At 33.4% G+C, this 63,265-nt stretch overlaps 2 protein-coding genes and 2 pseudogenes across 5 annotated transcripts; 3 read left to right on the plus strand and 1 right to left on the minus strand.

Moving 5' to 3' along the window:
• The window catches only part of LOC111404440, a 13,111-nt pseudogene extending 7,678 nt beyond the window's left edge, over positions 1 to 5,433 (plus strand).
• Positions 5,434 to 6,745: 1,312 nt separating this feature from the next.
• LOC111403307 (phosphatidylinositol 4-kinase gamma 7-like) lies at positions 6,746 to 10,167 on the minus strand. Of its 4 annotated transcripts, XM_023031757.1 has the most exons (3): positions 9,974 to 10,166; positions 9,416 to 9,442; positions 6,746 to 9,330 (listed from the first exon to the last, which is right to left on the minus strand). In XM_023031757.1, the coding sequence occupies exon 3, from the start codon at positions 8,976 to 8,978 to the stop codon at positions 7,089 to 7,091; it is 1,890 nt and encodes a 629-aa protein (XP_022887525.1). In that variant the 5' UTR covers positions 8,979 to 9,330; positions 9,416 to 9,442; positions 9,974 to 10,166; the 3' UTR covers positions 6,746 to 7,088. The 4 variants fall into 4 exon arrangements, with proteins under 4 accessions (XP_022887525.1, XP_022887522.1, XP_022887524.1 ...); XM_023031754.1 differs by lacking the exon at positions 9,416 to 9,442 and having other exon boundaries at positions 9,974 to 10,167; XM_023031756.1 differs by having other exon boundaries at positions 6,746 to 9,442.
• A 16,920-nt stretch (positions 10,168 to 27,087) lies between these two features.
• LOC111403308 lies at positions 27,088 to 35,506 on the plus strand (annotated as a pseudogene).
• A 1,597-nt stretch (positions 35,507 to 37,103) lies between these two features.
• LOC111403309 (truncated transcription factor CAULIFLOWER A-like) lies at positions 37,104 to 46,453 on the plus strand. The gene is made up of 8 exons (XM_023031758.1): positions 37,104 to 37,519; positions 44,353 to 44,431; positions 44,664 to 44,728; positions 44,821 to 44,920; positions 45,032 to 45,073; positions 45,652 to 45,693; positions 45,827 to 45,939; positions 46,151 to 46,453. Exons 1-8 carry the CDS (start codon positions 37,335 to 37,337, stop codon positions 46,251 to 46,253), a joined length of 729 nt encoding a protein of 242 aa, XP_022887526.1. The 5' UTR covers positions 37,104 to 37,334; the 3' UTR covers positions 46,254 to 46,453.
• The last annotated feature ends 16,812 nt before the right edge of the window (positions 46,454 to 63,265 follow it).

The following is a 63,265-nucleotide window of genomic DNA, read 5'->3' on the forward strand; positions in this document are numbered from 1 at the left end:
CTTTGTGTAAGTCGGTCTAATGACAGGACGCACCCCAAAGGCCATCTGATCCTGCACGATTTCCATGATCTGGTTCCTCAACATGACATTGGGATCGTATGGAATTCCTACAGGCTGATTAACCGGTTGATTTGCATGAGGTCTGATGTTTGGTCCTTGATTGGCAACAAAATTACCATAATTAGGGCCATTACCATTAGCCTGGACATCTACCCCCTCGTTACCACGTGGAATATTCTGTCCATTGTTTAGGACATTATCTCTCACGTTTGGATTACCCCCCAAGTTAGGCATACCACTACTACTACTTTGATTTGGTATTGTAGCACCTCCTTAGTTTGAAGTAGAGGGGCCAGCAAGTGGTTCTACCCCTTGACTTGGATTTGGGACCGAAGGATTATGTCCTATGATCGTCCTAGTTTGAAAGTGACTTGTGAGAGGTATAGCCGGCTGACATATTTGGCCTACTAACTTATTCATTGTTTCGTTCAATGTCTTTAGTTGTTTGGCCATATTGTCATAGTGTGCATTACCACTTTGTGTAAATCTTTCCATATTATGAATACTTCGAAGATTTACCTGCTCAACGACATCTTGCGTGAGTTCTCCAAGCAATGCACACATGGTTCGAGGACTCAGCTCCGTCATTGGTTCGTAACGACTGTTACTACTCTGATTTTGTCCATCTGTTCGTGGAGAGGCATGTTGCTCCTCATATCGCTCGATTACAGACTGGATTCCTCCCTGACTTGCTCCTTCCTTGTCGGATCTCTGAGGCATGCTGTTTCTCCTTTTGCACTTTCAACACCTAACACCACTGTCCCACTGGGCGTGCCAAATTGTTTCGCGCGGTTTAATTCGCTAACAATTAAAGAGGATCAGACGATTGTGTAAGGGACGAAACCTCTTGAGACAAAGTCCCAAAAAGGGGTGTTCTTTTTATTGGCGATGAACTTTACAATTGGAAACGGAAAACAACGTGCCTCCAAGGGGCGCAAGCACACGAGTTACAGAAAAGGAAATGTTTAAGTCTAAAAGCTAAAGGAATGAAAATTACATATTCTCTGTTCGAGAGTTTTGGATTCGGTCCTTTCTTCTAAGTTCTTTCTCTCTTTTATACTTCATAGGCGATCCCTTTGTGATTAACTGCTCTAAAAAACTGCTTGATCGCCCTATAACTACCCACTTTCTTTGTAGTGGCCATTTTGTCATGCAACTGTCCTTTTAACTGCTGCCATTATCTTGCATCGTTCAACCGCTTTGGATTGAACCCCTCGAGTCGTGGAACGTGATAAAGTTACTTTAGCAACTGCATCATAATGCGTTATGTTTGTTGATACCTTGGGCGACTTGAACATTTGGGTGAGACTTTGGACGACCGTATGCCACTCTATTCGTTCAGACTCTGAGCGACTTGCAAACTTGGACGATGGCGTTACCGCACTATTGGGCCCCTTATTTGGGCATTCACCTTGATTCGTTCAATTGGATTTCGTTCTTTGGGCTATCTGATTTGGGGATCCTCCCATTGGGTTTTATTCTCTGGGCTGTTCGATTTGGGTTGAATTTTTATGTGTCAACAGAAACAAAAGGAAAAACCAAACTGTAACATTTTGTCCAAACTCTTCAAAAAAATTTACCCAATTGGGAGACATAAAACTTGTTCACCTCTTTCTTTATCATCTTTGTCATTATCTTTGTCACACAGCTCAACTGATTCTAACTTAACAGCAGATTCTTCCACTCCGCTTGATCAGAAAATCTTATCAGCACTACGACTGATAGTACAACCTGAACAAAATTATCCGTCAACCTAGTGCAACTCCTACTGAGGAAGGAGGCATAAGGAGGTGCAACTGGATTACAAACAATAGTGGTAAGATTATCACATTGATTTATTAGACTCTTCTCAGTTTTTAAAGACTATATCACTGTTTGGTAGAAATAAAAATTTAGATTTAATATAAGTCAAAATCAACAATTAATCTTGACCACATGTTTCGTGGATGCCACAACTTTTTAATTACACATTTTATCAACTTTTAATAAAATTTACTAAAAATCTGATTCCCACAAAATAGGGGCTAAATACAATACGAAACTACAAACAAAATCCTTATTTTTTGGTATTAGTATTTTTTTAAACTAACTTGTCTAAGAGCCTCAGTTTTGTTGTGTGTCAAATGTTGTGATTATGGTTTTTCCTCACAGCATTGATTCATGTGACTCTTCTTAGTTTGGAAGGATCCATTTGGCAAGGCTTTTGAAACGTCAAAAGTTGCTTATGAAATTAAGAAATTGCTTTTGAGCCTATTTGAATAATTTTTGGAAGGTGCTTCCTCTTGTTAGAAGAGCTTTTAGAAGAAGTTGGCCTAGAGTGGCTTCCTCGGAAAGCACTTCTACAAAAAGCAAAGGCATGAACTATGCAACATAAGCTCTAAGTACTGTATAATGTGAAAAGACAAACAAAATCCATATTTTCATTATTAATATGCTATTCAACCATCCCATCTAGAATCTTAAACTTAAGCATTGTCAAGGGTCAAAAGTTGTGATTATGGTTTTTCCTTGTATGCGTTGATTCAAGTGACTACTCTGGATACTTGTAATATGAATACCAAATGATTTAATGAACGGAAGATGTTTATGTACAATTCCACGACGAATGCTGGGGAGTTCTAGTTTATGATGACAATCAGTTGTTTGAGGTACTTGCAATGTCTGGGATGCTAATGGATTTCAATTGGATAGAAATCTTAAAAAGGAGGGAACTTCTGAAGTAAGAATTCTGCTTATAATTTGAATTAAATCTATCTATTTTAATACGAAATTCAGATTCTTAACGCAATCTTGTGTTGTGGATAACAACACAGAGATTCTTTTGCTGGTTTTGATCCGAACAATGTATCTAAAATGGGCGAAAAAGAGATTCTTGAAATAGCCTCCCATAAAGAGCTAACTTTAGCAGAAAGCAGAGTTAGGTGCATAGTAGATGGTAAGTGTGTTTTTGCACACTTATTTAGATCACAAACATGATTTAAATACGAGCAAAATGATTGAATTATGACTTAATCTTGTACATTTGTGAATTTTAGGAGACAACGATGAATATGTTGAAATTCAGGAGAAAAGACGTGAAAAAGGACTAAAGTGACGCAACGTGAAAGTTCAGGGACCAAAAGTGCAAATATCCAAAAGTTGATCCGATGAACAAATCGAGAAATTGATTAGATCAATTACCAATTGACGATATCGTGGGGTGATGAAATGAAAAAAATGAAGAGAAGATGCAAGAAATGAAGGATGCAAGTGGGAGGACCAAAATGCAATTTCTCCATAGTTGATAGTCCTATGCGACCGCTTATTATTATCCTCTATGAGGTCGCATAGGACCATACCGAAAGCAAATAGGCTTGATAAATTTCTTCTATGCGACCGCATAGAATTGCTCTATGCGGTTAGCATAGAACAAAAGTTTGAAAAAAATTTAGTTTCCTTTTTTCCCGAAACTCTTATGGAAACAACAATTTTAGGGTTCTATAAATACAAAAACTCGATCAGAACGAAATTGATGCCGTTTTTACATGTTTTTGAGAGATTTTGAAGAAGAAACAAGGGAGAGAATAAGAGAACAACATCGCGCCAATTGATGATCGGATTGAATATTGATACGGGTAATGTCGTTTCTTCAAATACTTTTAAGTTTTGTCTTTTTAGAATGTTAGGCTAGATTTATTACTATTAGAAGATCGATGAACCTTGTAATACTACGTTTAATTGTTGTTTTGGATTTTTGACGTATGTGAACACAAATTCCGGAATTGATTAATTTATTTCGTTTTTATTTTCATATAATTATTGTGTACGTGATTATATGATTGTGGTGACCGGTTTTATGCATTCGAAAGAAGGAAAATAGGTTCGACATAGTATAAATCGTCATAAGGTCCGATAGAGGATATAAATATACATCTATGCCTTGTGTGAATCATTGGATATTCGTGAATTATAATGCATGTCGGTATATTAGTATTCGTTATAGAAATATAGTCGAATCATATATTGGGATAGGTTTGACATTATTTGAGAGAGATTGCTAAATTAAAATAGGAATATCGATTCATCTTTTGTGGAATTGTGTGTCAAATTTGCATAAATGACTATTGAATGGGTATTGCTTGGGGATTTGTGATCCTAGTGAGTTAGAACATCCATTAATTCTATAAATTTTAGTTAAATTGCATCCAAGTTACTTTGAACTTAGTATAATTCTTCGCCCATAATTGCATCAATAATTACATTTTGTTAGTTAAAGTGCTTGTTTGTCGAGTTTCGATTAAGGTCATATTAGATTAATTCGAACTAATTCGACCCTCGTGGGATCGATACTTGGACTTATAGTCCATTTTACTATTTGTTAACGAACCGTACACTTGCGGTGGATTTAAAATCGGAATAAACAAAATTTCGCGAACAGTAGACAATGCAAAATGCATAACAAAGGCAAGTTTTTTCTAACTTGTTTACGAATTAAAAGGAGGGGGAAAAAAAGAGAAAAAGATCGTTTGTAGCATAGAATGGACTATCCCAGGATGTGACATATTTCGTAATTGTAATACGGTTCAATCCTTTTACAGATTGTGGGGGAATTTGGGTCGTTCAGTAGCTACATGTGGGATTATGTTAGTTACAAACCAGTGATCAACAAATTCAAAAACCCTAGAAATGTACCCCTGAGGAGTCCAAAAGCTGAGTCCATGAGCAAGGACTTATTGAAACACGGGTTCCAGTTAGTGGGGCCCGTTCGTGTATTCGTTCATGCAAGCATCAGGAATGACAATTTTTTTTTTTTTTTTTTAACGAGGTGTCCCAGCTTGCACCAGATTATATCCTCGTCCCTGAACCTCCGGCCCCTCAGCAGCTCAAGGAGGTAAATCGCGGGATATGCCCTTGTTAGTTCCCAGGTTCCCACACGACTTTTACTCTTTCCCCAAAAGGAGCCTTTCTCCATAGTGATTAATCCACCAATAATTCCTCCTTTATTGGATCAAAGGTTCCCACCAGGAATCGAACTCCCCACACTTGGTTCCAGAGCCCCCCAATGTGATTATTCCGCTAATTTGGATGTGCCCCGGGGGCATCAGGAATGACAATTGATCATCTTGTTGATTGTTACAGATATAGTGAGTGTGTAAATCTTGCAGAAAGGCCTTGGATAGTGATTAATCCACCAATAATTCCTCCTTTATTGGATCAAAGGTTCCCACCAGGAATCGAACTCCCCACACTTGGTTCCAGAACCCCCCAATGTGATTATTCCGCTAATTTGGATGTGCCCCGGGGGCATCAGGAATGACAATTGATCATCTTGTTGATTGTTACAGATATAGTGAGTGTGTAAATCTTGCAGAAAGGCCTTGGAGACATGTCTGATATATGTTGTTTCATATACAGTTCAGGTAGAATGGCTGCAGCAGGATTTTTCCCGTTTTTCGGAGAGTTTTTTGACTAATTTAAAATATAAATTGTGTAATTTATTGATTGATTTGGAAAAGAAAATGTTGTAATGCTGCCTATGTTTGTTAATCACTGACACAATGCTTTTTCTTTGAGGAGCTATCTATGACACAGATTATGTAAATGTCTCAGCAGTTATCTAAATAATATTCTAATTATATTTGGTTTTACCGAATATTAACTCTATATGAAACAACAAACCAACTAAGTTTTATTTGAATTTTCCTACGTGTATACTTACTGTTAAGACTTACAATAAAAGTCACAATCCAAAACAATTTGCAGTATAATACAAAAATACAAATCAAGGCCAGCATACTAGCCTGCCAACTGCCAAGTTTTAGACCTCCAAGTTATATTATCATATAGTCATCTTCCCAATATGATAGCTATTAGAATAAAGTGTGATTAAAACATATGGAAAAATTTTGAATTTACATGAAAAATATTTTATTGTGTGAACGTATAATTGAAAAAAGTATGTCAAAAAAGGAGGAATTTGAAAATAAAGGTTATCAAATATGGGCATGATATGACTGCTGATGATGGAGACTTTCACCAAACTATAATCTGCTTATCTCCTAAGCTATCTTTAAATTGTACATTCAGTTCGTCTTTGATTGCTTTCATTGACAAGATAACATCGAGAAAATTTACCATCAAATATTCAAATCAGGATATTGATGGTTTTCGTGAACTTATTTTCGAAATACAGAGTAACATCATGAATCTAGATTAACTAAGACGTCAAACTCAGAGGTACAGCATCGAATAGTTTGTGTCATCTTTTGATGAGGGGCCCTTGATAGTTGAATTCATTGCTGCTTTGAGAATCAGCATCAAAGAAGTTTCTTTATGTCATTTGTGACACTCGGAGGAATCTGTGTTACGTTTTCTCTGTAGCGATACAAAAATTAACCATCTAGAATGGGTGATAAAATAATTCTGACTTCGAGACTTGTAAAAACCAATATAAAAACTGAAGGCTGCTCGAACAGAAAGGCCAAGAGTTACTGCTAGAAAAAAAAATGATCAACATAGTACAATTCTATAAAACCTCAAAATAATGCTATAGGGCAGCAACATTTATAATTCTCCACTCTCATCAAAAAACCAAGGTTCAAATAAATAGCCATTGAACCATCAAACAAAGCAGAAATAATAACTACTTGTTCATGCAAAGATTTACTTTACACCTAAAGACACACAAAGCTGAACAAGGATGAACGCAAGTAAACCAATGGAAATAGCAACAAAACTGTAAACATGGATCAATATTTACATCATGCAACTTTCCTCTTTAAAATGTCATTCTACAAATTATTTATTCAACAACATCGACAAGAGAATGAAACAAATTAAAACGTTCAAGGAAAAAATACATAACCAATCTACAAAGAGCTTTGCCTCGGCTGCTTCCAAAGAATATTTACATCACTTCATCTTACTAATACTCCCACCTAGGGCAACTTCTACGAGAAAGCATAAACCAAATTACCCTACAAGTCCTTTCAAAGACCGTCACCTTATTCTCCCAACTGCAATAGCAAATTATTGTAGTAGCAACTCTCTCAAAACTGGCATGACGTCCCGAGCCTCTGTCTTTGCTTTTGACCAAGGGTCGTCACAGACTTGCGCTTAGCAAATGCCGGGTATAAAAGCCCCTGTAATTTCTCTAAAAACATTGCCCATTCTTCCTCATTCATGTCTGCTAGCTTCACAAAGCTCACACTTGTGGGAAGCTGCTCATTCGCACTCCTATGACCCGAAGATGAACTAGTTAGATAACCATGGTCAGGTTTTCCTCCAGAAAAATTTGGGAACTTATGGATCTTCTCGCTTAAGTTTGTATTTTTAAGCGACATAGATAGCTTCGAAATAGTCGGGATCCTCTCAAGGGCAGGACCCCCGGTGAATTCCTTTTCCACCTCTTCTCCATCACTTTCCTCTTCTTCTTCAATGGTTTCCTCTAGCTTCGAAAGGGGAGTAAAGGCATGAACACATCCAAATCCCAAGCAAAAAGGTGTATCTGCCATTAAGTCCTCAGAGGCCAATCTCGTTGTTAAGTCGGATCCTCCATCTTCGTAATCTATGTGAAATTGAAATTCCTCCCCATCAGCTTCAGCCTTAGGAGTCATGTCCTCAGCAATCAACTGTCTTGCCTCGACACATATAACCTCAAGCTCACTAGGTTCCTCCTCACCATTGCGGAACTCCCTACTCATCATCTCACCTATATCAGCAAGGCAAAGCCCAAATGCAGCAGCTTCTTTAAGGAAGATTGTACACAGGACCAGGACACGTAGACAAGCCTCACGGATCATGGGGAGCTCTCTTCGCAGCATCTCCAAGTCCTGACTAGGATCAAGATTTTCTATATACTCAAGCTCATCATCTGAGAATGGTATTGAAGCTTGAGGCCAATGAATCCACTCAAAATACGGATCTTCCAAACTTTCAGGCAAGCAGAGGCCGTGATCAATAGGAATAAGTTCCACATGACCAAACCTCCCAACACCATCAAGCTTCCTAACTAAAAGATTACCCGCATGCCTATCCGTGTTAAGAATTCTAATGTCTAATATACCGATGCGGTGCACAGAGGAAACAGGGAAACTTGAGGTTCCATGATCGCTGGCATCAAAATCATGCGGAATGAACTGTTGAAAGGATGCAATCTTGCTGACATGCTTCTTGCTCTGAGGCTTGTTTCCATTCACAGCATCATTAACATTGAAGATCGAGTGGGTGATCTTCACCAATGCAGTGGGTGGCACATTTGCAAAATGATCATGGTCGAGAAGATAAGCAGCCACCTCTCTGTATCCTGTTTCCCCAACCCTCACTGTACGTTTTAAGCCTGGTTGTCCAAGAGCTTTGCCAACAAAGCCCTTGGGATTGTTTGGTGCAAACGGTTCTTCATCCGTAGGCTTCACGATGGCAACACTCTCACCTCTGCTATTTCTGAAATAATACGCCCCTCCAAGCCCACTATGAACAGGGAGTGGATCAACTCCATTCTTCATTGCCTTGACAATTTCCTTAACAAGTTGTTTGGTCTTGGCAAAGCAATTCGAGTGCCCCAGTATCTCTATCGGGCCACTCTGATCCCTCTGTTGGATGTCTCTACCAGTGGGTGACAGACAGGGAGTTGAAGAGCTTCTATGCATAACATTCCGTGTCAAAAGAAGCGGGGAGTCATTTCGAACGGCACTGAGGTCATTTTTCAACACCATATCACCAAATGTCAAAGAACTTTCCTCAGTGGGAAAATTCAGGGCAAGCTGCAACCTCCTCTTCACCGTATTTGCATTGTCACTCCGGTCTAACTCCATTCCCAGAACACAACCTGTCTCAGTTTGCACAAAAACACGTCTCCTTCCAGCAGGTTTCCCTTCAGACCTATTGGTTTCATGGTACTCCCTGTTACCAAACGGACTCTTGAAAAGTGCCACAGCCATTTGGGTCTGAAGAGGGCTATTGAAGTTACAAGACAGAAACAGAAGAGAAAGACCCGCGGTGGTTCTTCTCACAGCCGGCAACAGAGATGGCGAAGGAAGAGAGCCTTTCAGTCACTCTCAATTGACCGCCAAACTCAGATGCCGATTGTGATTGAACCAGATAAATATCTGATACAATAATGACCATCTGTCAGAAAACAAAGATCTAATCTGCCGGCCACCAACAATACCAGAAAACAGAACAGACAACGGCCGTGATATATTAAAACACAGAACTAAGGAGAGCGAGAAATATCGGATCACTACATTGAGAGAGCCATCAGGTGATTCAGACAAGGCAACAGACAGCAATCTGCAGACAAGAAAAGGACCGGATCAGATCTTAGATCAGGAAACTCATCCTCAGGTGGACTCAAGTGTTTAAAGAAACTCTCTACCGCGATGACGATACTGTAGGGGAGATCCTGTGGAAAAATAGCTTGTAGCATTCATACTCAAAACAGCCACCTTTAACCATTCAAAATTCCTTCAAGGAATAAATAATTATCAAACGAGAGGGGGCAGGGGGGGAAGCACGGATTATGAAGTGCTTTACAAGGTTTGGTAAAGAGTATTCTGCCTCAACTACTAATATCAAATCACTATGAAGCTATAACATATTCTAGGGGGAAAAAGGTTAATCAGCTATTCCCGGCAATGTACATGTTACCCACCGAATGTAATCTAACAATTTCATTAATTCTACACTCAATCCATGCCATTATTAACATTTTACGCATTATGACAAACTCAATCTTGTTCATACATAGTAAAAACTTTTCACAAATACTATGAAAATTCCTCCTTTCGGCAATAAAGCCCGTTTAATCCAGTCAAATTAATCCAAGTACCAAACTATCTAAATAAATCGTAAAATATAAATACAAATTGAACGCAATAGCTCAATAAACGGCCAGATCTGAAGCATCGTTTCCTCTTTCCGTTAAATACAATACCTTTGAAACAAGAACTTCGGATAAATTCAAACAATCCAACGGATTGAAAAAACACAATAAGAAGGGGTAACGGCTCGGATTCTAATCTCAGATTTCTCCCCAAATAGCCGCACCGAAAGCCCGCTCTTCTCTTCTTCTTCTTTCTTGCTCTGCGCTCTATGCTCTTTCTCTCTCTGTATCTGCAGGTGAATGTACAGTTATATATATAAAACATTTTTACACTTTTAAGCGTGATTTTATAAATTCTACAGTGATTAAAGTTACGGTGAGGTGCAAATAGTCAAACCGAACCGAATCGAATCGAATCGAATCGAACCGGGTCACGTACAAAAATGAGTGGTGGTCTGTTTTTTCGAATTGTCTAGAACGTTGGATTCCAGCCGTCGAATGAGTATTTAACGACTGATCTGAACCGTTGATGACATGGAGGAGATAAGGCATTGGATAATGACGTGTCAAAGTCAGCGAATCCATAAGAATGTGTAGAATTTCTTCCGGCCCCCAGAATTAGCGAAGTGATTCGACAAAAATGCCCTCAGTTTGTTGGACGAGGTCATGATGGAGAACAGGTATGAATGAAAATCTTTATTTTCATCAAATTTATAGGGTAAAATGAGAAATATTCCTCCTATTTAAATAAAATAATAAAAAAAAAAATCATATTCTCAAATTTTTTAAAAAAGTGCAAATGAGTATAAATAAAATATTAAAAGGATAATTAACATAAAATGTCCTTACCTTTCATTATTATTACGCAAAACGTCCCTACCTTTTTTTTGACATTTTCATCCTTATTTTTATATTTTATTGCTAGAAATGTTATTTTCATTCATTTTTATAATAAAAAGTTGTAAAACGATAAATATATACTCCTCTATAAATAAATTAATTAATTAATTTAAAAAATAAAGAACAAATTGCAACCATACTTTCAATTTTTTCAAAAAAAGTAAAAATAAATAATTAAAAAAGAAAATTAGTACTAGCCGTTTTACAACTTTTAATTGAGAAAATAAATGAAAATAACGATTTTTATTAATGAAATTTGAAATAAGGATGAAATGTCCAAAAGTGAAAGATATAGAGGTTTTGCATAATAATAATGAAAGATAGTAACGTTTTGTACTAATTATCCTTTAAATAAATTTTTTGGACTAATTTGTTCTTTTTAAAAAGGTTTGGAAGTGTGATTACAATTTATTCTTTAGCTCTTCTTTTCTTTTTTATTGTCTTATTTAAATGGGGGATTATTTGTCATTTTACAAATGAAATTTGATGAAAATGATGATTTTCTCAATAAAAAAATGAAGGTGAAGATAAGAATGCCAAAAAATCAAATGTGTGGATGTTTTGCACAGTAACATTAGAAGGTAATGACGTTTTGCACTAATTACTTTGTGAATGAATGTTTATTGTGCAACTTTGGTGGGGCCAAGGTTTGATCATGATGGGGACGTGAGCCACGATGTTCGGCTTTGTTAAGTTCAGTTTGATTAATATAAAAATTAGATATTTAATTAGGTAAGAGATTAGATATTACCCATTTTAAAAATAAGAAACAAGGTTTAAAATTTCAAAAATTAGATAGTAATTGAATTTTATTTATAAAATAATTAATTAAAAATATATTTTATTAATTAAATATATTAAGATCACATTTTTATACAATTTGGTCAAAATTATCAAATTAATTGGTCACAAATAAAAAATTTTATAAATCACAATTTATTCATCGGTCACAAATAAAAAATTTCATAGATCACAATTTGTTTATCGATCACAAATCACAAATTTTATAAGTCATAACTTATTTAATGGTCACAAATTATCAAATTAAATAATCACAATATATTTCTCGATCACAATCTAATAAATTGTGAGTCACAATCATAATTTTTTTTTATCATAAATTAACAAGTTTGTTAGTTTTAATCAACCAAATAATTAATCATAAATACCCCTACAAATCACGACAACGGAAAAACCACACAACCACAAATCACAGCAACCATCAACCAACCAACCATACCGCAACCACCAACCACATAGCCAACCACACCATACCGCAACCACAGCGATCGTAAAACCATCACCACTGCACTGCGCCATCCAAACCCATCGTCATCTAAACCCATCTGCGTATCTCAAATCATGCTGCTTTAAGATCTTAGATAACGTCGCTCTCAAATCAATAGGCGACGTATCGAGATGGGCAACATTTCGACGCAGCTTCATTGCGACGATGCAATTTTTGGCAATGTTATCAAAATCGATCTGGCTCGATCGATTCAACTGGTAAAATCGGGAACCAATCCCAAAACCGGGTCAATCATCCCGATTAACCGCTTATGACTGAATCATTTAAAAACCCATTGAACCAGTTAGTTTAACCAAAAATCGGTGAACCGATCGTGGTTTTCCCCTTTTTTTTAATTTAAAAAATTTCAATTTTATGAATGGGCCTCATAAACAACAATTTAAAGGCCTATAGAGAAATATTTAATAACATACTCCTTTTATAGATGCACCTCTCTCAAATGTTTTATAGACGTACTTCTATCCAATAGTTTAGTAAATTTTCAATGTGTGATAATAGCATAACAAATTATAAAATAATGAATCTAATTAACAAATTATTAATATAAAAAAATTTAAAATTATTATTTTCATAGTATTTTATTATTTTTGTATGTATTTATTGCATCCGATTCGACCTCAATTGAACTTTTTGACACTAGATGATCGGATCAATTTTCAAAACATTGATTTTTGGAGAGAGGAGATAAAGAGAGATGGGAGAGGAAGAGAGAATGGAAAGGGCACCGATATAAAGAGTGTAAAAATAAATACTATGAGATAACAGATCACGAGCGACACATTCATATGGGCATGGTGGCAACAACGACTGTGGTCAATGGGGCAGTTTTTGGAGAAACGGGGTATAGAGAGATGGGAGAAGAAGAGAGAATGGAAGGGGTTCCGATCCTACTGTCGGAGAGCAGAAGAGTAGATTGGAAAATAATTAGGGTTTGGGAGAGTAGGTAATAGTGGGATGGATGTGTAAAACAATTTAATTCTTGTAATATTATCATTAATATTTCATAATTTTATCATCTGATTTTTGTATATAAAAACTATAAATCTAATTTTTGAAGTTGAATCTTAAAAATTCTAATCGGGTGTAATTTTTACTATTTAATCCATGTTTTTTCCTCATTCTCTGAAATTTATCTTTAACTACACATTTTTCTATTAAAATATTTCCTCATAAACTTAAAATTTTTTCACTATTTTTTATCATACATTATCCAAAAAATTACTATTTAAAAAATACTCATTTTTAAATAAAAATGGGTTCCAAACATACTCTCAGTAAATTTTATAAAAGTTAATGAAATTTACGATAAAATTGTAAGTTCTATAAAATACGTGATGAAAATTAATTATTAGTTTAAACTTAAATTTTAATCAATTTTTTAACTAATCAAACTTGATCTAAGAAATCAAAGAGAATTTTACTGGTCAAGGTCAGTTTGGACCTGAATCCTGGTCATGGTCTAATTTGAAGGTAATTGCAACGTTAACTAAGGCCATGTTTGTCCTCCTTTTAAACAAAGTTCTTTTAATTTCATACTCATTTTTAATTACATATTTAAACAATAAAATATTTTATACGTAAATCTAAAATTTTTTCTACATTTTAATCTTACACCAATAAGTCACTATTCAAAATTCCTTTTTTTCAAAATAATAGTCATCAAATCGGGCTAAAATTAAACTTTGACTTATCAATTCAATTGAAAAGTTTTAAAATAGATGATCAGTCTAAATATATGTTAAAATCGCCTCGGAATTGGTGGCTAGTTTTCACTGAAAAATTTTAGAATCGAGTTTGAACCAGCTGATCTTAGGACTTACAATCAAAGTTATGAAGTTCGCAAATCAAACTCGATCATTTCACCTCAAAACAAGTTTATTCATGCCAAGTTATGTCTTTATTTATTCATGTATATCGCCCATGTTTGGTGTATATTAAAATTCGATTAAATTTTCGAGTTAAGTTCAATAATTAATTGTAATAATGCATTTCATCAACTTTCACTCGAGTCTATTAAAAATCTAAGTTCAATCGACACCAAATAATAATGTTTAGTAATTTTACTATCTGTTTGAACTTTACTTCAACGTGCAGATTTTTTCATTTTTATTTTTGATGAATTGGTTAAATGGTATTAAATAGTATGAAAGGAATATGTTAAGAGAATACCTGGTAAATAGAATTAACTGTATTATGCTTGTTGTACATTGGGGACTACATCCGGGTGTCCATAATGGACACTCGACACCTCTCCATTGGCCGAGGCGCCTGTGAGCCCCTACGCGACAGGCGCCTCGGCCAATGGAGAGGCGTCGGGTGTCCATTATGGAAACCCTTATGTAACCTCCAATGTTCATGCAGAAAGGTTCATTGACTATTGAACGATACAATTCATAATGTTTTTAATTTCTTTCTTCTTTATAACACAATATCATAAAAGTGTAAAACTTAGTTGAATATCATTCAATTATACATAATATGTCTATCAACATGTTTGTTTAATTGCCAGTTCTAATAAAAAATTGCACATATGTTGTTGATGATTAAAATTGACGTGGCAGTAATAGATCAAATTAAGAAAAAAAATTGGTAGGATAATTGTATTTAATTTTGCTTTCACATTTAAATGTGGGGTTTTGCTACAATGACAGGGAGGCTTTTACTTAAATGTGTTTTATAGTAATGTTTACAAAGTTTTTTGGTTTGGCCTTCCGTGGGATATTATTGTGCCTTTAAATGAGCCTTTACAACAAGGACAACACGTATTTTCTCTTTATTTGATCGATGGGAGACACAATGCTAGCGTCAAGAGTAACTAGTACCTTCTCCCGATTGATTGTTGTGAAAGTGTTGACGTCACTAAAGAATAATTTTTCAGTTTAATTATGATGATTTTTTTTTTTTAATTATTATAACGACCTTGTGGTCAATCTGACTGAATGGGCCCCATGATCCAACCTTCAGTTGTGATCCTGAAGATCTCGTATCTAAGCTTTTTTAATTACTTTATGGTGGGTCGTGATTGTGCTTAAGATCGGATGCCAAACAATGTCATGGCGCATCAATTTCTTCTTTGCTTTTTTACTGCTAAAACCGTTAAATTTTGGTTCTCTTAATTTCATGGTAATCCCAAAATCTTTTATTTCTTACCTAATTAATATTTTTCTATAATAGTGTACAATTAAAATTCACAAAAACTGTATAAATATTAAAAAAGAATCAAAAAAGTTTTCTGTCATCGTATCACTCTCCCCATGAATATCGTATTTATTAAAGAACGACTAAGATATATTTATTATTTAACAAATCAAACAATTATACAAACAATCTAATGCTTGACATAACAATCAAAGTGAACGCTAGTTTCCCTTCATATCCTTCACTTTCTTTTCCTAAACATGGGTTGACTTGTTTCTTAAATAGGCACTTTGTTTCCACTAGTCTAATAGGATAAATAAATGCACATAATTAAACGTCATTAAATTGCATTCATACAAATTTATGACCTAGGTGGTGTGTGTTACCTAAAGGAAAAAACTACTTTTATTTTGCCAAATACACAATGAGCTTGCAATAAGATTGTCAATTTTCAGCTGTGAACACGTAGTCATGGACTTCTCTAGCGATGTCTAAGTTTACATTCGTACACGAAGCTCTTGGATTAGCCCTATATATACTCACAAGATATGTTACATGTACATTATGATATTCATAATGTACAAGTAGCATATCATCATTGTTTGAGTTGAAAAATAGTATTTTTCATCCCTCTAACAATGAAATTCCACGTGTATATTATAGATACTTTTATGGATATCACAATGTATATATAGAATTATCCATATACTCACATGGCTCACGAGTTCATTGCAAATGGTACTGAAATATGGGTGGAATATAGGTCTCACACACAATTTAATCCTTTTTATTCTACCAAGCCACTCAAGTAAACGAATATAAAAAATTATGTAGGATATTATTATAAATTCATCCACTTAGATATCATCAAGTAGTCGATGCATAGACCACACACGTTACTCAATCTTACCCGAGCATCCAATTAAGAGTAGATACTCAATTCTGGATGGCGTGCTCACTCGACTAAGGTTCAGTATACTTGATTCCAATTTTTATTTCCCATCTCTTTCACTCGATCCCAAGTATTCTTGCCACCTCGTTTGGCAACATTTATAAGCCATTTATAAATTGTCGAACTTTATTTTTAACCTGCATCACAATAGACGAACAAGTACTATCATTAATTGTTTTATATATGTATAATTTAAATTATTTATAAATTCTTCAAGCATAAATTTTTCCATTCGATCTCCTTCAATTTTTTATTTTTATTTATTTATTTATTTTTTTGTTACCGCGCTGAACATGCTGTTTTATTTATATATTTTCAAATATATTTAATTCAACACACTAAACGTATGACGAATTCAACTTTCATCTTTCAACAAGATTTCATTCTTTTGTGTTCTAAATTGACCGTATATTAAATACCACTAACTTTTTTACTAATACCATCTCTGCTATAAAAAATAGAGACATTTTTAAAATAATTAATGCAACACAGTTATCCTCTCGATTTAAAAACCATTTTCTTCTAATTTAAGAAAGAAAACAGACGTTCGGGCACACAGTATTGAGAATTCTATATATAAGTTGACGGAGATTGTAGGATGACAGGGTGCATTGTATCTTTCAAAATAGTCCATAAAAAAATAAAATATCTGCAAAAAAAAATACTAAAATACGGCATAATGTATGTCAGAGGAATGGGGTGGAATGGTGGAGCACGTGGGTTGTTCATGCCTTCCGCCAACAGGATTTGGGCATGGAGACCCTCATCGTAACACGATGAAGTTGCCATGTTGGAATGTGAAATTGAATGGGATAATATCATTTTTGGGCTAAAATACATTTTAGAGAGTGTTTGATAGGAATTTGAGAATTTATTTTTTGATCGGAGGTAAAAGTTGATCATATCTGTGAAAGAATAATTCAAAATCGACGATTGAAATAGTAAAATAACTATAAAAAAAAATAAGTTTAATTTGCTTAAAAGCCCTACCAAGCACCCCGATAGAATGGTACTTTATTGAAAATGTTTGATTAAAAAATAAATGAAAGTTTTTAAGTATACGTGTAAAATTATTTTGTAAAAAAATGTATGATTAAAAATGAATTTGAAGAAACAAACGTGCACTTGGTTTGCTATTTTCAAGGCTTTTCCAGCTTTGCAAAACACTAAAAACGTGGTTGATTTAATATTTTTGAAAATAAAGATAAATTTATAATGTAAAGCTCAAAACGCATTTTTTATGTTTTCAAAATTTTTAGTGAAAATATTGAAAACACTCAAAACATAGAAAACAAGTGTTTAAATAAAAAAATTTATTTAATAAAATTATAAAATTCAAATAAATGAATTTTTAAATTTTAAAAATAAAATAAATTCGAAAATAATATTGAAATTTTCTAAAATATTAAAAACCAAAACTTATGAAAAATAAAATATAAATTCTAAAAATAAAAAATTCTAAACAATAATAAAATTTTTAAATAATACTGAAAAATAAAAATAATTCAAGCTCTTAATGATTATTTAGATAAAAATTCTAAAATTATATATTTAAATGAATATAAATAAAAATATTTTTGGTCTATCTCATTAAATTTTATTTTTATTCCTATATTTTGAACTCAATTTATTATTTGTTTTTATCTTACTTTTGTAGCCAAAAAAATATTATAAAATTTATTAACTTAAAAATGTGTGTATATATTACTTCATAATATATTAGTATAAAATCATTCTATATCTACTGAATTAACAAGTTTCATGGAATAAAAATGTAATAGAAATAATTTTTCAAAATTTAAACCAAACGTGTTTTCTACTTTTCTGTTTTTAAAAATAATATTTAAAATAACAAACCAAACGCGTACTTAATAATCTTAATATAGACTATCAAAACAGAAAATTGAAAACGAACTCAAAACTGAAAACTAAAAATTGAAATACAAACTAAACGGACCCTGAATTTTAAAAAAATGAGAGCTAAACATAGGTTTGATATAGATTAAAATTTTACTTTAACTTTAAATCAAAGTCAATAAATAACTTTAATCACACGTTTTATAAGAACTATAATTTTTTAACCCATATTTTATCAGCTTTTTATTAAAATTTATTAAAAATCTGATTTTAATTTACACCAAATATGGGTTAAATAATGGTGGATAGGATTAATATCAATTTTGAAATTAGAATGTTTGTTTACTTATTTGAGCTTTTGATCCTTTCTAATAATATTAAATTTGGATATTTATATCTAAGTGGTCAACCTTTTCCCTCTATATGTAGAATTGTACATCCATCCTTTAAAAAATAAACTTATTTGTATTTTTACATAGATTATGCATTTGTTTATCAATCATTCTATCATATTATTTTTTTACAGTACTCATTTTCAATCATACATTTTTCATTAAAATAATATTACACATAAATAAAAAAAATCATTTTTTTAACTACATATTTTAACATCAATCACTATTCCATAATACACTTTTTGAAATTAAAGGAGCACAAACAGACCCTAAAAAAATGTAACTAAGACTTATTTGTCAAAATTTTTGCTTTTGTTTCTTATAGAAGAAATTTTTGAGGAAGTTGTCCTAACTTTTAAAAGAATTTTTTATTTTGAAAGTGCTTTTAGAGGATGACACATTGAACCAACATATTCTAAAAGTTATTCTAAATAGATTTTGTTTTATTACTCTCAATATTCAATTTGTACATTCCATCACAAGCATAATCTTTAACCACAAATAAACTCTTTGATGTAATCATATATTGATCATATTTTATATTATTCTAAAGCTAGCCTTATTAAGAACAAAACTTGACATCAAAATCTTCCTTGTTGATGGTGCATGTAAAACATCTTTCAAAGTTAGCACATGTCCATATGTGAATTCCGGTTCAACCTCAGCACTTCAATAAATCTTGATTTTGCTAGAATTAGCAAGCATGATGATTTTCTCTTCCTCGAATGGAATGTCATTCTTGAACCAATGTTTTATCATACTAGACTTGCCTATTGTCACCAGAATCTGACCAACATTCTTTGACACACTGTACAAGTGGCTCTTCAATTACATTAGCCTGAGGAAAATACTTTTGTTTTCGAAATATGCAATTTCGGGCAATATGCCAACTTCTGCGACAAACAAAACGTGCATCATAAATTTGATTTTGAGAAGGAGGGCTTTGGTTCTTATCTTCTAGTTTAGGTTTCCCCAATTGTAAGATTTACCATAATTTTTCATATTTTTCTTCCTTAGCTTTAACTGACTATTTGTAGAAAACTAATTATTGGGCAAGTGATTATTTGTCGCAATTAAATTTACTTTCATGCTAGAATATCCATTTCTTTTTTGTGTCATCGTACATCTTGCCCTCTAGCTCCCTCCTCTACGCGGATGCAAGCGATCAAGGTCTACAAGGACGTCTTCTTTTGTTTATGGCGCATCGACTTTTGGAACTCTCTCTATGGTGGTGGTAGTTTGTCAATGATTGCAGCCACAACAAGGTTGTCCCCAATTTTGATGTCTTTAGATCTGACCTCTACAATAGTCATTTGAAAATCTTTTGCTTGTTTTTTCATAGATTTTCCATCCACCATTCGATAGCAGAAGAAGCAACTAGCAGCATATTTCTTTGCACCATCTTTCTTAGTATCATATTTATTCTGTAAAACTTTCCACATTTTCTTTGCAAAGGAGTAAGTAGTATTGTAGTAATCATAAAAATTATTCACAAGGCAATTCAAGATATAACACTGACAGTTATACTTATCTCTATTATATTTTTCTACCTTCTCTTGATGAGCTCCAAGTTTCTCTTCATTTAAATTGTTGGTAGAGACCTTGTTTGGATTCTTTTCAGTGAGGATGTAGGAGACTTTGAGAAAACTAATGTAAAATAGGGCTTTACTCTTCAACCTCTTGAAATGGGCTCACCTTAAAATGGAAGGACTTGTTGAGATCTTCGAAGTTGTTAACGGATTTATTGGTGCTAACTCCATTTGTTTGAATTTTCCTTAACATTGTTGATGAAATTTCAATAATAGAAAAGTGGAGTTACAAACCTAATAGGAAAATAACAAAATTAGATAGTCTAATGTGCATATATCTCGCCTCTTTAAGGAGGTTCAAATCTTTTGCAGTTAGCAAAGCCTAAAACACAATGTAGCATAACTTCTCTATAACTTGTCATTTCCAATATATAACAGCCCGACTATTCGCCTTGTAGCTCAAATAAACACTGTACAAGTAGTTGAGTCCAAAACTTCACTAAAAGAACATCATTCTTTGCTTAATAATCTCTCAAAGGAAATGAGTGAGAATGTAATAAAAGAAGATGAGAGAATTGTGATTGTTGTGTCGGTGATGAATGATCAAAATAGGTCATTCAAAATAAAGAGGTGTCAACAACACAAACATTTTCAACTTTCATTTTCCAAATCTTCAACTTCATTTCCCTAACTTCAAAAACTTACAAACCTATTAGAAAAAATGCAATGAATAAATTTAATATATTAAAATGCACCAACATTTTATAACTTGATTTTTTTTGGAGTCAACTATTTTTCAACGATGTGATTATTAAAAAGATAAAATCTTTTCGTTTTTGTTACATTGAGTTTTGAGTGCATTTGTTCAACATTTGATTTCTTCGAATACGATTTTACATGATATATATTGTAGATGTACATATTGCAAGAAAAATTTCAAGAAATGATATTCTCATTCAACCAAAATCTTTAAGAGTAGTTCAGAAGCTGAACCATGTTAACTACGATAATTGAGATAGTCATTGAGTAGTCATGTATTCAAAGGATTTGTACTCCATAGTTCTTTCACGGAATGGACCGTTAAGCTTTAGTCCATATCAGATGGCCAAGTGTCGAGACTTCTGTTCATTTCAATAGATATTTTTAGTGCAAGGATTAATTTTTTATTTGACTTAATATTGTATTTATACGAGCCTTTTTTTTACTTTTCTTTTGTTTTCTACAAAAGTTACCATTATTATTACTATATTTTTTTTAAATAAATTGTTTTGTTAGGTGAACAATTTAGTGGGCGTATAAATTAATAGAGTTAATAAATAGCACCCGAATGGAATTTGAAATTAGGATAAGATAAATTTTAAATTAAATAGATTAACCTGTAATTCGAATTTTTAAATGAGATGACAAGTCAATCATGTGTCCCTTTTGAATATTAAGTTTTTATTTTAAGTATGAATAAATAATCTTCCTAATTATATAAAAAAAAAAAAACATGCATATACACAAAATGTGCAATTATATCATGGACCAAAGAATTTCTAGCAACAATTATATCATGGACCAAAGAATTACTATTGCTAGTAAAAGTGACAGGATTATAAAAGTACGATTAGACAGTAATCTGAAATAAAAAAATATATAGCTCCATTTTAGGGGAAAGAATGTATTTTGAATATTAGATTGATGGAGAATGTATGATTAAAAATTAAGAAAAAGTTTTTGGTTACGTATAATATTATTTCATTGAAAAATGTGTAATTGAAAATGAGTTTTGAAAAAATGAATTTTTAGAATAATGTATTCTGACAAGGGCTACATAAAATAGTCCACAAAAAAATCTAATTCCATATTTGATTACCCTTGTCTTCGCCAATAAATAATAATTCGTACATGCACTAATGCACATCTTATAATTAATTAGAAACGAGGAAATTATAGAAGACTAGGTACTAAAACTTTCAAATTCAAAATTTAAAGGTGAATTTTATTTATGCAAAAATCAGGTATTATATATAATTAACTTACCAATCAATTAAAAACCCCAATCATTTCCTCTCCCTCGTCATTTCACTCTCACTCTCCATTTCCCTCTCATCACTTACTTCTTTTCTTCATCTCCCTCTCTTTATCTCCCTGACTCCTAGAGATGACAATTGGGTCGAGCGGCATGTCGGCTCACACAAATGGTGAGCCAGAGTCAATTTCAGTGACCGTTTTGGTCGCTGAACTTTATTTATTTTCCCCACTTTTATAAATAGCCCCATTAACCCCCAAAATTTTTTCATCTCAATTCTCAATTCCCTCAACACTCTTGTGCAAACTAATCTCGATTACTTAGTCAATTATCTACAATTATACAATATTGATTCATTTTTTTTTCCAGTTTATTCAGTTTCAATTTCAATTCATCCAATTCTTATTTCTCACTACATTTATTGAAATTTCGTCCAATTCTCATTTTCACTACATTTATACTTTTACTATATATTATATTTGGATTTCATCACAAACAATCAAACAAATGGATCCACGCTCATTTGTTGAGGGCTTGTTCGATACAGAATGTGGCGAATTGCCTAAGACGCCGCAAAATCAATTTCGGAATGAATTTGTCGGTCTAAATAACGTACCCATACCTGAAGATGTTGACATTCATGGCCATGGAAGCAACAATTGAATTGAGTTAGATGATATTTACGTTTTCGAAGCGGAATATGAGGACAATGAGCCCGAAATAAACATTTCAGATGCGAGGGAAAAGCGAAAAGGGAAAAACAAACAAAATGTTGGGATCACTTTAAACTGATGTTAACGGGAAAAGTCATTGATCGCCTCGCAAAATTTAAAGCAGTATGTAAATACTGCCAACAAAAATTGGTATGGCAAAAAGGAATTGGTACCACCCATCTCAATCGTCACTATAAAGCATGTGTGGCAAGACATAGACTTCTTCCAATCGATCAAACATAATTGCAATTTGGCAGTGCAGGTACCGGTTCTATGACTTCATCCTTTATCTATGTGGGTGTATTCGAAGAATAAAGCTCGAATCAGAATGGTGAAATTTGTTGCCGCACACTGAGTTGCCTCCGCCTATTGCCGACAACCAACACTTCGTCTCCTACGTAAAAGAATATCTACAACCAAGGTGCATTGAAGTAAGTTGAAACACTCATCGTGCCGATACAATACAATATTTCAATCATTCAAAACAATAATTAATTATGACTTTGCAACAATATGAAGTTGCTATATCTTTAACTTCAGATATACGGAAGGGGTTAATAAAAGAGCTTATATAGTTGCAACCGCACACTATATAGACTCACTTTGATGCATATATAAAAAAATTATTGTTTTTAGAATTATTAAGTTTCCTCACAATGCTAATAATATATATAATGCCATTATCAGTATTGTTAGAGAATATAATTGCGAGACTAAAATTCAGTCTTTTACTTTCAATAATACTAGTGTTAATAATGTAGTTGTCGATAAATTGTGTAGGGTTCTATAACCTGATTTCGATAGGTATTTGTTTTATATTCATTGTATGTGCCATATTTTGAATTTAATTGTACAAGATGACTTAAAACATATAAATGATAAACTTTAAAGGATTAAGAATGCACTAATATATATCACTATCTCCCCTAGTAGAAAACAAGCATTTGAAGATTATTGTGTCGAAATAGGAGTGACGACTGTTAAAACATTTGTTAGCGATATAGATCATGGATGAAACTCTATATACTTGCTATTAAAGTCATGTGAAGATTTCAAATATTTAATATCTAACTTTTATAACAATGACATGTTAGAAGCGATGATAATGCTATGTTGAATGAATCTGATTGGCATTTAACTTTAAAAGTTAAAATATTTTTGATATTTTTTTATGAGATCACAAAGATTTTATCGAACATTTATTATCCCACGAATTGTATGATGCTTGAATACCTTTATATAATTTTAAGAACATTTCATAAATATAAAAAATGACATTGATTTTAGTGAAATTATAATTGTTATGAAATTAAAGTTTGCCTATATCATTTCCTTTAGCATGCGTAATGGGCCCTAATATAATTTATCAGGAACTAAATACGTAATTGATCAAATCAACAAAGTCTTAACGTTTAATACACATCACCTATAGGAATTTAGAGCTAACATTATGTGAAATGTATGAATTATATGCAGACCGAATGAGTACGAATGTTAGTCTGGTACTCTCTCAATTACTTCGCCTAAAATTGAAGAAAATGACACCGAAATAATGAATTTATTTCAAGGCATTAATACATATAGATATGATGCAACTATAATGTGTTCATCTAGTGAAATGTCGTCTACATTTGCATCTCATCAAGCTTCGATCGCAACTCAAAATGAGATATCTACCGAATTTATTGATTACTTCAATCAGAATATGCTAATAGACCAAACAATTAAAAAAAGTTTAGAAGAAGTAATTGAATTATGGCGGAAGTATGAAAGACGTTGGCCAGTTATTTCTGAAATTGCGAAAGATCTACTGGTATCTTTGGTTAACATTGTTGCTTCGGAGTCTATTTTAGTGCAGATAAAAGGTTTTGACCGATGTCAAGAGTCGACTGAAAGAAGATATTTTGGAAGCGTTAATGTGCGTGAAGGATTGACATGACGCTCATTTTCCACTACAAGATAAATATGTCGAAATTGCATGTTATCAGGTAAATGATATTTGATTTAATTATATTAATTAAAATTTTTTTAATCGTTACATTTAATTTTCTTTAAAAAATTGTACATGTTACAACAAGTTATTCGTACATAATTTTTAAGTCCGCTTATTTAAAATTGATGTAACCGATTTCAAGCCCGGATAAAGGAGGATGGTTTACATTTTATCTATTTAAGAAAAAATGAAAAAAATGATTTTTTGTATGTATATATTTTTTGTAAATGTATTTTAAAATAACAATCGTTTTCATTACATAAATATTTAACACTTTATAGGAAATATTATTATATGATAGAAATAAAAAAAAATGACTTTGTTAAATTATTTTTTAAAAAAATGCATTTGTGTTCATTTGTTTTTTTCCGTTAAAAAAAACAAAAAGGAGACAAGCTTGCGAGCCAAAGCTCGGCTCGACCTACGAGCTCGGCTCGTTTCAAAGCTCAGCTCGTTGAAAACGAGCCACGAGCTTGACTCGCCATGAGCGCCAGCCGAGCTTGTGTGTATATGGGTCAAACTGGCTCGATTCGACCCATTGTTATCCCTATTGACTCCATTTGACCCGGCTCGGCCTATTGCCATCCCTACTGACTACATCTCATGTCTCTTCTCTGTCAGACGCCGTCGCCATCAGAGCATATTATCGCCGGAGCATCCTTTGCTGGTGCTGTTGTAATGAAGAAGCACCATGCGTCGCACTTTTCCTTTCGCGAATCACCACGAGTTGAGGTAGTGAAATGAAATCTCGAAGCAGATCCACCACTTCGGTGGTGAAACGAAATCACGAGTTGTGGTGGTGAAATGAAATCGTCGAAACTCTGTAGCAACCCGCGCGAAGCATAAGTAGTTTGGGTTGGTGGCCATTTTGTGGGTTTGGACGGCGTTTTGTGTGGTGGTGGAGATGACAAATTTATGGTGGCGACTGTGGTTGTAGATCTGGAGGTTTAGGTGGGGTTTAGATGGTGTTTTGTGTGATGGTGGTGATTGTGTGGTGGATCTGTTGTGGCGGCGGCTATGTCATTGGTTGAATTTGGCGATGGTTTGGGGTTTCTTTTGGTGGTGTTGTGGTTTTATGTGGTTTTTGTTAGTTGTGTAGGTAGGGTGCTGGAGATGGTGGTTTTTGTTGGTGGAACAGGCGAGATGTTGATGGTGGTGGTTGCGGTCTACGATGGTGGTAGTGGTGGTGATGTTGTCGTGTTGTCTTTGGCGGTGAGGTTGCGATGGTGATTGTAGTGCCAATTTTGGCTTGAAGTGTTGGTGGTGTGGTTCAAGCGACGATTGTGTTATGGTGATATGTAATCAAGATTGGTACTAAATTGGACCCGTGATGGGGTGTTTGGTGCATGAGACCAACTATTTGAACTAATTTTTAATCTGTGACCTTAAAATTTAATAATTCGTGACTAAAAAAATTTGTGACCAATAAATTTGAAAATATGTGACCCATAGATAAACAGTGACCTGCAATTTGAATGATACGTGATATCGAAATAATCTGTGACCTAAAATTTTTTTGATTTGTGACTACGAAAATTTGTAACTAATTAATTTGATGATATATGATTAGTAGATAAATTTGTGATCTATAATTATGAATATCTGACCATTAATCATAAAACTGTGACTTTATTATATTTATTTAATAAATATTTTTAATTAATTAAATATATACTTGAATTTTGAATTTTCTAACTATTTACTTGAATTTTGAATTGATGTAAATAATACACATGGATTATGAATTTTCCCATTAGAAAATTACACTTGTTTTCTTAGGGAAAGGCTTGCGGGTCGACGACCTGTGGCCCTAAAAAACGTCGGTCCCAAACCCAAAAAAGGAGGAATTAACTTTTAATTCGTCTACAATTAGTATAAATTACATCAAATTAAATTTCACAAAGTTTTTTTTTTAAAAATTGAAAATTAAATTTTGCATAAGCATGAAAAAAAAACAAAATTTAAAAAAAAAATAAAAAATAGTAAAGTGAAATTGTTGATAAGAAGATCAAGAGCCTAGTTTTATCATTTTTTCCCACTCTCCACCACATTTACCGTGATCAAGTTTTGATGTATTTTATTCGAATAATGTTATTTCCAGTCATTTTTTGCTATAATCGCCTTACATAACATATATGTGACAGTTAGTGATTTGATACATTAATGTTGTAGTTTTTAACAAATCACTAACCGTTGTATATATGAAACGTAGAGTGACTGCAGTGATGAGCAACTGCGAATAATATTATTTATTTTATTTTATTAATTTTTTATAAAATAGACAAATAGACTCGTGTCAAACATGCTTAGATCGGTTCGTAGTACGAACCAAATTTACAACCCTAGTCAAATAACACCACAATGATTTGGTGGATCATTTTATGTTATTATGTAAATAAATGAAAGAACGTGAAGACAGTAAAAAAAAAAAAAAAGGCAGTACATTACTCGGGCGCACAAGAATTTGATTAATAAATAATGAAGAGGGAAAGCAGCAGTTAATGTTTATGTCCATTGCCGGACCAAAAGGCAGTTTGCTGCTATTTGCTGCTGGCCACGCTCACAGGCAGACCCTAGCAATCTGATTTTAATTCCCACAAAACTCCAATTTTTACCTACAAAGCTGTTATTTTTTGAGCTTTTCCTACTTTTTATTTTCCCATCCCTTTAATAATCAGGTAGATCTTTGATTGTACGGTGAAGCCTTTTGGGCTATTCTGTCGATTCAATTATTGGGTGTTCTGAGTTCTTGATTCTATACAGTTAACCTGTTTGTAGAAATTCAGTAAAGAATGAAATCTGGAAAGGGTCATCAAGAAGAGGAAGAGGAGGATGATGAAGAGTTTCGTGCCAGAAAAGATGCCACACCATCTACTAATAATAATGCCAAAGGTACCTACCTTTATTTGTGTAGTAGCCGCACGTGTGTGTCTGTGTGTAAGGTTTGAGTCTTGATACTTTTGGATTTTTTTTTAAATGGTAGAATGAATGTTATATGAATTGGGTTTCTTGTAATTTGCTGTCGTTTTCTATAAATTGTTGTGGAAACAGATGGGAAGAACAGCGAAAAGTCTAATTCAACTAAGTCGAAGCATTCAGTGACAGAGCAGCGCCGGAGGAGCAAAATCAATGAGAGGTGAATTGTTTTTTTTCATTGAATTTAGTGAAATTTGTATAATTTCTGATTTAATATTTTTTACACATCTTGTTCTGTGTATTTCTGATTTCTTAGGACATTTATGTAAGTACATGCATGAATGTGTTAAACGGAAAGTTTTAATATATTTTGGTATGTAATTTTTGAATGTAGTATTACTAAATTGCTTTTGTAAGTATGCTGAGGATGGCTTGTAATACATTAGATCGTTCACTGCGATTATGTACATTGATTATCTCAAGCTCTAATAAAGAAATAAATAAACATTTGGATTCCTCTATATTTGAAAAGATATGGACTCTGGATGATGTAAACTTAAGTGGTCAGTGTTTAGAACTGATTTTGATGGCAGTGTCTATGTTGAGGATACTAGTTGTACTCATATGGCTTCTTTTATAAGTTGGATTAGATAGTACAATGGTTAAGGAAGGAAAAAAAGAAAAAAAAGAGAGACTAAGTCTTGTTCAATGTACACAGTCTTAGTGGTTTTTTTAATAGCAGCATTTTTAATGCAGATGAATTTGGTGGATGTACTTTTTATGGTGGCTTTGACATTTGAAAGGAAATTGAATGAATGAGAAACATGATCCTTTGTCCCTTTCGCTATTTTCTTCTTCCTCCAATTTTCTTATTATTAATTATATCCTTTTTTTATTCTAAGTTAGGTTATAAGGATGCATTCTTCTCAAATTACCATACTGTACCAATTGCAGGTGCACATTTTTTATTGATGGATGGTGCATGCCATTAGGTGGGCAGATAGTGAAAGTATCAATTTCTCTATCTATTAGTATTATTTTACACATAATATGACTTTCTTTTGTTATTGTTATTAGCATTCTACTTCATTTCAGTTGAAAATTTAGAATAAGCCTTCACGGTGGTTGACACTTGTGAAATTTACCAATAATTGGATTTTATTGTGTTATATGCACATTTCTAGTTAAGTTGGCAAGCTGAACTTAAAAGAGGGCGAGTAAGAAGGCTATTGCAGAAAAAAAAATTCTTTGTGCTTGCTTTATTATCACATTAGCTTCTTTTTTCCCAATCATACTTTCAAGGATTTATAGTGTTCCTAGTATTTTCATTGTAGTTTCAATAATAAAACTCTTTGGGTCATTGGGTGGTAATCCTTGATATTTGAACCAGTCCCGACCTGATACTCCTGCATAGTAGGACTGAACTGGAATCATAAATCATTGACACACTTGTTTGACTCACTGGATTTTGATGTAAGAGTAACCATGCATTTTAGATGACATCTTTTATCTGTCTGGTTGAACTTTTGAGTTTCGACCTTTTCCCAGACAATGGTGCATTGACAGGATAGTTAAATTGAACCACGTAGAATCATCAACATTATTACTGCTTAATATCCAGCATCAAAAAGAATGATCTTGCTTTGTTGATCCTGTTCAGTGATTGCCAAGATGTCTAATTCATATATACACACTTGTTTCATGTATATGCTCCTCTATCTAACTTTTTTAAGTTTTGCAATAGGTTTGATCTGGTACGAAGTAAAATTTTGTGGAAGTCGTAGGAAAATGTTTATTTTTGAAGCGTGTGCAGTTTCTTGTTGTATCTTGCAATCCCTTTTTTGCAGTAAAATATGATTGGTTAACCAGTTATTGCATGTAAAATTGCTTTGCAATATTCAAATTTACTAATCGAGGCTTCTTGAACAATGAACATCATGTCAAAGATTGTGGTTCCCAAGGACCTCTGTCTGGGACTTATCTAGCCTTTCTTGTTGTTCAGGTTTCAAATATTGAGAGAATTGATACCCAATAGTGATCAGAAGCGAGATACGGCAACATTTTTACTGGAGGTACATTATTTTATTTAGAAGACATGATGAATTTAGTTAGAGAATTTTACATTGACCCCCCATGTCATGTATGACTTTACACTTTACGCCCAAGTCTTCTGATAAATTATGGGAACTTCCCTTATCGGCTGATTATTGACCTATTACTATTACGAATATACATTATTATGTAACCCCTTCCCTTACTTCTCCAGTTCCCCTTTCATTCAACTAGATCAACAAGCAAAATTCCGGAAATGATGTCCAATGATGAAAGCTACAAATACCGTCTAAAAATTTGAGTTAATTCTTTGCTGGAAATCTGGAAAAAGGAAATAGATGACTCAAACGTGCCTGGTATAACTGGTTCTTTACAATTCATTTGCTTTTGTTAATGTCCCAACATTGGAGTTCATTTTCACCTGCAAACCAGAAATATATTGGGTTTTTTTTGGATATTTTCTAATCCTTCTTTTTTTGTTGCTGGGCCTGCAATTTTGAAGTTACTAAACTAATTTTCTTTCCCACTCCATACTCCAGTCGCTCCCACCCGATCTGGTTTTCTCCACATTCATCACAGTTGCTTTTCTCCCCACCCATTGCCCCTGGTTTCGTCCACCCTCCCACGGCAATCTGCTTCCCCTTCAAATTTGATATTGACTGGCAATAAAATTGGTCGAATGGAGAATATATTAATATAACTGAAATAAGGGTGGTTTCTATATTTTTCCTAAAAGGGAGGGGGTGTCATTCAAATTTTAAGGGATGACAAGAGTTTCAGTGTAAGTTACTTTTGAGTTTATTGATTTGGATTTTCTGCTTTTTGTCTTTGTTCTGGCTAATTGTTAATTTTTGATGCAGGTGATTCAATATGTACAATTTCTGCAGGAAAAGTTGCAAAAATATGAAGGTTCATATCAGTCTTGGAGTTCAGAGCCCACAAAGCTCATGCCATGGGTAAACTCTTGATACCTTATGAAAGAAATATCAATATGTGAATTCTGTTCGCGTGTTCGATTGTTCAAGGAATGAATTCCCTTTCCACAGTTATCAGCTGTGGAATGAAATTATAGATGGAATTAATTATGAAAGTGATATTTTTTTCGCCATATCGGTGCATTGCTGGATTCTTTCCATAACTGCTTGGAGGTCTCACTTAATCTCCACATATTAGGTACATTAATTTTTTGAATATCTTTTCGTGGATGATGAGCCGGTGGGTATTGCGAATTACGTTTACACCGAATGCTGAAGTTATTCTTTTTCAAATAAAATTGTATTATTATTATTTTTTCCTTTTCATTTTGTATAAGAATGACACTCTCATAACAAGAGTACTATGGAAGAGAATGAAGTTGCCAAGTCTGACCATATTTCTTACCTTTGCAGTCTTGTAATATTAGAGCACAAAAATACTTCTTTACCATAACAACGTCCTTTAAATGTGTGTAAATTTGCGTATGTGCATGTTTATACGTTCCTAACATGTGTACTTCTGGAAAAGAACCAATATCAAGCTATCCCAATAAAATATATGCTTCTAACTAAATTTTCCCCATAATGTACCCTTATTATTCCTGTCCCTTGCTCTTCTTATAAGCAATTTCAAAGGTTGCTCGTTTAGTGATAATTTGTTGTGCAGTAAATTCTGTAGCAATTGTGTAAACTTTTTGATACTCTTCATCTTGGGATGATTGGGTTTCACAGTTGTTGTTGGACCTCTTTTGCGTTTTCGGTAGAATTAAATGCAATTGGAACTTTTCATCTGTTCACCTCCTATTCTTTGTTTGTATTATGTATTTTTGTTACCCATTTTGAAGTTGCTATGAAGTAACTCGGCCAAATTAAGCTATCACCGAACAAAGAATTAATTTTATAGTCAAAATATATTGGTAACAGATACTGAATTTTCGTTCATTTCCGTGTCTTGAAAAAATTCTTGGTTTCTATTATTACTATTATTTTATTTTATTTAAAAAATTCCTTGTGCTCGGGGATAGAGAAACAGTCATTGGCGAGCTCAAGATTTTGTTGGTCACCCACTAGTCATGAAGAATGGTTTCGGTCCAGTTTCAGCAATTCCTGGCAGGTTGGATGAGAATAATATTGCAGTCCTCTCAACCATGCAATCGTGTCAACAAAATCCTTTGGTATCTGACTCTAACCGGGATGCCTCTTATGGGGCAATAGAACTGCAAAATGCACTAGGAAACAAGCCAACTGGCATGCCTGGGCCTCTACAAACAAGCATGCATATTTCTGTCCCAAGTGATGGCACCTTCTCCCATATGTTACCTAGGCGAGCTTCAGATGCACAGTCAACTGAATGTCCTACCACTACAGACACACTGAATCCTCAGGAGGAACTGACAATTGAAGGGGGCACAATTAACATTTCAAGTGTCTACTCCCAAGAGTGAGTTAAATTTTCCAATTATCTGGTTTTATATCTTATGGAAAGCTAGATGTTCCCTTGAGCTACATAATTTTGGTCAACCATGTTTTATGCCTATCTAAGAAGCATGGACATGGATGCCACCACGCCATAGACACTCCATGCCTTAGAAATGACGCTCCAACATGTAATGATTCAAAAAAGTATGATAATGACGCAGTAGGACACGGTCGATTTAAATTCTACAAAACTATACAATTATGGATTATATCTATATTTTTTTAACAAACTATTTTATTGAGTGAAGCTATATTACCATTGCAAGAGAGAGAAAATGCATATAGTAGATATAAAACAAGTTCAACATGAAGTTCATGGATATTTCTCACCTCATTTTGTCTTTTTAACACAAATGTTTGTGTCAGTGGTTAATGTGTTGATAATGCTAGACAATACGTAGAGAAAATCGAAAATCAATTTGAAAAGGAAAGAAATAAGATAAACATTATTTCCTATTAGGAAACATGTGTTTTAACTCTATCATTTTTAGTTGTCTTTATCTTTTTATAGTATAGTTGTGATAGGACATATATCTTTTATTTAATTAGGACTATAGTTTCTTTATTGATTAGAATAGGAGTTTTAATTAGATTAAATTTTATTACTTTTCTTATTTTAGACTTCTCATATTAGTAAAGATTAGGGGATAATCTTGCAGAGGCTTTGTACACTTTTTCGAAATTCAAATTTTCATTATTTGATTCTTGATTAATAAAATATTTTACTTTTCCCATTTATTGGTGGATTCCTAATAATTATCACGTTCGTTTGAGTGAAATTCAAGTAAACACTCATTCGTGTCTTAAAGACTAACACTTTTATTATTATCCACGTTCCCGTCCTGTGTCAAGTGGTATCAAAGCAGCTTTCTCTTTTGTATATCTTTAATTCAAAGACATGAGTGGCATGCTAGCTACTAGTGCATATCTGGATGCAACAAATTGACGGTTTGACAATCTTACTATTCAGATTGAAGAGATTCATCAACTGTTTCTACGGGGGTTAGAAACAATGGACAGAAAGAACAATAGACAATAAAAAATAAGCGGATTACTGAGCCTGTAGTTCGAAGAGAAAATAACAGAAGACTTGTAGTTGAAGAGAGCAAATCGGATGTCAGAGATAAGGAAAAGAAAGATGAGGAATACATGGATGAAATTTGTGAAGAAGAACAAGGAGATTTCATATATAATGTGGAAAAAGTCTTGTGCTCCTCCAAGTAAGAAGATTTAACTCATTGTGAAAAGATCTTTCTGGTCAATAATGTTGTTTGCAGTTAGACCATAGATAGTTGCAATTATAAGAATTTGGTCACGAAGAAGATGTTGCATCATTTGAATCTACCAAATGAACCACATTCAGATTTGTATCTAATTGAATGGATTGAGAAGAGTTCGTATATTTAGTTGTCTCAAATTTGTGAGGTACCTTTATCAATTAAGACTTGTCACAAATCAAAAATTATTTGTGATCTTGTTCAGTTGGATGAGTGTCATATACTACTGGACAGATCGTGGCAAATAAATGTGTGTGACATACATAAGGGTAGAGAGAATATCTACAAGTTTAAGCGGAAAGATAAAAAGATTACAATAGGGAGGATACATAAAACTCCTAGAGTGGAAGGAAAAGATTTTCTAACCATTACAAATTCAAACAATGAGTTTTCCTTCGATAAGTCTTTGTATCCTGATGACAACTCAGGGTTGAGTTGTTTTGAAGTGGAAGGGAATAACGTGGGATAACACCGAGAGAAAATCCAAATCAATTTAGAAAGGAAAGAAATAAGATAAATATTATTTCCTAATATGAAACATATGTTTTAACTCTATCTTTTCTAGTTTAGCTTTTATAGGTATAGTTGTGATAGGACTTTTATCTTTTATTTAATCAGGACTATAGTTTCTTTATTGATCAGAATAGGAGTTTTAATTGGATTAGATTTTATTAGTTTCCTTATATTAGTAAGATTAGGGGATAATCTTGCCTATAAGTATAGAGGCTTTGTACACTTTTTCAAAATTCAAATGTTCATTATTCGATTATTGATTAATGAAATATTTTACTTTTCCTGTTTATTGATGGATTCCAAATAACTATCATGTTCATTCGAGCGAAATTCGAGCAAACGCCCGTTTATTTGTTACAGACTAGACACTTTTATTATTATTATCCACGTTTCCGTCCCGCATCAGTTGGACACAGACATAGCAACCCGGTAAGAATATATGTGCTCCATAGATGATTAGGAATACATGCCTGTGTAGTAATACTTCACTGACCAACAACTTCTACCTAATATATCTCTTAACCTAGGATGTTTACCAAAAACATCTATTATCTAATGTGGTAGCAGATTGCTTCATTTTCTTGTAATTTGGTTCAAAAAAGTTAAAGTAAACCTACCTCCTTAGGGTTTATTATATTTACAATTTCATAGGTCCTGTAACTAGACATAGCACTAGATTGAACAAACTAACAAGAAATGATTTATGTAGCTGATCCCAAATTTTTCGGGACTATGACTTTGCCATATGTTGTAGTTCTTTGGAGTCATTCTAAGGAATTCTCCAACCGGGATGGAAGTAGTATTTTATGTCTATCCTGAGAAATTACGAACAACTTCGTCATAATCTGCTCAACTTTTGCCTGAGTTCTTTTCTGTTTGTCATCTTTGAAAGGCCGCATGCACTCTCTAGTGCTAATATCTTAGCTAATGGGCATATTTGATTATGATCAGGTTATTGAATTCATTGACACAAGCACTTCAGAACTCAGGTGTGGATCTATCGCAAGCCAGCATATCGCTGCAAATCAATCTTGGGAAACGAGCGAATCCTGATCCAACATCTGGCATATCAATCACTAAGGTACAGAACATTTTGTTAATAGTTTAGCAATACATTATGCTTGTAGATGATCTGAGCTCCAATATCACGATAGTTCTATATGCCTTGAAGAAAGAAGCAAATTTTTATTTTTTTATTATACCGTCCAGTTCTCTTTAATATTGTTGAAGGATTGCAATTGTCGCTGTTTCATTGTTTCTTTTGCATTAAATCTTTCACTACTGTATAGGATCACGGAACTTCTACCCCTACACCTGGGCTTTTTCAAGATGTGAGCAACAGCGAAGACTTGGATCAGGCTCGCAAAAGGTTGAAGATTTGAGCACTGTATGTTTGTCTCATGGGCAGCGATTTTAACTCAGTTTTGTATCATCTATCATCTTTTGGTTTTGGTAGTATTCAGTTTGTTGGTATTTAAACCTTGCCTGTGTATTTTTTAATGGGCAATTCCTTCCCTGACCTCTGGTGGGATATATGGAATCATCGTAATGGCTGTTGTTTGATGATTACATGAAAATCGTGTTTGTTTCATAGTAATGGACATAACCGTAAATATAATGGTCAAGATTTTGAGTTATTTTTTCTTCTTAAGTTTAACCATAGATGGTTTGGCATACATAACTCAGAAAACCAATTAAAAATGGAAAACATGATTGTGTAAAGAAAGATTCTTACTAATCTAATTATCTTGTGCAGCAGTGTAAATCTAGGATTCATAATCAATGTTCAATATGAACAAAATAATCTACTTAAGCCACGTTTGATAAGATTAATGAACGATTTATAATTAGGAACATTAAAAGGAGTAAATAACTTTTCCTAGAATTAAATTTGGGCTCTGTTATTAGCAATTTGAGTATAAGTAGCTTTTCCTAGAATTAATTCTGAGGCAATTAATTTGAAATTTGGAGTTATGGTGATTAAAATGATGGTTTTGAGTGATACACTGTACCCTGCTCAATATGTATTCCTATTTCATTTCCTATGCGGAATGATATTATTTGATGATTAAATGAAATTTGCATTCTCTCTCTCTCTCTCTCTCTCTCTCTCTCTCTCTCTATATATATATATANTATTAATTAGGAATAATGCAGTATTGGTCCACGTAACACCTTTCTGATGGGATGAGTAAGTTGCTATTCAAACAACGGTGGTCCTAGTGGGTACATAGGGGTGTACCTAAGCGGGTACACCCCTCTCACATGGGGTGTGGAGTCCACCCGAATAAGTGTTTTTTATTCGGGTGGATCTCACACCCCATGTGAGGTGGGTGTATATCCTTAGGTACACCCCATTATGTACCACTAGATTAATTCTTCAAACAATAGGGTGGGAATGGGCCAACAAGTACCAATCTCACAACAGTATTAATGCAAAAGATTTGTTCCTTCACTTGCTAATTATTCTCGAGTTGAACTCACGATTTTAAGAAGTCAAAGTTTGACTCTTCTCAATAATACTTTTACAACATTATTAATGGCAAATCCTACAGTTTTGCTCCTCCTCCCTCACGGAAAACAGGGAATATGATTTTCAGACTCTTTATTTTTTATTAAAAATAAGTTAACAACTGAGAAAATGAGAATATATTAATTTCTCAAAAAATGCACGATGGAGCGGAGATGGGGAGGACTGCCCGCCTTGTTTCCAGCTCGATGTAAATTCGATTGCATCATAATTAGATGCATCATAATATAGAGATGTAATTAGATTGCATCTGTAATGATAGAAACAAATTGATAAATCAATAAAGTCATAAGTATAGGAAAAATTTAACAGAATTTATATTGATATTGATCTCCTATCTGCAAAAAACTTTTCACTGCTCAAATGACAAGTGATTCTTTTGATAAAAACTTCTTACGTCAATTCTCATTTTTACATGATTCAAACGTTCTTAAGAGACTATTAGATTTTTTTATTTTTAATTATGAACAATTGAACAGAAATTACAAGATAGAAAGACATCGAATCCGTACATTTCTTGACATTTAAACAGCCCTTATCGTACGGATACTTTCCTTAAAATCTGTGAATTCGTAATCCACCGGACCAACGAATACCCAGTGACTCCAACCAATCACAATTCGACAACACATTCTTTGAAACCATATGGTTTTCCTTTCATTAGTATGGTGATTTCACATACCATTTTATATCTGTACACGCTTTATCCGACAGCATATTTTGCCAAGTAGACCAGACGTTTTTCACCAAATGGAAACGACAAGAAGAAAGAAATCTACTGCCCTTTACTTTAGCTAATGGAGATAAACCTAGACGTCTCTGTCATTATCTATCTAGGGTTAAGGAAAGTAGCAATTTCAGGGATTTTTTTTTTCCTGTTAATTTTGTGGGATTTGATTTCTACAAAATTAAGGAAAAAAAGTGAGAAAAAATGGGGAGAGGAAAGGTTCAGTTGAAGCGTATAGAGAATAAAATTAATAGGCAGGTGACTTTCTCGAAGAGGAGGACGGGTTTGCTGAAGAAAGCTCATGAACTCTCTGTGATGTGCGATGCAGAAGTAGCTTTGATTATTTTCTCCAACAAAGGAAAGCTCATTGAGTACTCCACTGATTCTTGGTACGTACGTTTTCCATTTTCGACCCGTACACCATTGTCGATGTAGCGAATATCGTTTTCGGTTAATTTCTTTGCGTGTTGAATGATCTCTGTGGAGTTCATTTTTGTTTTCTCATTATGAATTCTTGACTGCTTTATTAATTTTGAACCATAAATAATAATTTTTTTCCCTCCTTTTATAGCTAAGTAAGCTGTAATCTCAGAGTCTTCTGATATATAGTCGTTTGCTATGGTAATATAAGCTGCATAAACAGATGCTTTTATTATTTTTCCTTTTCTATAAGAAACAAAAAAAAAAAAAAATTCATCAGCGGAAATTCTTGGTCATAATTTGTTTCTTTATTTTTATGTGATTGCTGTGGTGCTTAATCAATTTTATCCATGATTAATATACCATCTAATTATCTAAACTATTGTCCTTGAAGATTTTAGATTCTAGGTTGATGATATTACTCATCTTTTATCAAACAGAATAACAAAAATTAATTGATTAATTAAAGGTTGCATTCTTGATCATGATTTTATCCAGCTCTACCATCTGATGATTATTTTCTTTCTAGTTTATTATAACATATACTGAATTCTCCGCTGATATCATTCAGTTATCAAATTATACTTTAGGAGCCCTCAGTTTTCTATAAAGGGTTTTCTAGATTCTTTATGAATTAATTCCTTAATTTTCTCGTCAATATTTCTGACCAAAGTGTTTGATAGATAGTTTACGAATTTTGTGTCTAGTTTCTTCTATTTTATTAATAACCAGAAACTATGAACGGGGAAGTAGCAGCCTTAGGCCATCTCCAACCCAGCACCAAATTTTGTACCATTTTGTACCAAATTTTGCACCAAATCTTGCACCAAATTAAAATTCATCTTCAACCATTACACCAAAAATTACACCAAATGAACAGTATTTAACCATTTTCTTCCCTTTTTTTCTTTTTTATAATTTACTTATTTGAAATACTATTTATTTAATTATTTCATAAATACATAAATTACTAAATAAATAATTATGTTAAATTACGGAAAAGATTAAATTCATTAATAAATATAAAAAACATAGAACAAATAATAAAAATACTACAACAACGAAAATATAAAATCATGCCGTAAGAAAATAGTACAATGCATTTCGAATTTGGATAGACGATATTACGAAATCGCTAAATTTTTGCAATTTAATTCTCAGAATTCATATTTTCATCCCACAAATGGTCGATTAATGTATTTTGAAGTGTAATGTGAGTTTCTTTATCCTTGATTTATTTATGACGAGCAAGGATATGTATGTATCCTTATGTATCCTTTTTTAAAAATAAAATTAGATTATCGGATGTATGTCGCTATTTAATATATTTCGTATTAACTTTAATAAATAATTGTATTCGATGTATTTTAAATTATTTTCGTCTTTTAATTAATTTATTAATTAATATGTCTTACATTTAAAATTTATTTTAAATACAAATAATATTAATATTAATAAAAATAAAAATAATAATTTATTGTATTAAAAAATATATAGCACAAATGACATAAATACCCTCAACAAATTTATTTGAAAAATGTTAAATAAGGGCAAAATGGACATTTTACACTTGCACCATTTTGGTGCAAAATGGTGCAAAGTGAATAGTGTTGCACCATATTAAATGGTGCAAAATTTGGTGTTGGATTGGAGCAACTTTGTACCAAAAAATGGTACAAAATGGTGTCATGGTTGGAGATGCCCTTAGTTCGAGAAGTACGAAGGGGTGAGAGAAAAACTTTCCAAAAGCTATAATGATAGGAGTTCTCATACTACTTATGACATGCTAGGGTTCAGATCGGGTTTTCCTTGAGGTTGAAGAGAAACAAGTGAATAAAGTTTGTTGAAAGTCATGCGATACGTGAAACGCGAAGATAATACTAAGCCCCTGATTGTTGGGGATTAAAATATATTTTTAATTGATTTTGAGAGGAGAAGATAAATTATGTGGTTAAAAAATTATGTAACTTATAAAATATGTGGTTGAAATTAATTTTTGAATTTAATTTAGATTAAAAATGAGGTGGAACACTTTGAAACTTAAAATTAGATTTTTGCTAAACGTTATATAAAAAGTAGTGATATTCAAAGCCTACGACTGTAGTAATTATCATAGGTAGCATAACATTATCAAAAGTTGTTCCTTCTTTAAATTGTTAAAATTATGCTAGGATAATCAATCCAGTTGCTGTCTATGAATAACATTATTTTTGAAGACCTATACACTTTTGATCAAATCATTTTAATAAGAATTATGCTATTTGTACATAAAAATGGTACATAAGGAATTATATAAAATGATGTGGAGGGAAAATATTAGATGAAAGAGTTAACAGTATTTTCAACTAACAAATAATATAATGACATATAACATTATGTAAACCATTATATAAAACTTGATGTACATGTAGCAAGGTCCAATACCCACTTTTTCATCACTCAATTTTATTTATTAACATTACTGATTACAATCACTTCCCAGAAAGAGTCTTAATCCAACTGACACATGAATGAAGGGGTGTGGTTAAGAAGAAAAAGTTATATAAACTAGTTATGGTGAAGTAATTGTGAGGTTTTTTTCTTTTTGAAGTCTACTACAAATGTTAGATTTATATTTTTAATCAATACTAATAGATGTATATTGCTTACATTAATTGTTTATGAAAAGATGAAATTTTCTCTCACACATACATCTTCATTCACTTTTTATGATGCTTGACATGTGTATAATTTTTTTAAAATGCAAATCTATACTTGCTACAGTGTTATTTTGAACTAGCTCATATAAAAGTTTAAACATTTAAGAAGGAAATGCATTGAGGATCCGTTTGATCTTAAGAATGAAATCTGGGGGAAAATAAAACAAATTTTAGAGAATTGAATTGCCTAGAACTTGTTTTACTGGAAATTGTCAATTAAATGTGTTTGATTAATATAATTTTTCACTTGAAAACTGTTGAAATTTTAGATCTTTTGATGTTCATTTGACTTTATTTTCCATAAAAATTATCAATTAGAGGGATAAAATTTGCAATATTTGTGGATAAAATTTGTTTCCATTGCCCAAAAAATTAATAACAAAAAAAGAAAAGAAAAGGAAGAAGAAGAAGATGTTGGAAGACACTTTCTTACCAAAACCAAGAATTTGGGTTGACACGTTAGGGTAGGGTGGAAAATGAATTCCATGAAAATTTTTGCTTATCAAACAACACATTTTGGTGGAAATTTTCAATGGAATTGACTTGTATCAAACAAGCCCTTGGTCTTAAAAAATCCCCACCCCACCATTCATCAAGGACTTGGAAAAAGATATGAAAATGTCTAGCACTAATTTAAATCTTAAATTTTTAAATTTGAATCGATTATCAAGTGTTTCACCATACAATGCAACAAACTCACATATATTGTTGACATAATTCTGATTTTCGTACCTTTAAATTATAGTCCAAATATGATTAGTTGATCTCTAGTGTTAGAAATATATCAGCTCTATACCATTATCTTTATGTTGGCAAATACTTACGTCCACCACGGTCGCGATCAATCCGTCTCGGCAACGGTCGTGAAACAGCGCGAAAACTAAGTCCGTGACAAAATGCTTTTATTTATTAACATTTTATCTATATTGCACATTTTTATCTGTTCCTCTTTATATTCTTTCAGTTTGGATAAATTGCAAATTTCGTCCCAAGCTTTGGCAAAATAGCGATCTCGACCCAACTAACTTTCCGTCTGGTTTTTGTCCTCGGTGTTTGAAATAACAACAGATTTAGGCCTCTTCACATTTTTCCATCTGTTTTTACTTAATGAAGGGTAAAATAGTCCGGCCATTCAATTCCAAGAATGGCCAAAGAGTGTCCGAATTGGGAAGCATCATTTTCACAGTACTATACATTAGAATAATGATATTGCAGTAATTCACTATCACAGTCGCATACATGTAATAGTTAGTGATTTGATGTATGAGATAATAAAAAACTACCACATTAATTTATTAGGGGCTTGTTCGGTAGTGATTATAAGAATTGATTTTTTGACCGTAAGAGGAAAAATGGGTTCCATTTGTGAGTGAAGAAGTAAAAAATGACAGCTGAAAGAGTGAAATAACAGTAAAAAAATTGATTTTTTGGGATGAAAAATTGCTATCAAATGAGAGTTAAATCATAAACTGCCATTTAGGATGTCACGTAGGGCGACTACTGTAGTGAGCGACTATAAATAGTATTACTCTACACATTAATAGAGGTCGACAACTAAGATATTATAAAATTTCAAATTATAAAATCATACCGTGTTACTGTTGCCGTATCCTATTACAAAATAAGATACCAATGGCACCTAAGGGTGTAAATTGTCCGATTTTATCGATTTTTGACAGATTTTCAAATCAAATTGTTCAAATCAATTTGAGAAAAATTCAAACCCAAACCAAACTATTTTAAACGATTAAAAAAAAAAAAAACTCAAATCTAAACCTAACGATTTGGTTCGATTTAAATCATCGGTTTCACCGTATATTTTTTTGCTTGTTTACTTTTACACTTTTAATTCAATAAATTCAATATATATTTATATCTTACTAGCAATAAATCTAAAACAAACTAAATATATCTACTATAAATTTAAATACCAATTAAATCAAAATAAATTCATAATAAAGTAAAACATAATTTTTTGTTCATTATTTTTAGGCTAATGACGTTACGATAACGTTACAATAAAAGTCTACTAAACTAAACACAAGACAAAAAACATTAATGATGTCCAACAAGTCATTATCATCATATCTGCAAGAAAAAAAATGTTACTGATTAGACAGAGAGAATAATCAACCACAATAATAAAACAATTGTTTGTAATATCCAAACATAACAATTATACAAGTTTACGGTTATATGTTGTTACGAACTCAATTTTTTGCCTATACTCAAACATCAGTTGATATCACATATGATTCATCGTCTGCATAGTCAAACAAATGCATTCATTACATAATCATAGTACTAGATACTAGATAGATAAGAGAATCTTCGAAAATATGGTAATAGAAAATATAAATCACATGCCACAACATTTATTGAATCATCCAATGCCTCCACTTCATCTAAATATTGGCGCAGCACTATAGGTTCCTTCTTAGTTTGCAACCAATATAGTTCAAGCCATAATTCTTCCTCTTTTCTAATTTGGAGCTCATATGGCTTTTGAGGCCCTAGGACCAAAACAAAAATTAAAAGTTGACAAAAAAATAATAATAATAACTAATTAGGATTATTGGGTAATAATAATATATATGTAATAGAAAATTAAAAATTGACAAATATGCCCACAAATGACAAAAGTCACAAAACTATTGAATTTTAAATATTTGGATAAATTTTCAAAAAAATTTATTTTTTTATTTTTATATATTTTTTCATCAGTTTGATTTGATTTTAAACCGCAATTAAAATTCTCAAGCCTAACTGGTTTGGTTTGGTTTGGTTCAAAATCATTTTGTTGATATGGATTCACGTGGCACCAAACCTACGATTTCTAAAATGCGATTTCGATTCGGTTTGACGATTTTTGCTTACAGCCCTAATGGCACCTCAACGTGAACAGTTTTATACGACAGAGCATTAGGTAAAATGTAACAGAAATTGTAGGAACTTGTAGGGCTGGGCAAATCTCCCGAACCGAACCGACCGAACCGAACCCGAACCGAACCGATCCGAACCGAACCGAATGGAACCGAACCCGAACGGTTCCATAATTATATTTGGACCCGAGGGTTCCATTTACTAGATACCCGAAAAGTTTGGTTCGGTTCGGTTCTCTTTAGAACCGAACCGAACCGACCGAACCGAACCCGAACGGTTCCATAATTATATTTGGACCCGAGGGTTCCATTTACTAGATACCCGAAAAGTTTGGTTCGGTTCGGTTCTCTTTAGAACCGAACCGAACCGACCGAACCGAACCCGAACGGTTCCATAATTATATTTGGACCCGAGGGTTCCATTTACTAGATACCCGAAAAGTTTGGTTCGGTTCGGTTCTCTTTAGAACCGAACCGAACCGACCGAACCGAACCCGAACGGTTCCATAATTATATTTGGACCCGAGGGTTCCATTTACTAGATACCCGAAAAGTTTGGTTCGGTTCGGTTCTCTTTAGAACCGAACCGAACCGACCGAACCGAACCCGAACGGTTCCATAATTATATTTGGACCCGAGGGTTCCATTTACTAGATACCCGAAAAGTTTGGTTCGGTTCGGTTCTCTTTAGAACCGAACCGAACCGACCGAACCGAACCCGAACCGAACCGATCCGAACCGAACCGAATGGAACCGAACCCGAACGGTTCCATAATTATATTTGGACCCGAGGGTTCCATTTACTAGATACCCGAAAAGTTTGGTTCGGTTCGGTTCTAAAGAGAACCGAACCGAACCGACCCGCGCCCACCCCTAGGAACTTGCAAAGTGAAGAAAAAAGGCCTCTCAAAGTTCAAAGATGATACACAAATAGTTTGCCCAAAATCCTGATGCTTTAGCAAATCATAAAAGGCTGAACATCTCTCTGTTTGTTCATACAATTTATCTTCTTTAAAGATATATGTAGCAAAGTGATTAGTAATTTCCGCTCTTCCACATAATCGTCTATTTATAAGACATATGTTAAAATATTATAGATTATTAATAAATATATTCCATGTTCAAACAAGTTACTTTTCATGAGGCGGTTCAAGAAAACATATTTTTTTTATATCTAAACTGAATTTTATCGTGTCTTAATATATAAATTTTTCTTGACAGCATGGACAGGATCCTAGAGCGATATGAAAGAAATTCATTTGCGGAGAAGCAATTGGTTTTAAACGATCCTGTGTCACCTGTAAGTCTTCAATTTATGAATGATAATTAATATTGACAATGAAGTTTTAAATAGTACCGTTTCTGGCCTTGCCTAGACAGATAATATACTAATGGTATGTTAGCATGGTGGACGCAATTCTCTACAATATTAAGAAAGGAAAAAAGAAGATAAAATCTTGCATAATATTATAGTATTGAGTTGGATCTATTACTTTATACTAAATATTCTAAAATGTTTCAAATATATGCAGGCAAACTGGACCCTAGAATATAACAAACTCAAGGCTAGAATTGAGTTACTGCAGAGAGAGCAAAGGTAAATGCACAAGTCATTTTAGGAGATGATGAAATTTAAGGATCTATGTCTTTTTTCCATGTTATTATTTCAATATTTACTTGCATTTAAAGGCATTATATGGGAGAAGAACTGCACTCTCTAAGCCAGAGAGATCTTCAGAATTTGGAGCAACAACTTGCAATTGCTCTTAAGAATATTCGATCTCGAAAAGTAAGATATATTTGCATATAATAATTTAGTCTTCAAGTTTATAGTACTGATTTTACTACAATTTATTTCCTTATTAGTGTTCTAATTAAATTGTATATTTTATATTCACAGAATCAACTATTGTATGAATCGATATCTGAACTGCAGCGAAAGGTTCATCCTCTTTAGCACCTTAATTGTATTCAAAAGTTTACTTTTTTAATATTGTCTAGTTGTATCCATCCTATATGTGGAGAGTTTAAAGAGTAACAATACTAATAAAACAAGCAACTAAATGTTCTATAATATCAATATTTCCTAACAGTAGGAAAGATTATGGCAATTGTGAACCAACATACTGGTCTACACACTGAACAAATCCGTTTCCCATGATTTATTTTCTGATCCGTAAAAAGGAAGGAAACCCTTGAGTTGAAGCTTGGCTTTGATTATTATATCTGAGGGAGACAAACCAACCTTATTTCCAGAATTGCAAACTAAACTTGTGCTCAACTTATTTAGCTTTCTATCAATAGCATGATGGTCATGGACGCAATAAAATCTCTCAACCAAAACTAGCTAGGAAGAAATCAGAATAGCCGTTTTTACATTGTTATTCTATACGTGTGAGCTTAGTATTTTATGAATATGTAATACCTCAGAAGGCTTAATTTTTTACTAATGTAAATATTTGTTTTCATGTCAAAATTTTCCCGCTTCAAACTCTTAAATTTTGTTCTGGACTTTGACAGGAGAAGGCATTACAAGAACAGAACTATATGCTAGCAAAACAGGTCTCATTTCTTTTGCTGAATGTGGAGAATTAGTTAAATTATTGACATGCTTTTATATAACTGTAGAGGGTTGCGAATAGTTACATTATACAATTTCTGATGATGTTAAGAGTATTTTGTGATCTGGGAATAGATAAAAGAAAAGGAGAAGGAAATGGTACAGCAACCACATTGGGACCAGCAAAATCATGGCAATAATATGCCTACATTCTTAATGGCATCTCAACTTCCTTGCCTTAACATCAAGTAAGTGGTAACTATTCGAATAAATAAAAACTGAATTGCTTCTTCACTGACTTGATAATCAGATGCGTACCTCTTTTTCTCTGAGGGTCAATAAATAATGATTTATACATTCACCAGAATTAGCTTATTGATTCACCAAACAGTATAAACATGTGGCGGAGTTCGTGTATAGTCAGTAGAAAATTAGTAATTGGTAGTATGTGATTTGCAGTGGCGCTTACGAAGGAGTAGCAACAGAAGATGGAAGGATTAATGGTCTTGATCTCAACATGGATTCACTCTACTCGTGTCATCTTGGATGCTTTCCTGCATGAGAACATGTATATATATGAACACTGGTTCTGTAATTTTAATAATTTTGTTTCTATATGTTGATATATAGACACGATAAAATTGGTACAGAAAATAATGACAAGATATTCTCCAATTTTATTGTATTCAACTATTTAATCTTAATAACTTCCAATCCTATGTACATGAATATATGGAAATGTATATTCAGGGCGTGTAATATCTTTATGGCTTGGTCTCCCGGAGCATAGTCTAGTAGTGCAAAGGATAGGAGTGAGGTTATCTTACGTCTTGCTGACAGCTGCAGTGTAGGGGTTCGATTTCTGAAACATGAAATTGAACTCCTTGTAGGCTCAGTGTACAGGCGACTTTTGTTCCCTAACCTACTGGGACACATCTCAAGATTTACCTCTCTTACAAAGCTCTAGGAGCTAGGCGGTGAGAACTCTCAAGATTGGGGTTCAACCTTTTTTTAATATATTTGTGGTTTGAATCCAACTGTAGAAGGGGGATATGTTTAGAAAATATGTGATATATATGGTAAATCTATGACTTATTTGCTTTCATGAACTTTTGTACCGGTGCATTTATAAGTGATTTAGAAGTCATATTTAAGTAGAAGTCAAGTTCATTTTGTTGAAAGATTAATACTGCACAATTTTTATAAGTAAATAAAAAATAAAATTTGAGATTGATGTATCATATCATTTGAAAATTGAATCAAATAGGAAAGAACAAATTTATTCATTTTATGTGTTGATGGAAACAAGATATGGATACAATGAAAGGATAATTCTTACCGCAGTCTCAAATCTTTAAAAATGTACAGGTTTTATCCGAAGATATGATTGGTAGTAGCATTGCTTCCAAACCTTTCAACTGGTGCGACAAAAGGACTTCTAAATGATTTTTGCCCAAAAGCTAGCTTTTGACTATATTTTAACCAATTTAAAAGAAAGCAAATGATCTTTTGACATTTTAAACATTTCAAAAATGTGCAAACTGAGGTGCCAAACTTTTAATAAATATGCGTCAAAAGGACATTTAACAATTTTCATCAAAAAATCTATTAGTTGACAAAAATATTCATCTTTCTTGATCCACACAAACACTGAACACACAATCCCGACACTATCCGCTAACCCACCCAACCTTACCCATTCGTAGGTGAGAAACTTTTACCACCGTCGTTATTGTTGATTTTGAAGAACATTTATTTCTGTTTATTTACTTTTCTTAGTTCTTTAAAGGTTCTTGTTAAAAGGAATTGTAACTGGTGAGGATGGGGAAAATGGCGAGTTGGCGACAGAGGAGGAAGAAATGATGCCACGACAGTGGCGATATTGCTGTAGTCGCAGTTTAGAAGGCTGTAGCTATTTTAAGGCTCACCGGTCATGACAGAGGAGGTTAGATAGATGGATTCTCTTCAAATCAACAGTAACTATTGTGGCGAAAGCTCCCCCTACAAATAGGTTGGATTAGATAGGTTTGGGTTAGGCTTTGGGGTTGGATGATTGTGTAGACCGAGGAAGATGAATATTTTTGTCAACTGAATTTTTGGATGAAAATCGTTAGAGCTCCTTCTAGCTTACATTTTTAAATGTTTGGGACCTCCAATATATATTTTTGGAAGGTTTGGACTTCTAATGTAAAACTATCCTTTTTAATTAATAAACGGTTGAAAGACTATTTTGCCATTTTTATATTAAGTCAAATTATGGTCAAATGTTGATTTTTGATCAACTAATAGATTTTTGGAATGAATCCATCCAAAGGTCATTTTGCCGCACTAATTTGGAAGATTTAAGACCACCAGTACAAATAAATATTCGAGTAAAATCTGCACTTTTTAAAAGTGTGGGATTGTCGCTGCAATTATTCCATTTGAAAAGCTCTAGATACCACTTGACAGTTTTGGGATACTGCTAGAATGTTCTAGATTATAGATTTGTTTGACCTTATGTGTGGAATTACTCTATTAAAAGCAACAAGTCATTTTTTAATAGTTTCTAGATGATTAAGCATACAAGTCAATTTTTTTTATATTTAAATACTACAAATTGTAATACAAAAGTAGTAATAAACACATTAATTGTTGATGAAGAAATCTAATAGGGTAAAAACTCTGGGAATAAACCAGTTATCTCCACTATAAACAATGAATCTTACAGTTAGATGCTGCCTAGCCAACTCTACTAGATTTCTCAATCTACTTCCTGTAATCTCCAAGACCAGCTGACTCTACTAGCTTCTTGATATTCTACAATTGTCTCTTCCAAGTCGATAACCAGGAATCATCAATTCTTGTTCTTCTTCCTATGCTTGTAGTCCAACCTTCCTCAATCTTCAGCAGCCTCTAAAGTTTTAATTGAAAAAGTAAATTCCTCTGAAGTTTTAATTGAAAAAGTAAATTCCTTGTTGTACAAAGAAAGTGGGTGTTTTGGATTCCGGAATTTTGATACTTTTCCCAAATCTGTGGTTGTATGATCTCAAGAAAAAATGGACTGAATCAATGTTTGAATTTGTTCTTGGATTTTCATGAGATGATATGAATGTATTATCAATGAGAGGCACAATGAACAACTACATAAAATTCGTGTTAGGGCTTAAGTATTTATAGTTAAAAGTGTTTAGGTAGTTTGGACCGTGTAAAACTCTTCAAAAATGTGAATTAGGATTTTTTCGCGCAGCACAATCACTCGAGCTAGGAGCTAACGACAGCTGAGCAGTCATCAGTATTTTCATCATAATTTTCTCTCTTGATATCTGATTGAGGTGATTCAAAATACGTTGGAAAGTTAACTCAAAAGGGTTACAATTCTTCTAGAGGTGGCGTTGTGCAAATTTCAATGTTTTCTATGTGAAAAATGCATCGTAAGTTACAACTGAAAATTTGGAATATAACTTGTGCGGCTCTTTGACACTCTTTAGACTTTTAATTGCATTTTCTTGATCATATGTGGTCTTTTTGGACATCTTAACCTCCTTTAAGGACTATAATACCAACTCCAAAAGTTTTCTTGACTTTTACATCTATCCATTTGTCTAAAGAATTGCCAATACACTAGAGACCAACAATTTTCCCCTTTGGCATTCTATAACAAAACTATACGATAAAGTCAAGGTAGCAAAAGCAAAAATCTAATCTACTCAAGCTTCATTCTTTGCATTCCTTGTTATACTTCTTTCCTAGAATCAAAAGCTCAAATATTCAGTATAAAAGCATGTGATATAGGAAATATAACAATTCAAGCACTTAATCATAACCTAACATGCTAGAATGAGAAGTAATACTAATGTCAATCAAAATACTAACCCAAACATTAATATTACAAAATATCAAAAACTCAAACAGCTATGCATTATGATATAGAATGCAATGGAAACAATCAATCTTCCCTTTAATGCAAACTCTAACCAATCAGTCATTTTGCTCTCCTAACACACAGTTCTCACTCATATATATGATACAGTCTTTCCCCCTATCGAAATAATCACTCCCTCATTTTTGTCACAAATGTCGAAGGGATGAGAATTTGAACATCGATATACAATAACTCAAAATATGCAGTTGATTGTATGTACAAGCATAATCAAAGATCAATAAACATTTTCACATACTCAGTTCAAGTTAACATGGAGTAAATTATATAAGTAACCATGTGTGTAAAGTGTTACTAATCATTTGTAAGCAAAACTTCAAATCTTAATTTTGTGAGAAGGGACATAATTTACTGCCAATAAGTTTATTTCTCTACTTATAAAAGTCAAATAATTTAAAGCACATTAGAACCTTTAAATAAATGTTCATTTCTCCTAATTTTGAGCATGCATAAATTTTTCATATCTTTCAATATTTTTTAAGCTCATTATATTTTCTACATCTTAAGAACGGGTTCTTCTCCATTAAATGATTAAGATGACCCCTGTAGCGAGCTTTATGCTGTTTAATCCAAGTCAGTTGACCATAGGCACCAAATTTTGAGACACCCTACAGGTTTAATTGTTCGAGTCAAATAGGCTCCGAAAAAGAACATAAGATATCGAGCTGTTTATATAACCAGGGAATATCTTAGATCTAAAAAAATTGGTCAATGCATATTCAAAGTTACCTTACTAACATGTGACTGTCGTCCCAAATCTCACACATGTGATTGAGTCCCACTAATAATATCATGTGTGTACAGTGTAGATGGTACATGAAGACGCCTATATTAAGTACTATATAATAACCTAAGCAAGCAATGATAACTATGCTACAACTCATCAATTATACCCATACTTGATCACAACAAACATATTTAAGTATATTATGCCCTCGTTTGGTAGAAAATTTTCACTCAAAAAATCAATTTTTTTTTATCGTTATTTCATTATTCTAGCTATCTTTTTTTACTTTTTCACTCACAAATGAGACCCACTTTTCTCTCTAACAGTCCAAAAATCAATTTTCATAATCACTACTGAACAGATCTTATATATCATATTGCAAGAACAAATTCCCTTCCATTTTCGTTTTGCATTTTTCAAATTTTTTTCACATGTTTTGTTGTTTTTATTTTTAAATATGAATGTTCCAAGCTTAAAAAAAAAAAAAAAAATCACACATAGAAAATACGAATACACAAATATGATGAATGCATAAATCAATGACTCAACCGATTAAGCATAAGCATGCATAAGAAATATTTAATCAGTTAGGTATGCAAACGCTCTTACATTTAAGAGCACAGAGATCTATTTCAAGCTATTGCAAATCACTTTTCTTTACCATACTTGCTTAATGATAGGAATATATTCACTCATTCGTGTCATTGGCTTGGTTAATTGACTTACTAGACTAGTAAAGAAGTTAATCTGACCATCATAATCTTGATTCTTATTTTTATTAAAGTTTTGGTTTCTATTTATGTTCAGGAATTGACAGCACCTAGGCTTATGTGTTCTAACTCCTCACAATGAAAACATGTAGGGATAAACTTAGGACGAAAGTTATGAGATTGCTGATTTCTACTCCTAGGTTGACCAATCCTGGAGGTCTTTCAAATCCCTTATTCTTAGGTTGGGGGTTAGGAACATGTTTAGGTTGATCAGTAGCAAAGACAAATGTGGTCTTAGACGTACTGACAATACTATGATCTTTCTCCTTCTATCCTGGACCTTCCTTATTACCAGTATACTTGCCATTTCTAGGATGTTATCTAGTTTTATAGAACCACTAGAAAAGGCAAGAAGTTGAGATTTGGGATACTCTAGTTCGCTCGAAAGATTTTTAACCTGGATTTCTAAGGTTTTCTTTTCAATGGTCAGCTCACTAGCTTTCCAGGAGGTTTTCTGAAGCTCACTTGTGAGATTCTTAACCTGAGTATCTAAGGATTCGTTCATGAATTTCAACTCACTCAGGGTTGAGATAGATTTTTGAAGGTAAGTTAACAATTTCTTTTTCTCCAACTAGTTTTCCTTGACATTCTTACCTAAGGCTTTATTCGTAGTAAAATCTGAATACTCTCCTCATAGATTCTATTATAAGCCTCGTGAATATCCCTCTAACTATCTAAATCTTCCTCAAATTCCTCACCACTATCTATATTCTCAGTCTTGACGCTCCCTTTGTTAAATAAACTCATAATTCTAGTAGTGAAGGCAATTTATTTTCCACTTTACTTATGAGTGGATTTCTCAGTCTGATTATCTAAGCTAAACTCTCCATCAACGAGAATAGCATTCATAGCCTTATTAGCATTTCTCTACTGCTAGGGCATTCACTCTTAATATGCTCAAAACCTCAACAATTATGACATCTCACATAATTATAACTCTTTCTAGACTCATTAGGGCCACTTCTACACTTCTCTCGAGGTTTTTTTATTCTTAAATATTTTCCTGAATTTTTTAACAAAGTGTGTTAACTTTTCTTCATTAGGAGAATTTGAATATGAAAACTATCTACGACTATTCCTCACAGTGTTAGGCCAAAGACTTATTGTTTATAGGTTTAGCTAATGCAAGTTCATAAGTTTGGAGAGATCCAACCAGCTTTTCTACCTTAATCGAGTTTATATCCTTACTCTCCTCAATAGCTATAATTTTAAGCCTAAATCACTCAAGTAAGGATCTAAAGATTTTTCTAACTCTCTTAGGTTTCGAAATTCTCTCACCTAGAATTAAGCTGGAATTAACTATACCATTTAGGCTCACATAGAATTCATCAAAGGTCTCATCTTCTTTCATCCTAATCTCATCAAACCTAGTGGTCAACATCTGTAATTGAGAGTTCTTAACAGCCTGAGTTCTCTTATATGTGGTCTATAAGATATCCCAAACCTCTTTAACTGCCTCAGACATGGACACTCGCCTAAATTTCTCAAATGACACAGCTATAAATAATGCATGTAAGGCTTTGCTGTTCTAATTACACTCATCTAAATTAACCTTTGACCAATTTTCTATAGGGGTAGGAGTGACAACATTATTAATGGTGTTCGAAGGTACAACCTAACCATTTACCACACTCAACCATATACGTCCATCTATAGATTTTAAAAAGACTCACATCCTAACCTTCCAGCTGGCATAATTATTGACATCAAAATATAGTGGGAGAGTCAATGAGCTACTCATCTAGACAAATTAAGGTTAGGACATGAATTTAGGGTCTGATACTAGAAAAGCTCTAGATACCACTTGACAGCCTCTAGATATTATTACAATGTTCTAGATTATAGATTAGTTTGACCTTACGTGTGAAATTACTCTATTAAAAACAACAAGTCATTTTTAATAGTTTTTCCAGATGATCAAGCATAAAAGTCAATTTTCTTATGTTTGAATACGACAATTTGTAATATGAAAGCAATAAAAAACACAGTAATTGTTGTTGAGGAACCCAACTGGGTAAAAACTTCGGGACAAAGCTAATTACCTCCACTGTAGATAATGGACCTTACATTTATATGCTGCCTAGCCAACTCTACTAGACTTCCCGATCTACTTCTTTTAATCTCCAAGATTAGATGACTCCACTAGCTTCTCGATCTTCTACAATTATCTCTTTCAAGTGGATACCTAAGAAGGATCAATTCTTGTTCTTCCTGCTATTGTAATCTAACCTTTCTCAAACTTCAGCAGCCTCTGAAGTTCTAATTGTGAAAGCACCTTCCTTGTTGTACAAAGAAAGTGGATGTTTTGGATTGTGGAACCTTAAAGTTATTCCCAAATATGTGGTTGTATGATCTCAAAAAATAATAGATTAAATCAAGGGTTGAATATGTTTTTGAATCTTCACGAGATGATATGAATATATTATCAATATCATAATGAAAAACTACATAAAATTTAAACTAGGTTTTGGGTATTTAGGTGTTTAGGTAGTTTGGGTCATGTAAAACTCTTCAAAAATGCGAATTAAGATTTTTTGCGTAACACTATTGCTTGAGCAAGGAGCTAGCGACAGGCGAGCGACAATTGAGTAGTTGTCAGTATTTTCATCATAATTTTCTCTCGATGTTCTATAGAGGTGATTCAAAATGCATTGGAAAGCTAACTCAAAAGGTTACAATTCTTTTAGAAATAGCCTTGTCCAAATTCCAATGTTTTTTATGTGAAAAATGTATTGCAAGTTATGACTGTGAATTTGAAACATAATTTGTACGGCTCTTTGATAATCTTTAAACTTTTATTGCATTCCATTGATCATATGTGATCTTCTTAGATATCTTGGCCTCCTTCAAGGACTACACTACCAATTTCAAAAGATTTCTTAACCTTTACAACTCTTTTAAATCAATTTATTTGTCTAAAGAATTGCCAATATACTAGAAATCTAACACCTTTAATGAAAATAACATGGATATATGTCCACTACTAGAGACCAGAAAACATTGAAGTAATGGACTTGGATTTTTATTTCTTGTCATCGAGAACCATGTTGTTCATCTATTGCTCTTCTGTATGCATATATTTCCTTAAACTTTTCTCATATATGAGTGATACTGATCTTTAGGTATTTTTTGAATGATTAGTTTCCTCAACTTTTCCTTAGAAGAATTGAACGTTTAAATGTTTGCTTTGTTTTCGTTTAGAAAGAAAGATTGTGTGTTTGGAATTTTTTAACAGAGAGAAAGGCTGACAATAAGAGTGATTATTCTGTTGGTCATGGAGGAAGCAAGTTTATTTTTATAATCCCTCAAGGTTATTGCTAATGTGGAAATGACAATCGACTACAGTTTGGTTTATGGTGCACTATGTCGACTTTCCTCGACGATGCGCAACCCTCAATCGATCAAAGTCAGTCTTACCATCCTAAAGCACAAAGCCATCGTGCATTTTGTTGATAGGGTTTTGTTATACCATCATCAGATACTATTATCATCTTCTTTGGAATTGATGAATAAAATCTTCTTTAACCACTTGAGAATATTTGGTATCGTCTTCAAAAGTAGTAGAAAAGATAGGAACCCATGTTTAGATAGAAAATCCTGATACTTTCCAAATAAGCTGCTTATAAGCACTAAGCACTCTATAATCTCACCCATACATGTTGGTTGCTTCGAGAGATTTCATGTCAAGAGTAAAAATTCGGTATACAAATGTATATAAATATATTCTTTCTTCTAAAATATTTAGCCTCAGTTTTCAACACATTTACAAGATATATACAAACTCATATGTATTATAGATATAGCCATGTTTAGTGGGGTTTAAAATTATGTTTTCAATAGAATTTGATAAAAGTTGATGAAATATATGATTGAAAAGCTGTGGATTCCATGAAATATATGATTAAAATTAAATATTGATTTTAACTTAAATTAAAATTTAGATTTTAATCCCTTTGATAGGAGCATAGTAACAATGAAAAAAAGACATTTTTTATTATCCCTAGTCCCTAGTTTTGAGAAAGAGATGTATTGAATAATGCTAGATGAATCCGTGCATTGATGGAAAAAGTAGGGGAAAAATTAATAGTGTAGATCACGCTACATGGAAGAGTGTAAATCAAAGTATAATCCATAATGTAACTATAGCAGGTTTGGGAGGTTTTTCCATCCATGGCTAAACAAGCTCAATTAAGCTAGTGTGTTTGTTGGAAATGGAGAGGCAAGTATGGCACGATATGAAGTATTGATTATACAAGCAAATACAAGATTAAAGCAAGAAGAGAGATTGACAAGAACCAAGTAATTTTATCAATTGACAATTGATGGAGAGAAAAATTCAATTTCCACAATACATAAACTAGAAGAAGAGTCAAATATAGGGACAATTCAAACCGAGAAGCAAAGTTGTGGATGAAATAAAGTGCTTAAAAGTTTTCTTATCTTGATCGTTTTAAGTCCAACACAAGTTCTAACTCCCAATAGAGCTTTCAAATAGAATTTCAACTAGAATTTACCAATAGACTTAGAATAGAATTTTAAAAGCATTCTAAATAGAATTCTTTTTAATGTGTACTTTAATTATAACTCTCAATTATCTTTATCAAAGAATTCGGGTCACACCCAAATTCTAATAATGTCCACCTTAACACGAATTTCGATGTAATGAACAAAACTCTAAAAGTTCTCCACCTGAAAAAATAAGTTCGATTGCAGCGAAATAAACTAAACTTTTCAACTAGAACCAAATTTCTCGACCTCACAAAAAATTACTTTTCCTCTTCCACAGTGTCCACAAATGATCGAACCTAAACATTGGGTTCCCAAAATTTTCACAAGGAATTTAAGATTTATCAGACAAGGTTGAAGGACACCCTGTAGCAGAATCAATTCTCAATACTTTCACCGAAGGCCCCTTATTAGTCTTGCCACCTTCAAAAATCCTAAAAGCATGTGCAACCAAATCGGTATCCCCGTACCTTTCTTCAATAGGTCGATCCCCTAGCAGTTGAATACCTTGAAATCGCAGACAATGGTGGCAAAGCGGATTTACCCATATCCTCCAATTCGACTGAGTATTATTATTTAATATGAACCTAAAGCCAAATTCCAAAGGTATAGTACCAAACTGAATCTATATTACGGTACTAAACCTATGCCGACTTTTCTTCATTCATTTTGCCCGATCTTACAAGATGGGACCTCTTCCATCCCTCTAATACAATACGGACACCCTTCCAGACCCTCAAAACTCTACCTATTCCAGAGAACGTGTATCATTTCGAATCAAGAGTACTAAATGAGATGAGATTCTTCTTCAAATCTGGAATATGTCGAACATGATCAAGTGTTCTAAATGTTGCATCTGGCCAACTTCAATCTAACACTACCAATACCAGTTACCCGATAAAATTCGTAGTTACCCATGACAACGACACATTATGTCACAGTTTCATATGTTTCAAACAAATCCCGATTGGGACACATATGAAACGTATAAGCTGAGTCCAAAATTCACTCTTTGTTAGGTTTGGATTCCACGTCAGAAATTGTCAAGACATCTTCATCACTTAAATAGTCTTTAACCATGTTGGTCTCATCCGAAATGTTTGATTGTGTCCCATGATTTATAGCCGAAGTACCTTTATTCTGCAATTTTTCGCAATCTCTCTTAATGTGTCTTTCCTTTTTGTAATAGAAACAAACTTGATTGCTGAATTTCACCTTCAACTTTTCTCTTCGTCGATCACTATGAACCACAAGAGCTTCTTCACCTTTGGACTTAGCTCCAATCAGATGCTTCATCTTCTTCTTTGAGAACAAGGTATCATACACGCCTTCAATGGTGAGTGAGTTACGACTGTACAAAATCGTGTCTCTGTACGATGAAAACGTAACAGTGAGCACAATAGGATCAAGGCCAGTCTTCATCATCATACTTTACCTCTTAACATTTCCAGATCAGCAATGATCTCCTTGAACACAGTCAAATGGTCTTCCAAAGATCCTCATTCTTCCATGCGATGAGAATATAATCTCTGCTTCATATACAACTTGTTTGTAAGACTTTTGGTCATGCATATTTGCTTCAACTTCAACCACAATGCAGCAGCTGTCCTCTCCTTCAAAACGTCTTAAGAATGTTGTTAGATAGATGAAGATGAATCTATAAAAATATCTTCCGATCCTTCAGTTGATTCTCTTCTATTGTCCAAGTTGTGGACATCCTGTTAAATTTCAATAACGCATCATCTAAATCCATTTGTGCCAATACAATTCACATCTTTACTTGCTACAACGAAAATCTTGTATTGCGATCCAAAAATGAAATTTCATATTTCATGGTTGCCATCGATAACAGAAAACCTCAAACAAAATTACAACCAATAGTTTTGATACCACTTGTTGGTAACGGAGAGGCAAGTATGACATGATTTGAAGTATTAATCACACAAACAAGAACAAGATTAAAGTAAGAAGAGAGATTGATAGAGGAACCAAGTAATTTTATTAATTGTCAACTAATAGAGAAAAAAAATACAATTTCAGCAATACATAAATTGGAAGAAGAGTCAAATATAGAGACAATTCAAGCCCTAAAAGCAGAGTTGTGAATGAAACAGAATCCCTAGAAGTTTCCTTATCTTGATTTCTTTAAGTCCAACGTTCGTGCGAAACCCGCAAGTGTACGGGATCGTTGACAAGTAATAGATTTAGTGAATTGAGAGTATCGTCCCACGAGGAATAAAATTTAATTTAGTGTATTAGTATTTAATTAGATTCAAAGTGAACAAATAAAATAGATTTGTAATTTTTAATTAATCTAACTTAATTTATGAAAACGTGTAAAATGTTAATTTAATATGTATTTGAGAAGAGTGTATTGGATTATGAATCTACCTATTATTATCTATTTCAATTCTTGACTACATAACTAGTTTTGTTCTTGCATTCTTGACAATCGATAATTATATTGTAATTAATTTTCTTTTTCAAGACAAATTAAATATATCCTTATCACGACCTGAATCTATTCCTAGTCCGAATTCGAATGAATAGAGCGCATTCAATTTTACAATTATCTCAAAGATTGCACATGTGATAAATCTTATTTCTAAAATTTATTGCACGCACATTAATCAAGCAGTGTTCTAAGCCTATTGTGAGTATCTCAACACTACAACAAGCAACTCCATATTTAATTGGTGATCAGGCAATCAAATAATAAAATTAAGCATGCAAGATTTATCAAGAATTGCAAAAATTTAACTAAGCCACATGTCTTGAATTAAAAATAAATAAAAAAGGGTTTCATCTTCATCCAATACATGAGAGAAATTAGTCTAGCACAAGGTTGGAATTAAACAAAAAAAGGAAAGACATCACCGAGAATTTGATGAAACGTGAATTCATTTTCCAATTTCATGTTGCGCCGTCTTTTCCTTTCAATTTCAGCTCCAACAGCCACCTTTTTCTCCAATGTATCGTCATTTTTGTGTGTATATATACTTGAAACAACCGCAGGGCCGGCCCTGGCCCAAGGCAAGTGAGACCACTGCCTTGGGCCTCATATTTTAGGGGCCTCTAAAAAGCCCAAAATCGTCCACTTCATTAAAAAAAATGAATTTTGCACATAAAAGAGGAAAACAGATGGACTGTGTTCAGTTTGTCCATTAGTGTCATCTATTCATCTTCTCCACAAACGACACTCCGATCTAGAAAGCAAAATTAATCCACAGGTTGGGCGAAATCCTCTGGTGTGAAATCCACAGGTTGGGGCGTCATTTTTTTTATCAAACTGTATTATACTTTATTAAAATTTTCCCTTCATTCTAGTAATCAGAAATCATGTCCATCTCTGATAATAAACAAAATCCAACAAGAATTTATCTTGTACATTTGCCCGAGTACACGAATTTGTAGCCCATGTTTAGGTTGTTAAGTGCTAGAATGTAGAAAGAAACAACCATGGCAGGATGCCAGGACCTGTAATATTATTTTCATGGTTTTGAGTAGTCGGTAATCTGTACAGCAGAAGAAAATATTTCGAACTTCTTGAATATCTCTTAATATCATTTCGTAGGCTGCTGCATCCTCAAATTCTTAATTTTTTTTTTATCTTCGACTAGTTTTTTTTTTTTTGAAGAAGACGTCATAGAGGACATCTCCTTGTAGATTTGCTTTGCGTAATTTGATTGCCAGCACTCTAGAGCAAATTGTGTGACAACTTTGAGACAAGCAAGGCTCTTGCTTTGTATCAAATTTAGCCTTTTTCTTCCATTTAGGCTCTTGCTTTGTATCAAATTTAGCCTTTTTCTTCCATTTTTTCGGCAGTAGCCAGTAGGAGTAGGATTTTAGTTATTAGTGGTTATGTTATTTCAATATAAGTTTTGATTTTTGATTTTTCGGCAGTAGAATTTTAGTGCCCTCTCTCAATATTATTTCAATACAACTATACAAGTAATAATTCTTATTTTGCTCCGTTTTTGCTCCACTTTTTCAGACTTTGCATTTTCAATCGCAATTTGGAACAGCCGCGTTGTCTACTTCAGGCACCACCACGACCACCACTACCACCAATTTCAGAATCCTTTCAATTTGGGGACTTATCAATCAGGTTTTATCGCTTTTTGCTTATTATTATGTCTACAAGAAAATTTGAATCTGGATGTGCCAAAAGAAAAATAAAGGAAAAGATTGAAAAATTGATTAAATCTCAAGATGGGGCACTCGATAAGTTTTTTGGCAGTAGTAAACGAACACATAATGAAGATGTAGTTACTGAAGAAGTGTTTAACGAGAATGTTAGGATCTTCCTCTTCCTGCTCACGGTGATTTCCAGGCTCAGTTAACCATTAAAATCGAATTCAACATCAATTTGGAGTCACCAAAGCCCCCGGCGCCTCTTCCTCCTATGGTTGCTTTCCTCCTTTGCTTTGTTGATTCAATCCACACACTTAGGATGGATACCAATCAGGTAAGTTTCACAAAGACTCAAGCAATTGGGATGGAGAAGAAATCACGAAGAATATGAAGGCAGAAGGACACGGCTGAACACGGCAGAACACGACAGTTTCTCTATCTCACGGCTTCAACTAATGGACCGGTTTAACTAGGATGAAAACACCAATATATATAGTAAGTCAAGTGGCCAACATAAGGTAAGTAGGGATATGGTAATCAGGCTCGACTAGGGTTAACTTCCAATGGAAAGAATCAACAAGCCACAAAGAGTATTAGCCGTCCAATAGGTAAAGCAACATTTGGTCGGTTCATCCATTATTCGATGTTAAATTATCGTTCAGTCATTCATGTTGACTGATAAAATTGGTTCTCATCATCGCCCGGGAGGTCGTTTGACAACATAATGTCTAACAACCTCCACCTTAGTGTCAAAGGACCTGCAAAGAAAAACGTTTTTCCATTAGTGACACCTCTAATAGAAAAACCGATAAAATTGAAATCATTTACCTATACTGATGTTTAGAAGCTCTTTGCAACTTCTAAACTTTACCAGTGGCAGCACTTTCGTGCTCATATCTGAAGGATTGTACTCTGTGTGAATTTTTTCAAGTCTTACTACTTTTGTGATATTATATCCCTAATGAAGTGTAACCTAACATCGATATGTTTAGTGCGTTCGTGAAAAATAGGATTCTTACACAAATGTATGGATGATTGACTATCAGAATACACAACCACATACTCATTCAAGACACCCAGTTCATGAAGTAGACCTCTAAGCCATAGAGCCTCTTTAATTGCTTCAGTGGTGGCAATATATTCTGACTCTGTAGTGGATAGTGCAACTATGTGTTGTAACTGTGATTTCCAACTAATACACAAATTTGATAAGGTGAATACGTAAGAGGAAGTTGATTTCCTACCATCCCTATCTCCTGCATAGTCAGCATCTACAAAACCCTTTAATTTCACGCCTTCTTTATTAGCACTAAATTTTAGACCCACGTCACTTGTACCCTTTAAATATCTTAAAAGCCACTTTAACGCTTCCCAATGTTCAGGACCTGGATTAGACATGTACCTATTGAGAGTACTAATAGCGAATCCTAAGTTCGGTCTAGTGCAAACCATCAAATACATTATGGAACCAATCACATTTGAGTATGAAATTTTACTCATGTATTCCACTTCACGTTCATTGCAGGGAGCTTGTTCCTTAGATAGAACAAAATGATTTGCAAGAGGCAACGTGACAGGTTTGCAGTCACTCATATTAAACTTTTTCAACACTTTTGAAATGTATGGGGACTGATGTAAGAATACGATGGAATTCGACCTATTTCGTTCTATTTCCATGCCTAGAATCCTTTTAGCCTTTCTTAGGTCTTTCATGTCAAATTCTCCACTAAGATCTGCTTTTATATTGTTTATCCACTTAGGAGATGATCTAACTAAAAGCATGTCGTCCACATAGAGCAACAAAAACAAATAATTGTTATCAGTCTCGTTGTGTTGAAAGTATAGGCAATGATCGAATTTACGTCTTTGAAATCCTATAGTGAGTACAAAGGAATCAAACCTCTTGTACCACGTCTAGGTGATTGCTTTAGACCGTATAGGGATCTTTTCAGAAAACACACATAATCAGATTTTAACTTGTCTTTAAAACCTTTTGGTTGATTCATAAAGATTTGTTCATCAAGCTCTCCATGTAAAAAAGCGGTTTTTACATCGAGTTGTTCAAGTTCCCAGTCAAAGAGCGCAACTAATGCGAGCATGACCCTAATAGTAGTGTACTTGACAACTGGTGAGAAAATCTCGTTATAATCAACACCTTCTTTCTGTGTGTAACCCTTTGCTACTAACCTAGCCTTAAACTTTAAGGGTTCTGAACTACTAGTACCTTTTTTAACCTTAAAGACCCACTTGCAATCAACGATTGATTTATTCTTAGGTCTCGGTACTAACTCCCAAGTTTGATTCTTTTCTAGAGAACTCATCTCTTCTTTCATAGCCTTAAGCCACTCCTTAGATTGACCACTATTCATAGCCTCTTCAAACGTTTTTGGCTCCCTATCAACTAGTTCTTCGTAACTAGCGTATGCAAAATCTAATTCAGATTCATATCCGAATCTCCTAGGTTCTCTCGTTTGCCTTCTCTCTCTATCTCTAGCTAAGTTATAGTTAGCTAATGGATTTTCTTCTTCAGGATGCTCTTCTATCACTACTTCATTTTCCTCTTCAGGTTCTTGGACCTGAATCTCCATTTTACTCGAAGTACTAGGTACTGATGTGTTAAATTTTCCTAACTCCACCTTAAACCGACTTCTTTCTTCACTTGATTCAGTTTCAATTACTGGTTCGGTTTCGTTCTTTAGATAAGGCATCTCTTTCTCATTAAATGTGACATCCCTACTCACGATGATCTTAACTCCTTTTTGGCTTCTATCCTATAGCCTATATCCTTTGACCCCTTCGGGATACCCTAGAAAGACACACTTCCTGGCTCTAGGTTCTAACTTTCCCTCACTTTGATGAGAAAAAGCGGCACAGCCAAACGCTTTAAGTATCGAGTAGTCACCCAATTTTCCAGACCATTTCTCATGTGGAGTATCACCATTTAATGCAGCTGATGGAGTCAAATTTATTAGATAAAAGGCAGTGATAATGGCTTCACCCCAAAATGACTTAGGAACCCCAGAACTTAACATCATGCAGCGCACTTTGTCTAGTATAGTCCTATTCATTCTTTCTGCCACCCCGTTTTGCTGGAGAGTATAAGGGACCGTTTTGTGCCTCGTTATTCCACTTTCTTTACACATCCTATCGAATTCTGTATTACAGAATTCTAGGCCGTTATCTGTCCTTAAAAATTTGATCCTCTTGCTAGTTTGGTTTTCCATTTGTTTCTTCCAATTGTTAAAGTTATGGAAGGTTTCAGTTTTGTCTTTCAATAGATAGACCCACACTTTCCTGGTGTAGTCATCTATGATAGATAGGAAATACCTATTCCCACCCGATGTGGGATTACTAGCAGGACCCCACATATCAGAATGCACATATTCAAGCATGCTTTTAACCTTATGCGTACTGGTGGAAAACGACACTCTATGGTGCTTTCCAAGCACACAGTGATCACAGAACGATAGGTCAGACACACAGTCATTACCAAATGCACCTTTTTCATTAAGTAG

The sequence above is a fragment of the Olea europaea genome, chromosome 11 (genome assembly GCF_002742605.1).
Source record: "Olea europaea var. sylvestris chromosome 11, O_europaea_v1, whole genome shotgun sequence".
Taxonomy (NCBI): Eukaryota; Viridiplantae; Streptophyta; class Magnoliopsida; order Lamiales; family Oleaceae; genus Olea; species Olea europaea.

What these genes read in the sequence shown, in the direction of transcription:
- LOC111403307 (XM_023031754.1), bottom strand. Translation starts at nt 8,978, where the DNA reads ATGGCTGTGGCACTTTTCAAGAGTCCGTTTGGTAACAGGGAGTACCAT.
- LOC111403309 (XM_023031758.1), top strand. Translation starts at nt 37,335, where the DNA reads ATGGGGAGAGGAAAGGTTCAGTTGAAGCGTATAGAGAATAAAATTAAT. An exon ending in GAGTACTCCACTGATTCTTG is followed by an intron (nt 37,520 to 44,352) that starts GTACGTACGTTT and finishes TTTTCTTGACAG; the next exon opens with CATGGACAGGATCCTAGAGC. An exon ending in TAAACGATCCTGTGTCACCT is followed by an intron (nt 44,432 to 44,663) that starts GTAAGTCTTCAA and finishes AAATATATGCAG; the next exon opens with GCAAACTGGACCCTAGAATA.